Source organism: Centroberyx affinis, unplaced genomic scaffold (genome assembly GCF_046629955.1).
Source record: "Centroberyx affinis isolate AG114_WGS23_722 - 3 ecotype Tasmania unplaced genomic scaffold, CSIRO-AGI_Caff_v1 ptg001035l_1, whole genome shotgun sequence".
NCBI classification, from domain to species: Eukaryota; Metazoa; Chordata; class Actinopteri; order Beryciformes; family Berycidae; genus Centroberyx; species Centroberyx affinis.
Genome location: NW_027279593.1, coordinates 102,856 through 174,944, shown reverse-complemented (window position 1 = coordinate 174,944; position 72,089 = coordinate 102,856). Strand labels below are relative to the sequence as shown.

General features: G+C 42.1%; 2 protein-coding genes across 2 annotated transcripts; one reads left to right on the top strand and one right to left on the bottom strand.

Annotated features, from left to right (window-relative positions):
• Window positions 1-3,597: 3,597 nt before the first annotated feature.
• osbpl7 (oxysterol binding protein-like 7) lies at window positions 3,598-13,395 on the top strand. The gene is made up of 22 exons (XM_071522842.1): window positions 3,598-3,729; window positions 4,391-4,534; window positions 4,649-4,702; window positions 4,788-4,901; window positions 5,013-5,165; window positions 5,483-5,633; window positions 6,199-6,317; window positions 6,475-6,573; window positions 6,817-6,840; window positions 7,320-7,470; window positions 7,753-7,859; window positions 7,972-8,140; window positions 8,766-8,912; window positions 9,101-9,237; window positions 9,462-9,599; window positions 10,259-10,322; window positions 10,489-10,567; window positions 10,963-11,107; window positions 11,279-11,429; window positions 11,750-11,876; window positions 12,817-12,939; window positions 13,287-13,395. Exons 1-22 carry the CDS (start codon window positions 3,598-3,600, stop codon window positions 13,393-13,395), a joined length of 2,637 nt encoding a protein of 878 aa, XP_071378943.1.
• A 5,456-nt stretch (window positions 13,396-18,851) lies between these two features.
• Window positions 18,852-35,551, bottom strand: tbx21 (T-box transcription factor 21). Its single transcript, XM_071522851.1, has 6 exons — window positions 34,708-35,551; window positions 23,695-23,849; window positions 21,571-21,692; window positions 20,931-21,089; window positions 19,966-20,027; window positions 18,852-19,674 (listed from the first exon to the last, which is right to left on the bottom strand). Exons 1-6 carry the CDS (start codon window positions 35,253-35,255, stop codon window positions 18,852-18,854), a joined length of 1,869 nt encoding a protein of 622 aa, XP_071378952.1. The 5' UTR covers window positions 35,256-35,551.
• Between the last annotated feature and the right edge of the window lie 36,538 nt (window positions 35,552-72,089).

The window sequence follows — 72,089 nt, the reverse complement described above, 5'->3', positions numbered from 1 at the left end:
CTGCAGCACAGACACACAGCCTCACTTCTAATGACAATCACAGACATTTACAACTGTTAGATCCTTGGTGTGGTTTGAAAGACAATGTACAACTCCTCATGCCTTAAAATATTTACATTTGAATATGTCTGTTGGTTGATTGTGGATTATCAAAGCTGTTGTAGGTCTTTAATAGAATATGACAAGGTGCTGGACATGGTTTGGAGAAGCTTCACTCAGTTGCTTTTACATTGTAACACATTTGAAATGTTATGTACTGCAACTGCGTGTCCATTCATTGGTTGAGACTACAGCTTGATAAATGTTACATTTGGACGAATGATTCATGGATAAATCCTCTATTGATGGCAGGGTTGATGGACTTTCCATTGCCAAGAGTTTTTTATGCCAAAGAGATTATAATTTCTATAATCTCTGCAGTTTATTCCTTCCTCTGACATGATACAATTTGGTGGATGTTGCCAAATCTCACACAGCTTGGATGACAACCACACTACCACTACCACAGCCATGGCTTCACGTCAACTATCCATACAACACTCCTCTCATCTGGATCAAGCTTGTCCAAGAACCATTTGTCTGTTTTGAATTTGACAGCCGACTTTCTTGCAGTTGTACAGTTGGAGTGTGAATGCTCTACATTGCCGGAAAGAAAAACATCCTCAACTGTCTGCATGCTCATGACACTGCAAATCACAATCTTTACATAAGGAGATTTGGAAATGTCAGTTATCTGAAAACTCTGACATGGACTTAGTTATTTTTGGCTAATTATAAGGCTTCAGATCTGAAATCAGAGTTGAGGATCGTATTTTCTATTCCAAGCTCAAGTCTTGATTTACTTGGACACTGCAACAGTTCCCTCATCACCATCTCACTAATTCTAATCTGAAAAGCAGAGTTGATCCTTGATTACCTTTCTACTCTCAGCCTCTTGTTTCATGCGAGCCAGTGATCTACCATACAAACCAAAACCAAAGCATGACTTGTAGTTTTTTTCCACAGAGATTGTAAAGTATTCTTTACTTCTCTCCCTTGAGTAAGCAAGCTTGGAATCCTGCAAATCCCTTTATCCTGTTTCCGCCACATGCTGTCATGACTGAGGTCGGTTACTCTCTTCCTTCCCTGCCTTATGTAATACTAAACCAGGCTGGGTTCTGTCTTACATTAGAGGGATAGCACACCATCAGTTTCAACATGGTGCCCCATTGGTTTTGCATCCTTTCAGATGAACCTATATTCTCATTATTCTAAAGTAGTGTCCCAATTCACACCTTCATAGTGATTCTGTTCTGCAACTGGTGCCGCTCCAAATACAGAGAGAACAAGATCTGTATGACTTCCTGCCTCTAAGTGAAATTTGTGTGTAAATACACAAGGCATTGTGATGGAAATGGAACATGTTGGTTTCCCCACTTGAATGTAGAAATAACTTTAATTAGGTAAACTCTCAAAATCAATGCATACCCAAAAAGTTGCAAAACACTGGTCCAAACAGCCTCATGAACAGTATGAAAAATATTCTTATCTCTCCATACAAATACAAACTGGTTATCTTGTGGTATCTTGCTACCGCTATGTTTCAGCTGCATGTGTGCATAAGCATTAAGTTTTCATTTGAAGAAGAGAAGTGAATTTTCATTTTTTTCTCTCAAACTGTAAAAAACAACAACTTTTGACATGGATTCAGAGTCATGTAAACTGAACAGTTGGTGATTTCAAAGTGATTTCATAGTGATCCAGTGGAACAGTTTCTAGGGAGATTTGTTCAGAATTCCTTTCCTTAGAAAGCACCATCCATTTTAATACTGCTGTGCTTACATATGTCTAACTTTAGTCCAACTATGATTATTGTCGGCCTCTTGGCACTTCATGCGTTGTCAGTGTCTGTGTTCTCTGCCTTGTGATCTTGTTACTGCATGTCCAAGTGACAAGTTGCTAAAAACATCTCTAGAAAAGCCAATTAGATGGAAGTTGTTAATCCCCTCCTTGCAGGCGGTGCTGGCCTTGGTCTGACAGAGCTGCAAATCATGTGTAGGTATACTGCTACATATCCTGTGTGATCAAGTTGTTTTGATTTAGAGATTTGCCCTAATATTATTATCACGTTGTGTACTGAAGTCACAGCCCAATTTGGAATACATGCACATTTCTTCATTCACCTTCATTCTCATTACTGCACCAGTTACAGTATAGCAAAGCTTCATTTATTTACCAAATGAATAAATATTTTAGTATAAAGATGAGTGATACCTTCCAATTTCAAAAAATACTTTCACATGTAAAAATCATCTTAAAACAGTTGGATAATTTTGCTCTTTGAGTCTATGTTTGAATGCTCTAATTGCTCAGAGTGACAGATTATTCAGTGACACGATAACCACAAAAATGACAAAGGATCAATATCGATACAACTTTATAGGCTGTTCCTGCATGATCCAACTTGAGCATATTGAACAGAAACAGCTTGGCAACAGTGCCCAATTACATCATAACCACAACAAAAATATTTTTTAAATTATCATTTTCAGTGGTTACTTTTATGACAGGTAATGGTAGATGATAAGGAGACAATACCAATACACCTGCATAAATTTCTCATGTATGATAATCTGAGAACATGCAAGAAAACAGCAACAAGAAACAACAACTTGGCCCCATTCATCTAGCAATATTTTGTAAGAAGAAGAAGGAAATTTGCAAGTATCTCTAATATATGTGCTGAAAACATTTTAGCTGCAAATTGGACAATTCTTTAAAAACATTTGGCACATCATCAGGCGAGGGTTAATGAAATTTGTGTTCAGTTGGCTATGCGGTAAAAGGCTCAGAGTGAGTGAAGTTAAGATCCAGCGTGATCTAGCTGAGAATCCAGGATGTAGTGTGTCCAGGCTGCAGTTAGGACAGGACAGGTTGGACTGAGAGCTCAACACTCACCTCTGTTAGGTAACTGGATTACAATGAGTCCTTTCTAGTCTGCTGCTCTGTTTAGTCTATTTAATACTTTCACTTTGGTTTCGGAGTTCATAGATCCTTCCTAGTAGATCTCTTGTTCATGATGCAGCTGATACGGCTCTTCCAAAAGGACAATACAATACTTAACACATACAGCATTTGACAAAATTAAGACTGACTCACTCTGCAAGATTTTAACCATATAGTTTAACCATAGTAGTACAAAAGTTACACTGCAACAAGTAGTTCATGCAAGTGCAGAGAAGAACAAACGTACACATATTAGTTATGAAGTTCGGTCAGATCATGATTTTTAAGAAATGAAGGTGAGAATGTCGTGTCTTAGCTTTCCTCAGAGGCTTTTTCAGAAACTCCCAATCTTGAAAAATTATCTGCGAGAGCCTCTTTTGTTTGTGTTCTTATCTGTTGAATTACAGACTGGAGATGACACATTTTAAAATCTTCATTTCAGAGGACATTCTCTCATTGGATAACTTAATTCAGTTGTTTAATTCTGTTCCCTTCCCCTTCCACACCCATATCATCCTGACATGACAGGGGGCTTGTGGCAGGTCGCAGCAGATCTCACTGAAAAAGCAGCCGATCACAACAGTGAAGGGAGTCTGAGGTCGGCGTTTCCGAATGGATTCCTACGGGTCTGAGCTCAACCGCAGCCAATCACAGATGAGCGGGCTGGAGAAGACGTCGCCAACGTGGAACAAGCCCACCCACTCCCGGAGCAGCAGCACCGCCTCATCTCGTCACTCCAGACAGGTGCGTCAGAAGGTGATGTGGTCTGGTTGAATATGGGGATTATGGGTATGCAAGTTGTTTTTCCCCCTAAAATGTAATAATAATTTGTTCAGTTTACAAGGGGAAGTGCTCCACCTCAAATTTGCAACCAGGCAGAATATATTTAGGGCGAGTGCACTGTATCAGTTAAGCTGTCTGAACATAACATCATTATCGGCCGCCAAAACAAAGTTAGTACAAAAACAGTTAGCAGGGTCTTCCTTCCAGCCCAGATTTACAGCCGACTTAAAGTTGTAAAAAATCCATTATTTTTGGAGATTCTGTGTCTTTACTTTATATTGGTTGTTGTTCATCAAACCATTCAGATTAGTGAGGCTGATCCACAATTGCTGGCTATATTGCTTTTGCCATTTCATCTGAAAGGCAGTAGCTAGTGATGCCACTATACAGTAGATCAGCACTCCTGCTCTACTCTACTAGATTTTTGAAGCTATTTATTTAATATCACCCACTTTATGGGTGAGTGTGTTAATGTGCTTGCTGTAGTGTTTCTGGAGGGATCAATTCAATTTCAAGTAATTAAAAAATAATTGCTACAAAAAAAAAAAAAAAAAAGATTAAAACTTGTATTTTAGCCCCCCCAAAAAAATCATTAATTCTCTCATGCCTGCCCGGTCCACAGAACATCAAAGACTGGGAGGTGATTGATGATCTTCAGGTGGACATGCAGGCAGGAGGCGACAATCCTCAGGACATGACGGCCCCGGGGATCTGTGAAGGATACCTGCTCAAGAGGAGGAGGTGGCCGCTCAAAGGCTGGCACAAGGTGAGACATCCACCCATCCTGTCATCCATCGTGCCAACATGTTAAATGTTGACTTTTTAAATGAAATTAACTTTAACAGGTTTTATAAAGGGTGATGATTGATCTGTTTTTCAGAGATACTTTGTCTTGGAAGCAGGGATCTTGCGGTATTCCAAAAATCAACAAGATGTAAGTGGACAGTACATTTTAGATAACAAGATTTGATGAACTATTATAAATGAAAACACCTGAACATCCTTTTTTCCCCCCAAAGATCTCCAGGGGAAGAGTCCAGGGCTCCTTAGACGTTAGCCTTGCAGTAATGTCTATAAACAAGAAATCAAATCGGATCGACTTGGACGCCGGAGATATTCTCTATCATGTGAAGGTAAACTTAAGCCAACAGGAGGAGTGTAGTTTCAGGTTCATTTGACAGAGGTTTGACTTTTAATGAGATGGTATTGTCCTTTTCTTCCCCTCTCACCTCTCTCATCTCAAGGCAAAGAGCCATGACCTCTTCTACATCTGGGTAACCAAGCTACAAGCCCACCGCATGTACAAGAAGAACGAGGCAGCTCATGTTCACAGCGGCTTCCTTCAGGCTTTGACCCACAGCATTGCGGCTGGACAGGCTCAGAAAAATGGAGATTTGGTGATTATTAATCAATCAAAAATTTCAATTATTAGGTCAGACTAATTAAACTTGTGTAGTATATTCCTTACAAGTGGGTGATTTTCCTCCACAAGAAATAACAAAAATAGCTGCCTTGTTATATTTGAAACATTTTACTAGTCATACTGTATTCCTAATTTTTATCACAGTAACTGTTGATCATGGCACACGTTAGTGGTGAATAATTGTTTTAAAGTGAGTCTTCAATTAACTCTTCTCTTCTCTTCTCTTCTCTTCTCTTCTCTTCTCTTCTCTTCTCTTCTCTTCTCTTCTCTTCTCTTCTCTTCTCTTCTCAGTCTCGCTATCCACATTACCAGAGCTCCTCCCCCAGCTGTATGGGGGACATGGCTGCAGCGCCGGGGGTGCCTCCCTTAGCCAAGACCGGTGTGAATGGCAAGGTGTCTGCTTGGCTGCAGCAAAGTCAAAATCCAGACAGCTGTGCTCAAGGTACATCTAAAACATCAATGGTAATCATCAGGTTTTAGTGTCAGTCCCTCAGAATCAAAGAGTTTCTTTCTAGACTCACCGTTTTGCACCGATGTTAAACAATAATACAGGGAGAAATCCACCGTAGAAGAGATAGAGAGACCAGAATGCAATGCAGCCACAAGACATGTTGCATTTTGAGTAAGCGGTGCGACTTTCGCTTTTTCTCAACTGGAAAAACTTGCTCTCTTGCTCTTACTATCGCTATTGCTCTCTCCACCTATACGTACTGAATGCAACAACTTCAGGCACGTTCGCTGGAGGTTGTTGAAAGGCATTCTGGGAAATGTAGGAAATCACTAACTGAAGTAGATGTAGACAAGGCAGGGTGAGGGAGAGTGAGCCAAAAAATGTAAATGACAAATGTTCATCACAAAAGAACTCCAGAATTGCATTGAATGTCACAGATTGATGATATCTAACAGTGTAAGAGTATCCAAGGCTGCATTTTTCAAGCTATCTCAGTAGAATTTAATTTTTCATGCAAAAAGAAAAAGAGACTGTTAGGTATGACCTATTCTTCCAGAGCTGAACCGTTGCCATTTGGACCTGTCTGAGATGAACCGCTTGGTCCAGCGGCTCCAGGCCCTGGAGGCAGGACAGGCTTTCAGTAACGGAGACCTGCAGCGCATCATCAGCATACAGGTAGGCTGACGTTGAGTTTGATGTAGTTTAATTTGGTCATTTAAGCGGAATGTCACCAGCCAGACTCAGTCGATCACTCCCCTTGTCTGGGCACCAACACATGAAAATAACATTATTTATGGGGATATTCTATAATATTTTCTTTATTTCCATGCAGAATCTCTCACTTGAGAAGCCAAAGAAGTCCAGATCAGGGAAGATGTGGGGCCACTCCCGCACGCTGTCCAGAGTGGAGGCCCTGGGAATGGTAAGAATGGTCTGTAACCTACTCTACTCTCACTGCTAGGATTTAGACTGTAAAAAGTGAAATACTAACCGAAGGCCTTTTGGTTTTGACTCATGGATGTTCTTTTACGTTGGTTTGTACATTGATTTTACATTACTTCATATTAATTCAATTGTACCACCAGTCAACTTGTAATTTGTAGAACACAATGATTTTGAGTATTTGACATCCCAACTCTCCAGTAACTTTTTGGGGTCTTTCTCTAATCCAAAGCCTATTCGTGGGATTACAAAATCGGTGAGTCACCAATGGGCAGAACATGAGACAGCCATATAAGCTGTTTCATGTTCTTCACTCACATAGTGTAGTGGACTGCCATACTGAACATGACATGCAACTGCATAAACAATGAGGTGAGAGGAGCTGTTTTTCTCAGAGAGAGAGCGATAAGGTAATTCAAGTTAAAATGATAAATGCATTTTGTTTTGATTGCATGGAAGAAGGTCTGTCTGTAAGCTCCAGGCAACCATATATAGCCATAGTAGAAGTCCCACTTATGTAGCACTGTTTTATTCAATATCCAAAACATAGAACCCATAGAATAGAGTATAGCGATGGGATTTTGATTTACAGCAAAAATTTGTAGAGTGATTGAATGACGTCACACCAGTGACATTTACAACCATATATGTCAATTAACAGAAAACAAAATACTGTCAAATTAACCAATGAATCAGCCATGATCAATTGTCCAACCTCTTCCATTCACCTTACAGCTGTCCTCCAGCCACTTGAGCACCTCGTCCCACCTTGGTGCGTCAGTCCCCTCCATCCCAGACTATGTCTACTCCCAGCTGTCCCCTCCCACTGTCACATCGCCTGAGGGCAAGAAAATCCAGCAGGACATCTGCACCATATCCCTACGAGGTCAGAGAAACAGATAGACACACATAATATAAACATCCAGGCAGGCAGTGTTCCTACGAGGTCAGAGCCATGGAGGGAGAGATGGATAGATAGGCAGGCAGGCAGATGGATAAACAAAATCCCAGACAAGGGTAAGACGGAAAGGGACAAAGTCAGACAGAGAGAGGTACACAGAGATAGATAGAGAGATTAAGAGAGAGAGAAAAACACATATTCCCACGTTAAAACACACCTGCAACTCTTAATGAATATGCGTCCAAATTGTCCTATCTTCCCCCTCAGTGCTTACGTCCCTGAAGTCAGTGCATGAGACCCTGACCCAGGAGCGGCAGAGGCTGCAAGACGTCTGGGGAAGTAACAACATCCACCAGTCTAACACCCTGGCTGAGGTAAGGCTGCATCTGACATTGGCGAATGTGTACCGTCCTCTGGCACCTTTTCCCTTGTGGTTTCTGAAGCTTGTGGTTTTCTTTTTCTCTCTCTCTCTCCCTCCCTCTTCAGCCTGCAGCAGCGAGGTGTTCATCCCACGGCCCACCCTCAGTAGCCGACTCGGCTGCGGAGTATTTTGACGCCAGTGATGACATCCTTTGCGGCAGCTCCTCTGAGGTTTCTGACGAATCGGGACTTAGTGACGGCAGCACCAGCAACTCCGAGCCTGAGGAGGGTCATGGTGGGTACATGTACACCAGCACCATCCTCAATGCAATGCCAAGTAATTACAATGGACCACAATTGTGTTTTTTTGCTGAAAAATAGAGAATAGAGCAGCTACTGGACTGGCAGTTGAACTGGAAAACAGTTGGAACTGTTCAAGTGACGGAAACAGACCAAAAAATGTAGTTGAAAACACTGTGAATACTGAAACTAAAAACCCGAAGAGTGCTGGCGTATGTGCTCGTTTGCCCAGGCTTCATGAATAATTTGTGTGTTTATGTAGGCAATGACTATAGATATGCTGTAATCTGGTTGACTGCTAGTTGGGTTAAAATAACGTTTTAAGAGTCTAAAGAACCTTAGTGAGGTCTGGAAGAAGCATTTACTCAAGCAAATGGTTGTTTAGTTGGTGATGGTTCTTCCAGGAACCTTTGAGCCTTGTGAAGAACCATTAAAGAACCATTTGTGTTTGGTGTCTAGAATAATATATCAAGGTTACCCCAACAAGCATTCCAAACTTTTTTCAAACATGTTTTTTGCTGCAGTCTGGATGGATATGTCTTTTCTTGAGCTCATTGCACTTTTGTTCTTGAGAAACATTTTCACTCTTGATTATTATTATTTTCCCCCCACCACCACAGCATCAACCACCCGCAAGTACCGTGCCAGCATTTCCAGGAGTCCTAACAGCATTGTTCCCAAGAACACCGGACACCGAACTATACTGCCTGCTCACTGTCCAGACAACAGCCATGTGGGCCTCATGGCTATCCTCTACAATAATATAGGCAAGGACCTTACCTTGACTAAGACTTGGCTATGGCTTGTATTGATATAGTCATAATCCTCTACAGTTACATAGGAAAAGATGTAGACTAAGATTGACTTCAATTAATATCAAAAACAAATGACTTAGTTCAAAAAAATATATTTCACTTTTTCAAAAACAATTCATCCTTTTGTTTTTCTTCCTTAGGTAAGGACCTGTCTCGAGTGTCCATGCCCGCTGCTCTCAATGAGCCCATTAACCTGCTGCAGAGACTTTGTGAGGAGCTGGAGTATTGTGAGCTGCTGGACACGGCCAACAACACACCGGACCCCTACCAGAGGATGGTAAGGCTGCCTGCAGATAAGCCTGTGTAAGAGGGAAAGTGTGATATTCCCTGTAGGGTATTCACCACAGATAGTCTGGTCAGGCACATTTCTCATAGGATGGGGGAAGAATAAAAAACAAAAAATGGAGGTAGGACTTGTCGTAGTAGTGGTTGTATCTGTGTATGTACCTGCTTAAAACAGTGAGAATGAGTGGTGATGTTTTCGTATTTTATCTCTTGCAGGTCTACATTGCTGCCTTTGCTATCTCTGGCTATTCAACTGCTACGTTCCGAAACCGCTACAAGCCCTTTAACCCGGTGCTGGGGGAGACGTACGAATATGTTAGCGAGGACAGGGGCTTCCGCCTAATCAGTGAGCAGGTACAGTAGCATGAATTTCTCTGTGCCCACTCTACACAACTGGATGCGGATCTGGGCTGGGCACATCGTTTTACATGGGGTAACTGTCCTCCTTTAAACTTAAAAGTGAAGGAAAATGGCAATTTCACTGCCCGCGATCCCCCTTTGTAAATTAAGACAAATTGCCCACTGGTTTAATTGAGCAATAAACCACAATAGGCTGCGCTTAGGTGCAAATTGGAGTCAGCATGGAGTGGATTATTGCTTTTATAAAAAGGTGGTAACACGTCATGGTATTAAAAAGAAATAACACAAATGTTAAAATATATCTTTAATATTTAATGGGTAACAATTGAATGAAAATAATGTTATTTGTCCACCAAGCTATGTAGTTCTTGAACAGTAGCTAAACAAAGTGGTTGCTAAGCAACACATGAGCACCGGTATGAGTGGTGATTTTTGGTTAGCACATAAATACTTAAATGAACTGTTATGCGGTCACAGGTATGCATTTTTTTCCAGGTATTTTACAACAACAAACACAACTCAGCCAGTTAGAACTGAGAGCTGGAACAATGTTTTTCTAAATCTAAGTAAATGAGACAAAGATGATCTTACAGCTGAGATACTAATGTTGTTTTTTGTCTTCTCTTGGAGTAATCACTCTTGTCTTTTACCAGGTGTGCCACCATCCCCCCATCTCTGCCTGCCATGCAGACTCAGAGAACTTCTCCTTTTGGCAGGGTGAGGCTATTTTCTTGTCAAACTGTTAACTGCTTGCTATTTTGTGCTTCAGTTATTGGTGGTAATCAGAGGTGTCTCTGTCTTTTCACTTTGCTTTGGAAATGTTTTCTAAGCTGCCGCTGTACATGCATGTATGTTCTTTTCAACAACATTTCTCCCTAAACAGACCAGCGATGGAAAAATAAGTTCTGGGGGAAGTCACTGGAGATCATGCCAACAGGAATGGTGAATGTCACTCTCCCAAGGTAAAGGATTTTAGCTTTATTTTCAGACATAGCAATCTGTGTTGTTTCTGTGTTTGCAAAGTTGGGAGTGATGAGGCATGACACACAATCCATTGAAAATCACCCTTTTGAAATGACATTTCAGTCTCGGGGGGCTTTTGTCAGACAAGTGAGACGAGACAAAGCTAAATCATCTGTCCATATTTTGCCCACGGCTGCAGCCTTAAGGTCCGGGACTGGAATTGCCTGACAGTGTGACTGTGTGTACTGATGTGATGACTCTGATCTGATGCATCATGGTGTTTCAACTGTGATTGACAATGTTTTGAAGTGATGTACACATTGCATTGCAATGGCAAATTTTGTTGATATAGCAAGAATATACTGAATTTCTTGAATCTTGGTATTTTGTCTAGGTATGGAGAGCACTATGAATGGAACAAAGTAGTGACTTGCATCCATAATGTCCTGAGTCAGCAGCGCTACCTGGAGCATTATGGAGAGGTCACAATCCGCAACCTCAATAGCGATGTCTGCACCTGTAAGATCACCTTTGTCAAGGTGAGTGCAACACTTTGACACTTGTTGTATGTGAAGACTTGAGAAATTCAACATGTAAGATCAACCAATATGGCTGCCCAGTAGTTTAGGACAGCTCAATTATTTTGTAGGCTGCACTAATCTGTTCTCTTCCAGTATGGCTTGCCAATGACTTGTTTTGTTTTGTTGTAGTCTCGTTATTGGGGTTCAGATACGAACAAGAACGAGGTGCAGGGCACGGTGCTGGACCAGAGTGGGAGTGTCATTCACCGGTTTGGAGGTCTGTGGCATGAGGGCATCTTCTGTGACACCCTGCCCACTCCAAAATGCATCTGGAAGCCAAGTGAGTTTGCTCCTTCCTCTTCTTGTTTCACCTTGAGTTTTACCAACAGGGTCAACCTAAATGAGATCAGAGTGTCATGCACACTTCTATTCTCTTTTTGATTATGCACTTGATTTGATTTAGTTTGCCCCCTTTGTGGTTTTTGTTAGTGCCGTTGAACTCATTACAGAGATTAAAAATGATCTACTTTAGATTGTCTATTTTAAATGAAACTGAAATCAGAGGATCAATCCCTCCCGCTTCCAATGCTACTAATCAGCACAAAGCCAAGAGTCACGTTTGTGCATCGGCTCACCACAGAGGCTCCTGTCACCCCACAGATCCCCAGCCAAAGGATTACCTGCTGTATTATGGCTTTTCCACCTTCGCACTGGAGCTGAATGAACTCACCCAAGACCTGAAGCCTTTCCTGCCTCCTACCGACAGCCGCATGCGCCCAGACCAAAGGTAAGAGGAACTCTAATGGGATTTGGAGAGGTTGGTGCAGAGATACCACCGTATTTTTCTGCAAGACACTGACAAAACTGCATGTATACAAAGAAACCGAGTCTGTAAACAAAGCATGGGCACATTTTCAATATCATGAGTGAAATACAAAGTCCACACACGGCAATAATCCCTCATGCCCTTCATCAAACCTGGTAATAAATAGGCATAAGGGAGCATTGCAGTTTTTTCATGTATGACCTTGATTTCAATCAGGAGAGACAAGTGAATGAAGTAAAGATAATTGTTTATTATAACAGATGACGATATAGTGAAAATTAAGACTTAACAAGAAAGTCTTTGGCGCTTAGACTCTACTGGGAGATTTTGTAATCAAGGGGCACCAGCCCTGAGCAGCAGCAAGATAAATCCCCCCGTGGAGTCCAGACACTGGTGGTGGTGGTGGCTGGTGAGGCTGATGAGTGAAGAAGCTGATGAATCTGCGAAGACTGGGCGGTGACGGGGAGGTGGAGGGGTGCGCATAATAGCAGCATGAACAGACAAAAGCGGAGAGAGAGAAACATATTTAAAAAGACAGCAGCAAGATGATAGGCTAACAATGGAGGAGTGTCGCTGTGCTATTGGATAGATGTGACCAGCTGATGTGAACAGCTGATATCTCAACTGACGGGAAAAGCCAGCAAGGAAATAATGAGTGAGCGTGCGTGAGAGATGTGAATGGCAGGATGGTATGAGAAGTAAAACTACAGCCTAAGCATGCAAAAGATAGTCTTCCAGACTGAACCTTTGCTAAAGCTCCATTTGTCTGGCACCTGCGTTCAACACTGGGACATGTGTGCCTTTTTCTGCTTCAGTATCATGAGTGATACTACTGTTTTTAAAGGGTAAGGCTGTTGTCATTTTTTTCCCAAGCATTAAATCCTTCTCCCCCTTTTCATAGAATGCTGGAAGAGGGAAGGGTGGATGATTCAGACAGAAAAAAAGATGAGGTAGAGGAAATGCAGAGGGAGCGGAGGAAGGAGCTGTCCAAAAGGGGAGAGGAGCATGTTCCACGTTTTTTCAAGTGAGTTCACTCCTTAATGGTGATGGAATGATAATGACAAACTGTGATGATGTCCTATGCAGTTTGTTTTATATTTTAAGTAAATGTATGAACCCTCTTAAGATAATGATTAACAATGAGCATGATCACTTTGTGGTCTTGAATAAACTTTGATTATATTGACTGTATCCATTGAAACATCTTGTTGAGGTTATCTTATGTGACTAATTAACCAGTTAACATCTTTATTTAAGCTAATTTCTTACCTATCATTGAATATTTTACTGTTTTCTTACCATGTTCCTGTGCAAATGCATAAAATACTACCAATACTAATCCTTGTAAACTCTCCTGTTCCTCTTCTCCAGGAAAGCCAAAGACTCCAGTGGACGGGATGTGTGGCTGACCAACGGAACGTACTGGAAGCTCAGGGAGAATCCAGGTTTTGCTAAAATTGAAAACATGGCTGTGTGGTGAAGAGACAGCAGTGAAGGACTATGACAGACAAAAAAAAAACAAATGAGAGAAAGATGAACAAATACCAATAGTGGATATTTGCACAGCATAGATGAACTGCTCTGGGAGGTCTGCAGAGCGGAGATGGTGCTGATTTCTCTCAATCCCCTCTCACTGTGGGAGCGCTCCTTCTATACCTGCCATGACTGGTTCATGGTGAACCTCAGCCTCCTTCAGTCCTATTAGAAAGTTACCCAGCATGCATCACATGCTAGGTGAAGGACTACAGAGATACCTTTCTAATTAAGATCAGTTTTCTAATGCAATTTAAGACTTTTTTAGATGACTTTAATGTATTTAAGTTCATGTGTATATAGTTTTCGTTTTTGAGAATTTCACCATTTGCTGCCCAGGAGAGTGAACATGTGCAGCACACTCACTCTGGTCCAGACTTGGCAGACCAGGACTTGAAAATACCAAAGTTGAAAACTGCTTTAAAGCTCTGTCAGAATTGCTTTTGAATGCCATGTTAGTCAGAGGTCTACTATATTCTCTATATTTTGTCCTTCTCCTTGTCCATCTATCCCAGCTAGCTTCCATCTTGCTTTTTATAATGAGATGAATTTTTGTCTGTATACATGTAGTCAGTGCTTCTATCTAGAGCTGCAGCGGTGCGAACCGTATTGAGTATTGGCTCCAACTTGGTATTTGTGGCATTCACAATACTAAGAACTGAGTACTGTGCTATTTTATGATGCTGAGATGATCTGTATCAGCTACTTAAGAGAGTTATTTGGTGGGTAGGGTGATGTGGGGGGTGGAGACCCATTGATAGGATTTAAGACATTGTGGCTAAATGGTCTGGTCTATACTAAGAAGGGTCGACAAGTACTAAGAATGATTTTCCCATGGTATCATTGCTCCTACTATCAAGATTTTTATGTTTTGTCATTATTAGTGAAAGGGGTATCCAGTTGGTTGGAAGCATATAGATGGTACATTAAACTGCCGACATCAGAAGGCTGTTTTTATGATTTTTCAGTGAAATTGAATTTATTGTAACTGCACTAGACTCAGCATAAACGTGTCTAGTATATGCACAGTGAATAAGAAAATGGATGCATTGAACCACTGATTTGATTTTGAAGAGTTTTGTTCTGAAATGAGATATATTCATGATTTGAAAAAAGTGGCACCTACTTTTACAAAATGATTATTAAAACAAAATTTTGGCATTTGTCATTTAAACCCACACATTGGTTGACAAAACAATACCACTTTGACAGACTTGATCCTCCATATTTTAGAGATATTGAATGATCAAGGTAAGGTAATGATTTTTTTCTCAAATGGATATGCAAATGTTTGGAAAGGAACTCTTCATTTGCTTTCAGTTTATAGCCTTCAGGTCAATAGTTCTATCTGAATTAAACGAAATGAATATATCAAACCAAACAGTTGAGATTTATTAAGCTTTAATTCATGAATAAAAAACAACAGTACAATACACAAGTATGCCACCTTTAATAAATAACTGTTTTCCCCTTCCAAAGTCTTCTTATTTGTGTATTAATCGCAATACAAGTTAAAATACACGTTTGATGCAATATTTTGCATTACTTTACTGCATTCCTGAATCATCAGCCGAGTCCTTTTTCTCTCCTCAGAGGAGACTTATATACTTTCAATGAAAGGTTCATGGGTTCATCACCCCCTTGAGATAAACAGTGCACATAAACCACAAAAAAATGAACATGCTTGTCGCTTGACCTGCCTGGGCTCCCTTCCTAACTCTTTTTGTATTTCTATTTTAGACATTAAAATCTCTGGAAATACAGTTTCTATACACAGCTTCATTCTCTTACTTAGGGAAATGAGTGTCAAAGGGAAATGAGGGCTTATGGGAAATGGAGGTATTAGGGATACAAGCATCAGGAATTGGGCTTGTTATGCAGATTGTCATGGCTAAAAGTTGATTGTAATGGCTGAGATATCCAGCAGGGGTCATTCCTGAGGTGTCTGGACTCATTCTCTGCTGCTCTTTGATGTGATATCTTGCACTCATGTTAGTGCAGGTTCACCGTCAGTGTAACACATAACAAACCATGGAACACAACACATAAAGGAAAACATTAACATCCTCCACAGGCAAATGATCAAATAAAATATTGTTCTAATTGTTTCTGCGATACCATCATCATAAATTATATACCAATTAACTCTTAATTGCACTTAAAAATGAATTGTCCACTGTACCCCTTGATTAAGGTATATTGAGAATATACCTGGCAGATCGCAACATAAAAGGTCAAGTTAAATGCTAAAAATAAAATTTTTTGGAAGTCTTCACAAGCAACATACATATTTTTTTCAATTGACCGCACAATGTATCCATTCTGTTTTCAGCATAAAATTAACACTTCATTACGAGAACATTTAACATTGTCCTTTAACTTTTCAGGTAAAGGTCTTAACTGTCATACAGTACATGTCCTTTTTACATCAACATCAATGTTAAGACAATTTTGCTAAGTGCTGCACCAGGGAGGATTTCCATCTGCATGTTAGCAGATACGTGGCGCTCTGCAACACGGTCATGATTGTCTTTCACATCCAGGGGCTTCAGTGTAAATCAGCAGTGTCCACTTCTCATGATAACCAAGGAACTGCTCAGTAGCTTGTATAAATTCAGTTTAGCTCAGAAAAAAATGTTCAAATTTAGTTCTATTCAGAGCATGTAATCACAATAGAAAACAACCTTGAAAAGGCAAATATTATCAAGCAGTGATTTGCCGGCATTTATTCGTTTTTACAACTGTGTTTTACATTTGAACTCTTGGCTGGTAGCAAATTGATGTGTGCTTTGACTGCTTCCCAGTGTGTTTTATTGTTGTGAGTCATGGCTTCACAACAGATTGTCATTCATTAAGTGCTGATTGTAGATCCTCTGTTCTCTGATTGAGGTCACTGTAGTAGATGCAGCTTTAAAATCAGGGCATATATATATTGAAAATATTGAAAATCACCCCAGCAGCAGTTTGGAAACCACAGGTGTTCTGCTGTGCTCCAGGGTGAGGGGTTTAGGTTCAGCTCACTTTTTAATTTAATTTTTTTTACAAATTAATTCCAGTTCACCCTTGAAAAAGACTGAAGTGACCCTGCTCTGCACCGAGCCAGTGCCTGCCTGTCGCCCCCAGTGTTGTCTGAGGCCATTAGCACACCTGGTGAGGAGTGAGGAGCGGGGCTCTGATGAGCGCCGACTGGAGCCTCACTCTTCATCTCTGTCACCAGGCTGGGAGCTGGGCCTCTGTCAACCACTGTCACCACATGATAGGCCCAAAGACTAGGGGGGAAATTCAGAGTGTCTGCCTGGTCACTTTGCGCTTCCTGTTTACGGCGGTCTGGGGGTGACAGTGCCTTGTCTGTTTACCTACACATGTTGCCATCCTAGATGACCCACTTTTCACACGTTTGCTGCACTTCCGCCGCACTGTTGCTTCACTCCTACAGGAATTGTTTGGGAAATCCTGCAGCTCTCAAACAGAATAGATGCAGGATTAGGGAATCTTTCCAGTGGCTGCCACGGCAACCATATCTTGTTTTTCCCTAAGCCGAAGCCTGATGTCTAATTGCCTTCATGATTCCCAAGTCAACCGAAGTGCTAATACAATATCTTTGTTCTATTGTAAGTGAATAGGGAGATGTTTTACAGCTAAGGTCACAGTGGGAATCACTACATCACTGAATTGTTGTCAACATAGCTATTTAGTTTATACTGTACTGAGCTTTTTGAGTCAATGCACTGTGGGTGGAGTGTGTGTGTGTGTTTGTTTTAAAGCCGTAACAGTTCCCTCTGCCAATAATGTTTTCCAGGTTGTGTCGTCTGTGTGCACAATGTTTTAATACTATTATTGATCGCTGGCTTTATTTGTGTGTGGTGACGGGGGCATTTTCAGATTGATTGATTGTTGCAGAGGGCCAGGCCTTTGCTATTATGAAGCCTTTTTCACCCTGTAAAGCAAACAGTCAGTGCCAGATGGCAAGATGTGAAACCATGCAGTATCACTGCTCCATATTCATGAATAATCTTAGAATAGATACACAAGGAGAGAAAAATGTATTAGTGGGGTACACACTCATCCATCCATATGTTTAGATCATCAGAAAATCAAACATCTAAATATCTATTTTATGTTTTATTTTATGCCAACATTTCAGTGTTGTCTTTCTCTGCCTCTATTGAGTAGAATGGTAGAATGGTAACATTTTATAACTTTGCAATGCTACAGGCATAAAGAGAAACTTGTAGCATTACTAGTGAGTTACCCTGCAAGCACCCGGATGGTCTGTGTGCAACTAAAGTAAACTGTGATCCCAAATCAGTATTTCATAGAAAATGTACAGATACTGTTGCATTGAGTTATTTCCATCAATGTTACATGAACAAGTCTGTGAGATATGTTTGTTTGCTTTTAATTTGAAGGACTTGCTATTTCTGTAATGGCTGTTGATTTGTTTAACAGCAACTCTCTCTCCCCCCCTCTCTCTCTCTCTCTCACACACACACACACACACACACACACACACACACACACACACACACACACACACACACACACACGAAAGGTCGTCCTAGCAGGGTTGAGAGAGATTAGCGGCCTTACTTCAGACCATGTGCTTGCTAAGCTCCCTTAACCTCTACAGTAATTCCAGACACTGGCCTCTGCACTGTCAATGCTATCAGCTTGCAATACTCTTCTGATGTCACTAGTGGGAGCTGCACTAGACTTATTGGGTGGGATTGGAGAGAAGAACGATGGGCATTTCAGTACGTATTCACGTGAAACCTGGTTGTACCTCCTCAGAATCGGGGGAAATTCATGTGTGTGTATTGGAATTGGAATTGGTGAGTATGTGTGAATGGCTGGGGGTGAGACAAGAGAGTGTGATAGAGAGAAAGAGAGAAAGACACAGAGAGAGAGAGAGAGAGTTTGATGCAGAAAGAACAGACAATCCCTGCAGGGGTCTGTCAGCAAGCAGATATGCAGATCTTTTTTTTTTCTAATCTCCAGATGTTTCAAAGGCTTAAGTCACCGGTCTGTATGTCTGTTTGGTGTTTATGTGTCTCTAGGGCAGTGTTGCTGGCCAGTCACATCAACTTGGCCCTTTGTTCACCACTAACTTTGACAGTAACCTTCAAACTTCCTCCCATGATCAACTGACACTTCGAGAAGGGACTTTACAGATAGGCTCGCCACACTGCGTTGGCTATGGTGATGTGAAAGTAGTTGAGGTACCAAGGTCTGTCATATGGCCCTGGCTTTTTTTTTCTGCAGCCAATGGGAGGCTGCACCAGCCCTTTAACATGACCTTACTGGACAGGCAGACACACGTGGCCATGAGGGAGACACCTTGGCACAAGGTGGAAGGTGGGGAGACACTGGGAGGGGCTGTGGTGGGGGTGAGGTGTGAGGGCTTCAGTGGGTGTAAAAGCCAAAGTAGCCCGCGTCGGTGTTGTTGTCCTTCTCACACACCTCCGCGCTGCGTGTGGGCGGGGAGTTCTCAGTGCTGGAGGTGTAGGGCGACACCCTCCTCTTCTTGTTCTCGCCCACCCCCCCGCCCTCAAACAGGCCCGAGTCGGCCGAGTCCACTGATTTGACGGATGGGGGTTCGAGCCAGGGGTCCTCTCCCGCGACCCCCCCGCTGTCTTTGGGCTTGTCCTGCAGCAGGGCCGGCCGCAGTGGCTCCAGGAGCGAGGGGGGGTGGAGCCTGGGGTTGCCGGGCGACGTGGAGGAAGAGGAGGAAGAGGAAGAGGACGACACGGGCCTGAACCAGCCCAGGCTGGGGCCGGGCTTACCGGGGTGACTGAGGTACTGAGGGGAGGGCCGGCCGGTGCTCCAGCCCGCCGAGGACGTCCCCGACACGGACACGCTGCCAGAGGCAAAGGGGTGGTCCGGGTAGTAGCCGAGGGCGTGGTGGGCTGACGTCTGCAGGGGGAAGGGCTTGTAGAAGCCGTTGCTGGAGAAGTCGCCGTCGTAGGAGGAGGCGAAGTCGAGCCGGTTGGGGGCCACGCTCTGCTGGGGTGGCAGGTACCAGCGGCTGTGAGGACCGGGGCTGGAGGACGGATCTTTAGGCTGCTGGCCCATGCTGATGGGCTCGCGGCCGTAGAAGCGGCTCTGGGGCAGAGGGCTCATGTACTGCTCAGACAGGTAGCCTTGGGGGTAGCAAGTCCCTGGCAGCAGCTGCTGGCTGTCTGTAGGGGAGGGGGTGAGGCGGTCGGAGTCGGGAGGAGCGTACAGCCTAGGCAGGAGGAAGGAGGGGTGAAAGGGGGAGGATGGGGGAGGCGAGGAGTGTGTGAGAAGAAAAGGAAGAAGAAGAAGGTGTTATTTCCTGCCCAAACCTCAAACTATCTATTGAACATCTAGCAGCCCCTCACACCCTCTTACAGCAGCATTCTGCAGCAGCACAATAATTCTGTCTATTATTTTCAATATTAAAAGGGTGATATGTTACAAGGATCCAGGATAAGTGCAGCTTCTTGGGGGATTTGATTTTCTCTTTATTAATACAGTTATTTTCCGGCTTACTTACGTGTCGTAATTGTCACGGAAACCTTTAGCGAAGGGGTTATGGTCTATTTTCAGCTGAGTGATCTGTGTAAGGAATAGCAGGAGGGCAAGGACAGGACAGGCAGATCATTGGGGAGAGAGAGAGAGAGAGAGAGAGAGAGAGAGAGGGAGGGAGAGAGAATGTAGGCATAGGAAAAAGAGAGAGGGAGTGAGTAACCGAGTAAGAGAGAAAACAAGAGTGAGAGGCGAGAGAGTGAGGTCACTGACAGTAATAATTAATGAGGATAACATGCAATTTCTTTTCTTGTCGTGGGAAGGAGTTCATCTTTGGAACCTGGGTGTAGTGTCTAGTGTATCCAGTCTCGGTGTACAGTAACTCTTTGGTGTATTACACAATGTATTTTAACAGGTGTTGAAGATATACAGCACATACTGGGGAGCAGTAATACCAGTCAGCTATGGGGGTCAGGTGAGGTGAGACTGTGTTGAAATTAGCTACAGTAGGCTGTCTTAGTAGGCTCTAGATATATAAATTATGTATTTATGATGCATTCATGCATAAATCAAAGCTTCTATCTAAACCATGGCTCTGACATAAATCATTAAATTCTAGACCTTATCAAGATGGTGTTGTAGAAATGATAAGAGGTGTTATTGTAGGTGTTTTGACCACATGGCACAGACTTGCCAAACTCAGTTCTCACTCCAAGATAACACAGAAACTGAAAAACTGTGACTTCAAACCATAGTCTATAACTTTTCAGGCCTTTTCCTTCTCAGATTTAATTAAATATTGGTGCAAGCCTTGAGACTGAACATTATTTTACAAGAAAAACATGTTTTTACATTTAATGATATATTTGTAGATTCAAATTCTATTCTTTCACCTCAATGAAATCATACAAAACAGATCTCACCACCCCCCACCCCCCCTGTTGAGAACGCCTGGCCTGACTCTCATGTGATTCATGGCCCTGGCTGACTTACATCTGCGTTCTGATAGGCGGTGACAGCGATGAACTGAGTCTCAGGGAAGATGAAGGTCTGGGCCTTGGCAGAGAGAAAGGGATCCTCCGAGCCGTCCTCCTTCACCTCCACTATGTGAAGACGAGGCTGGTACTTATGGAGGGACTGCAGCACGATCATCTGGAGGGGAGACACGGGCCAAAACATGCATTCATATCATTCTGACCAAGCATGTGTCTGCAGCATGACTGTAACAGAGGACTGAAATAGAACACTATATATTATATCATGCCTATCTATTTATGTAAATGTGGGGTTAGTCGAAACCAGTGGTTCAGTGTCTGGGCTTCTTACAATAATTAATTAATAGTAAAATAATGTGAAAAAGGAAACATTTTGGGTCAAAATTCACCATTCTGCATGTTTGCGACTTTGTACAAGAGAAAAAAAAAACAGTAAATGCAAAAATCGATACACTTAAAATGCATATAATTACAATTAACTCCACCTGCCTATGTCACATAACAGCTTTCAACATTTTTCCAGTTCTGCAGCTCAGAAGGAGAAGAGCAGAACAAATGTAGAGTGGACATACAGAGGTAGAGGTATTAAGAGAAAGCAGACAAGCAGGAGAAGACAGAGAGCAGGAAAAGGCCAGTACCTGCGCCACATTGTTGGTGCTGCCCTTGTTGTTGGTGAGCTTGAGCTTGCCGAATGACACTTCTTGTCTCATCCAGTGAGCTCCTGTGTTGGGAGAGTCGGGGTGCATGTACATCCTGTTCCCTGTTGGGTGTGAGAGCAAAGCATGAGCTTGGAATTATGACTCCATCTGCTTGGAGAGAAGCTGACGTATTGAGCGTTAAAGTATTCCACATCCCATATAAGAAAACTACTAAAATCTTTATCATTCACAGGTTTATTCACTCAAATAAACATTCTCATCAATCTAACTTCAGCCACATAAAAAGACCTGTTTGCTGAACTAACTCAAATGTCAGTTGAAGCTGTGACTCCCACAAATGATGCCAAAAACTTGCAACCAGGGAGCAATTGTGAGAGGGAATGAAGTTGAATGGGATTCCCTATATTAACACACATTATCAGCGGAGTCTCTCTGGTCACCTATAATGTTTTTGGTGAAAAAAAAGAGGAAAAATAACTATTTTCCTGCCAACCACCCCCCTTTTTTGATACATTTTTGATAGATCAGAATCACTTTATCACCAAGTACAATAAATATAGATATGTGGTACATTCAGCTTTCAATACTCTATAGGTATATGTGTTTGGGCAGCAGCAAAACGTAAAGAAATCACCGCCTGCCTTCCATGTGAGTCCAAGGGAGAAATTTGGGCTTGCACAGTCTCTGATAAGGATAAATCACTTCTGGCACGTGGGCAATTTAACTTTTACTTATTTTTAACTTAATAAGGGGGATGGTGAGAAGGTAAATTCTACTTTTCCATCACATTTTATCTAAAATATATAAGTAATATGAAGGACGTATTTAACAATTTCTGCGAACAAGGAGGACGTAATTTCCTTTCATGTGCTCGAAAATTCTAGGATACTCACTCAGCACTGCGATTCTTCACAGCACTACCACAATGACCTCCTAACCTTATATGAGCATACCACATAAATACAACATTAAATGAAATTCACTAAAGTTGTTTTACCACAGTTTCCACTACACTAGCACATCAGCAGTCACTTTGCCACAAAACCTGACACTCACAAATGTCACAACACTGAACAGTTTCACCCATTTTTATAACTGTGGTTAGTAAATCATCATTCACACACAAAGAAGCCTTCTTGGCTGACTTTCTAGATTTTTACTTTCTATGGTGTGAACAGAAAAAATAATGGGTGGGGAGAGACAGCTCAGGGGAGTGAGAGACATGAATGGAAACGAGTAAAAACTGAATCCATGTCCCCTGAATTTAGAAGTATGTTATAAATACTGTGTTCAGTAGGGTGTTTGAGTAAAGCTCCAGCTCCTGATCTCACTCAGTGGGAGATGTACCTGGGGATTGGCTGAATGCAATAGACTAACTTGGGGGATAAAAGGGACATTAAAGAACAGGTATCTATACTGTGATTGCAGCTATCAATGCCAAATGAAAGAAATGTGTTGGTTTAAATAAGAATAAGTTCAATTCAGATATTATATTTGTGCTGATTTATATTTCAGCATTGTAACCCAACTCATCTTAAAGATCCAGAAACAATATTAAAGCTACGCTAGGCAACTTTGCATGTTGGTGGCTTCAAATGGCAGCGAGTTGAAAAATCTGAAGTTCAATACCCAGAAATCATGTTAACGTGATGTCAGTAAACTGAACACAGGATGATCATGTTTACCAACCCAGCCGGTCTGTGATGTTTTATACTAAAGGATAATAAAGGGATGAGAAAAATATTAATGTTGGTGAATCCAGTTTTCTCTGGATGGAGCGCGTTTGGATGTTGCCCTCTAGTCTCTGCAGTCCTACTTTGTGATTTGGGCTGATAAGACAGGTGTATTTTTACATAAAAATCTTGCCCAGTGCAGCTTTAACAAAAGAAGGCCCATATCTTATTGGGTTATTAATAGAAGGATAGAATTCACTTCAGTATTTTTTAAATTCATAGTTATTTTCTGGTATATCTGAGTGTGTATTGTGTTCTCAGGTCATGGAAATGAAATAAAGGTTCATTAACATAGAAGCACTATATATATATACATAGAACTTGATTAGTCATTGTTGGTTTTATTATATGTTGTGTTTTCGGAGTGTACCTGGCATGTTGCCCTCTGCTTTGCCACACTGGACCCACTTGCCGCCCTGGTACCTCCAGTGGTGCTGGTCTGCCAGAACCACATCCACATAGACGTTATAGTGGGCAGACGGATCCAGAAAGCTGATGTTGAAGCTCAGGAAGGGGAACATCCTCCTGGACAGACACAGAGGGAAAACCAATGAATCATCAAATCTTCAATTTGATTAAAATGTCTGTTGGGAATATCTGTATATCCTGTTGTTCACATACATCTGTCTGTATCTCTTGTAGGAAATGAGAGGAGAAACATCATCGAACAGCTGAAATTTTAATGAATGCCTTCATGTTTTTATGTTTTCCTTCACCGTACACTTTTGACATAGTAGGAAAAACTTTCTGCATTGATACGTCTGTTAACTGGAAAAAATGTCATGGCAGAATCGCTAAAACTGGGCGGGTAGATGAAGAACAAATAGAAACTTTTTCCCTCCACAATTTGACAATTGCATAAGGAAAAATAACAGACTAACATTCAAATAGGCTGACTACTACCATATCATGAAACGCTAGGAAGGATGAGTGGGCATACGTGTAGATTAATGTGGATTGCACTATTAGAAGTATTAGAATAAAGTAACATCACATTCAAAACTCTGCCTAAGAAAACCAGTTGCTAACAAGTGCAATTTATACATTGACTGCTCTTTCAGGAGAACATTTCCCAATCTGACATGTTTATCATAACATTCTCATTTAAATCACTTGGCTCAGTTTGTTCAATTTGTCTCCATTTGTACTACAAATGATACTCTTCAGTAGTCATCACTGTCAAAAACACTCAGGAGGGAGTCCTCCCTACCCCCATCCAACTGTGTATTTCTAGTGGAACGCGCACAGATATTTTGGGGGGAAAGGTCTCAAAGAAAAGAAAATACATATAGCAGAATGGAGAGGTGTCCTTTTTCAATAGGTTACCTATTTATTCATTGCTTTATTCATTGACATGAATTAAGATTTTCTGAAAGTGCTCCGTATGGACAATAAGGCAAGTGGGGCAGAGGGTCAATCCCCCTCGGACACCAAGTGCACGACTGTATTTCTGTTTGTCTTCAGTTCACCAGCTGAGGGAGCAGAGTGGTAGTAATGGGGGTGGGGTGGAGGGGAGGGGGGTGACAGGGGGGAGTGTAGGTTGAATATTTAATGGCACTGTTAATAAAAGATGTCCCAGAAGCCGCGCCTGAACGCCGGAGCTTTACATGCTGAACTGATTTTGATCACACAGGCCGTCACTGAGATGAGGTAACCAGGAGGTCAGGTTGTCCCCAGGCAGCACAGCCAGGGGAACGCAAGGGGAAGCTGGGCCAAGCATAGAGAAAAGGACACACACACACACACACACACACACACAAATAAGACATGGACACAAAATACAGAGATGTACACACTAAACTACATGCAGTATATACACACACAAAGACACACATGCACACTCATATGCATACTTGCACTCTACCCACATTCAAAGTGCATAAGGGTATAGTGTGGGCAGAAAAGCACTCAAGATACCAACCCAAACCCTGCTGAGTGGTTTCCCCTCCTCTTTTATAGACCCTCTACATCACACAAGGCAACGCGTCGTCCCCCACGAATGATACACTTGCCCTCTGGGCCAATCAGTAACAAATATGTCACCTTGTTTTGACCTTTAATTGCAGTGCCCCCGTTGGTCTAATCAGTGTCAATTTGAAAATGCCGGAACACAGCGGCGAGGTGCATCATCTTCCCAAGTTTCATCAAAATACGATCAGCTGTGTCAGATGGACAGACAAACGAACAAATGAATGAATGAATGGAGAGTGATCCATTTCAGCGTGGGGACCATGACCTCCTGACCTTTCTTAACCAGACATATACCTATCCATTCATACTGTGACACGCACTTGAAGATGCTTCTGCGCTGCACACAGGGTCTGTGTGAGGTCACCAGAGTGTATTTGGTGTTAATAAATCAGGACAGCATGCTTGGCATTTGGCCCAGCTGTTTTACACTGCCTGGTACTACCTGAGGCTATATGGCATTGCTAATGTCATGTATGCATCCTCCGAGACGAGATGAGTGATGGGCAACTGGTGGCCCGCGGACCGCCCACTTGACCTCACACTGACGTCTGGAAGAGTGAGAGAGTTTTAATTATGCTGCACAACATTTAAAATAAAAAGTGAAGGACGTCCCTCACGCTACTTTTGCAACACAACACCATTTATTCATTCAAATTGTTTGATAAATACATAATGTTATATTGCAAGAGCAGCATGGGGCATTTGTTTCATGTTTAATTATATATGCTTTGCTCCAACGCACCTGCATTAAGAGGGTTTGGAAGTATGGAAGCTTTTTTCCTGTCTCTTAAAGCTACATTATAGATACATATGTGTCGAGATAGATTTTAATTACTTAACATATTAGTGGATAGGCTACACACAATTAATCACATGGAATTTCAAGAAACATGAAAAAACATGTCCTTCTCAAAAATTCCTTCTTTCCTTTCTAAAATTGTTTCTGGTGGAGAATACTGTGCTTTGCTATCAATGCTGTACTATTTAATGCGTACAATAATATCTAATTAAGCAATATTACACGAGAGGGTGTGCTTTACCGTCATTATTGGCACGACAGTGATGCGGTCCGTAAGCATCACTGAAGTCGTAATATTGCGATTCTACAGTTACCAACAAAATAAAAGATATAATCAAAATGTATTCATACTGTGGGGCAATTCGCTCTCAAAATAAAAAACGTTTTGCTAGTGTTATCTCCGTTTCCCTGGAAATACATGGGGTCTGACTAATAACTGGAAAACAATCAGTCACGTCAGTAGACTCCTACGTAATGGAAATACTCCACTACTACTCCAGCAAGTAGGCCGACCCTTAGTAACGACCTAGCAACAGAGACGATTTCTAGTCCCTGTTGAGTCAGCCAGCCAACTGGAGCTAATGCTTTCTAGAGATCGTGGGATTTCCAAAACTGAATAAATACCACACATATAAACACAAAACTGCCTTGCTAGCTCAATCTTGTTGTAACTAAGATATCTGCTGAAAAAAATATTTTTTCCGTGGACAGATTTAACTACTACGTCCGCGAACTTCACATGTATTTTTACGCTAGTAGCGCCGTGTCACCGACTCACTGGCACAGCTGGAGGAGGCCAGAGCGTCTAGTAACATCAAGGCTGAACAGAGTTAGCTAACTGTTATATTTAAATATATTGTACGATAATATGGCGGAGTAATATTTAGTGATGAGCACGGCAAGGTGTGCTGCCATGCTGATTTGATCACGTTTTAAATGTCTAGTTGTATAACTACCTGTTGTATAATGTGCATTTGATATGTCCATCATGAGTTACCTTCCCTGTCTTTGCAACTATTTCCTTTGACTGTTGCTGTAAATAACAATGTGTTTTAAAACATTATTATTATTATTATTTTTTAAATATGATGATAATTCAGCGTCACACACAGGAGTCCTGCCCAGAAAAGACGTTTCCAGATATTGATATTGTCTAAGTAAGATACAACAACCATTACCTTTTCCACATGGAAATTCAGCTCATTTAAATTCAGTGTGTTCCCCCCCAAGCTGTGTGGTCATTTACTGGTGTAAAAACAATTGAGGTGTGTAAAGAGAGACATTACTTAGAGGCTACTGTTAGCGTGCTAGGGCGAGGGCAAGCCCTCCAGATGCCAGTTGAGTGTGTGTGTATGTGTGTGTGTGTGTGTGTGTGTGTGTGTGTGCTGCATGAGTGTACATACATGTGTCAATGCAGCAAAGAGAACTTTTCAACATGTTTAATTCTACAACACAATGAATACGCTACACACACAAAGTCAGTCCAGATCGATATCATATTCTGACACAAGTATCATAGTCTGTCATTATGGATCAATGTATTCTTTGTTTCTACAAAATCCCACAATGACATTACATATAGTATATGTATACTGCTCTACTGTTAAAAGGCCCAATACAAAATTATAGTATGGCGCCCCATCTTGAAACACTGTCACCTCACTACTGTCTTTGTTTACATTGCGATTTATTGCACTGAAGACATTTCTTTCACTCTTGAATTTATTATCTGGTCTTTCGGTGAGACTGACAGTATGTGACAGCAAAACATACATTTTAGATGTATTTTTAAAAATGCTGCTAGCATAGTGTGTGTAATCAGCAGGGTAAAACCGACGTGTATTTTGAGTAAGTCAAACTCTTAAAGAACTCAAACCCAGAATTCACACGGTCAAATAAATTCTGGATTGCATCTATGAATGAGGTCTCTTGCTGTGCTTTGGGACTTAGCACACATGATCTTCTTACTCCTGAATGGTAACAAAACCTGCCATGGATGGTCCCAATTGGGGCTTTTTGGCTACAGGACGAGTCCAGTGTAACAATCAATCATGGTTCTCAGTGAAACACAATCATTGCAGCAGCTCTTTAGTGGCTTGCACAGAACAGGTGAAAGGTCTCTTCTTCCGTGTCAGTATTTAATACAAGTGAAAACAGAAACCAGGCAGCATATGAATGGATCTCTGACTGCCCTCCTACACTATATGACAGAAATCTAGAAAGTAGCTAGTTGTCATTCTTCCTCCACTGATATTGTCAGATTTACTTATACTAGAGTCTTTATAGGAAATCAGAACTTGGCAGGGGGGAAACCAAAGAAAACACAACACAGAGGCGTATTTGCATGTGGGGGCGGCTCGTAGGCTTTTTGTTCAGACTGGAGGCAGTGGAGCTAAAAAACACAAAACATATGATACTGTCCGGGGATTGGAAGTGCGGTGGTGGTGGTAACAAAAAAAGAGCTGTATTACTTTCTGTCTACGACCGAATGTGGGATTTTATTTTTACATCGACTTACAACCACAAGGTCGTCTTCCACGACTCTGCCTGTTGTGTTGTTTCACAGCATTTTAAGCTAATGTTTTCTAGCTACCTGTCCTTGGAGCAGGTTGTCCTTGCTCAGGGGCACTTTGTCAGATGTTGGGCACAGTCTGGACTGGGAATCAAACCCACAGATCTTCAATTACTGGACAGACTCCCTAGCCAACCTGCCAATGTGCCACTCTGATTCACTGGAAACTTGACGGTGATGACAAAGGGCTGGTGCTCCCTCCGTCTGATCCAGACGCGTGCATACATGAATACTCATAACTGTAGTTTGGTACTCTGTCAGACAAAACACCATGGAAACAGATGAGTGTAGTGAGCCAGCCAGTAATACAGAGACAGTACAAATGGTGGTGACATTTAAAAATCAAAATAAACTGTGGGGATGTTGGGTAGGGGGTGGGTTTGCGTTGGGTAGACAGAGGGCAGAGGAGGGGAAACCGCGGGGGGGAACCAGAGGTTAGAGAAAGGGAAGGGAAAGAGCAGAAGGTGGAGAGAGGAGAGGGTGGGGGGGGGGGAGGGGGCTGGGTTTGTCCTGGGGATGCGAGGCAGAGGCTGGAGAGGAGAGGGACTGGATATTCACCGGGGAGAGGACTTTTCTACTTGAGCGCACCCGCTGATTCATCCGGACAGGAGTTCAGGTCCAGTTTTTGTCACCGTGCGTACGCTTGATCATCTGTGATGAAAACATGCCAGTCTACAGCTGCTGCCGGACACAAGCACACTTTCGCACTGTTTTACACAGGCATTCTCGCTTTTGTATTGACTTATTGTTGAGGACTTCGGGCGTTGGAGTACGTATCTGTTGAGATTGCAGTTTTGGAGTACAGCATGTCACCTGATACTCAGATAACAGATCATATCGTAACTCATGCAGAGTCTGATAAAACTGTGAGTGGAAAGCTGGGCTTGATTTTGAATCACAATGAATGAATCACAAATAACTATACTGAGTAACTGCAAAACCTAGGATACAAAAAAATAATAAAATTAAATGGTGTTGCCAGTCCACTCAGCTTCAGTACTTTTTATAAAGCAGACAGAGAGATAGAGGGGAAAAAGCACCGGTGTGTTTTCAGAAGCAGCGGACTTTACCAGTCAACTATCATTGGGTACTGAAATTAGAGTGAATTAATGATACTGTAAGAGGAAGCACTTTAGCTATCTCAAAATATTGGCACTAGACGTTTCTGCGAAAAGCTGCATATGCACACACACGTAAACAGCTGAACAGGAAGTGACAAGTCATGCTGCCAAAACCTTGAAATAGTCCCACTTCTGCTTTCAGAGAGAGAGAGAGCGAGAGAGAGAGAGAGAGAGAGAGAGAGAGAGAGCGCAACACATCCCAGGCATCTTGCATCTTGCAACGTTACCACAGATGCCCCCAAGCAGGTTGCATTGTATCAGAAATGCCATCAATTAATATCACTTTGTCACAATGTCTTGGGCCAGACACAGTAGATAAAACAGCCAATTTGATTTTGCTTTGAAGTGTTCATTTCCAAAATATGTTATATAAATATATAAAATATAGAGTATCCAGTTTGTAAAAGTGTTACTTTTGTTGCCCAAGAACTTAAGGTAGTACGTACTCTCCTTTAAAAAAAAAAGTACCATAACTTTGTATAATTAAGTGCTAATGATCATTTTATAAGAATAGGTGTCACTTTTTGCAAATGTTGGAATTTGGAACAAAATGCCTCATATATTTTGGAGAATTTTAGTTTGTTGTTCTGACATGACCTTTGTTTTTCCATAATATAGAACCTTACTCTTTGACTATAATACCCATAGTATTACTTTATTATTTATTTACTATTCTGGGGAGACAAATCAGATGATGATTTCCTCTCTCAAAATCTGCCAGACATCACACTGACACATTTTACAGGATGGACTCACTGGACCAGAGAGAGCAGGTGAGCATGATTCCTCTGAGTCTGAAGTGACGCTCAGCATTATTTTTCTGAGAGGAGCTTCGACGGTAAAAACTTAGTCAGTCTTATCTCCTTCCTAGAACACATATGGTCAGTAACCGAGGAAGTAGAATCACGCTGGTCTCATCTGTGAGTTATGAGTTATGAGTTGTGACTCTGTGAGTCCTAAGGGTGGACACATTTTTTTACTTGAATTGAAGTTGAAAATGTTTATTCAGTGTTCAACGTGCAATCTATTTCCGCGGGGAAAAAAACCCTGAAAACTATCGTACGTTTTGCATGTCGGAAAACACAGAAAAGTTTACGCTCTTGACTCAAAACTTACCAATAAGCGAGCCAGGTGGGCAGGAGCAGTAAATAGTTAAACAAATGAATGCAGAAAAAGGGCTTCACTTTCACACCTTTCACTTTTAGTCACTTTTATGGGTTTTTTTTCTGCCATATAAATAAATCACATTGTTTTTGCATCTGAAAAGCCTCTCTTGCGTCTTTGCCAGTGTGTGTCAGCCTAGTTCTTCACTCATTCATTTGACTTCTTGGAAAACAGAAATTGTATCTGCATGTTTACTAACCATCCCCCGGGCAGCAATATACACATCCAATATATATATATTTCCACCTCACATCATAAAACAAATCTACTGTATACAGTTTCGGTGTACCTTCCCTGGCATGAGTCAGACTCAAACAGGGCAGCGCCTGAAATGGCATCAACTGTGGCTACATGGTGATATGAATTCAGCTTATCTGAGAGGGAAGACTTGAAAAGCGCATAAGAATTCGGCCCCTTGCCACAGGCCTTGAAATGGCTGTAGATTTCAAAGCCCGAGCGCGGTACATGAGCAAACTTCTGAGGGATCTGCCTGGCTGTATACCCTTCACCTACCAGAAGAGAGCAGAGGCTGAAGGAAAGTGAAAAAAATAAAATAAAATAAAAAAAACCTAGCCTTTTACTTCCTGACTTCAAAGGTGCCTCACCTCCTCAGCATGGCCATCTAAAGGCTCAGTGGTTTTTGACCCTTCTCTCTACCCAGCTCCCTTCTCTCTATAGTTTCTTTCACCCGTCTTCTCAGCTACCAGGGTTTTGATTAACATTGCAGACCCCAGACTTTTCTCATGAAATCAATGCAAAATGATTGTGGGAGTCAAAACCCGAGTTGAAAATTTAAGGAGGATATTGCCTCTGATATTGAAAATCATCTTTTCCTTTTTTTGTTGGACTTCTACACAGCTGAGTGAACTTGTGCAAAACAAAGTTTGAGTTATGTTTCAAATAGAGGCATCAGGCATCCAGTCCATCGTTTGTTTAAGATAAGAGGGAGAGAATATTCATATTGGCAGGATTTGAATATTTGAGGATATGAGGTTTGTGGTTTTGCACGACATGAAAATTTCCTTTTGTCATAGGTGGATCGTTAACACCTCCTCAACCATTGTTGTTATGCATGCAGTGGTAACGGTTCTGCACAAAAATGTCAAGCACTTTGATCTAGTGTCTCTCTCTGTGTGTGTGTGTGTGTGTGTGTGTGTGTGTGTGCGTTTGCTAGTGGAGGAATGGAAGGCAGCTGATATGTTTATGTGTATTTTAGGTGAATATAATATTAATTACTTTATTTACATGACCTGATAGGACCATAATAATGACCGGACTGTTATTTTCTACAAGATTGTAAGCCACCGTACACACACATTGCAAAGGAGTGAGAAGATAGGAAGAAATACAATAAAATGCAAACTTGCAGTAGACATGAAACTTTCTCTACTAACTCTACTTTCTCACAAAAACTTGACTCCTCTCTCCTGTCCCATTACACCCAAAACATAGTTTAAAATTTCTAATTCACCATGAGCAACACAAATGGTGTATGCAGTGATAATTGCTAAAAAAAAAATAATCCATATAAAATTTCAAGCATATTGTTGTGTGAGAGCAGCAACAAGAGCAAACAGGGAAACAGAGCATGCGATCTAAAATAAAGGAAGAATAATTTTCTTCATTCAAGTTTAAGAAAAAAAAAGAATCTCAAGAGACTGACACAAAGACCTTTGTAACTTCCAATAATGTTGACTAATTCAACTTCACTATGGGAGCCAAAAAAAAACACAGGTTTACCAGTCATAACTAGAGAGCAGAGAAGTGCGGAGGTCAACGGGAAATATTTTCAAAAGAGTGTAGGCTACATTGGAGCTGGCAGTTTAAGTGTTAATCATATTTCCTTAAGCATGTTTTCAACTCCTTAAACATGTTTTCAACAAAAAAGGTGATTTTAAAAGGTTATTAGAAATAATGCTGTGATTTTAGTAGCATTAATACATAGGGTATGGGCCAAAATATAACATTTACTCAGGCCAGACAATTTGGGCTTAAACTGACATGCCGAGAACAATCATTGGAAATATCGATGCCCTATAATGTGACAGCGCAGTTGTTTTTTTCAGAGATCGGAGCCATGAGAAACCTATGGCCTGAAACCTTATGTCAAACAGACGTGTCGCACATTAGTAAATGAATCCTCATCGACATGACTGCATCTTAATGCTCGGTGACCCGTCAGAGGGGCCCGGCAGCGGCAGCGGCAGCGCCGTCTTCCCTGTGAGCGGTGCTGGGCTGCTACACCTCCCTCTGTAACGCGTTACAGTTAGAGGTTTACTTTCCCAGTAACGAATAAAGGAACTACTATTTCAAATCCCGTAGGCTTAGTCTACCGTTACCAAAAAACAAAAAAGGTGTTTGGTATCTTCTAAAATCTATCTATCTATCTAAAAACTTGATATTCCACCTCAATCCCGCTTCTTTTTTTTACTCATAATAATTAGCTGTCGCCCTCCCACTCTGAGCTGGTTTAGATGAGACATGGAATAAAAGTTGACTTTCTCTGGGTGGAAGTATTCTCACTACTTTGATTGTATCGAACACTGGACGTCCTGATCAATCCCTAGAGAGGAAAATTGGTTTTTGAAGGTGAGAGATGCAAACGCCAGTTCTGGGGCGCAACAGACAAGTTATGTAGGCTAGTGTAACGAATTAGAGCTCACAGGGAGTGATGTGATGTTGCTTTTGAAGTGCATAACAAGGGGTAGGCCTAATTGATACTTTTTTTTGAGTAACGAGCCCAACGCTGGTGTTGAGGAAGGAAGGGGCCCATGGCCTCGTCATACTGACTTCAGGGAGAGGTGTCAAAATGTTTTCCAGCAACTCAGTCTTCATCTTAGCTGGCTCTGCAACATCATTTCTCTGGCTTCTGAACAGCATTTGACCCCAAGCAAAATTTGATTTGCTCTGATCTTTACATAGAGAATAATAAAGGAGAGTATAAAAAACATTAGGCCTATACTGTGTGAAAAATAATCTGGTTTAAATAAGTATTTATAAAATAGGCTTCCTATTCAAAAATCAAGCACCATTGAGTGTATCAGAATTTTTTATAGTTGTTTTTTTTTATTCAAAAGCATTGTGTTTAACCTGCATTTCAAACACATTAAGCAGATTGTGAAATTATTGTTCAATAGACCCACATGGAGTTTTTTACGCAACAATCGGGAAAAATTTGGCTTTATTTTAGCAAATTGTTCAGATAGTGTCCGGTAAACTTCCTGTCAAGCACATTCATTATCATTCCCCTAACTAAAACCCCACACCTGCCAACACCCCCGTCACCTGACCAGTGATGTAGTAGTAAAGTCAAAGAGTGGTAAATGTAGTGGCAAGTGTTATAAAGGTGGCTAAACTGTGATCTCAGTGAGCATCATAGGCACCACCACTATATAAAAAAATTATATTGTCAGAAAAGTATTAATTTAAGCCTATATAGGCTACCTGGAAATATAACTACTATAGGCTTTACTCTTAATTTCATATAAATTGTGATTATCATCAGCCTAAAAAAGGAGGATAAACTCAAATCCCGCAAATAAAAGGGGGGTAAACTGAATTTGTGCAGGTTTACCCTCCACTACATCTCTGCACCTGACAAGCCGTGGATAGCCGTGCGTAATTTGGAATTTCATTCACTGCTAATTTTTTCAGTCACTAATTGTCCTTAAAAGCGGACAATAGGCCTAATGCACTGTGGGGTTTTTTTTTTGGCTTGGGAGGATGAAGATGACTTTTGGGGCTAAGCCTACTTACCTCCCCTGCTTGGTTATTATCATCTCGGTTTGGAACTTGTGGAACTTGGCCCATAGCGGATAATTATTGAGGAGAGCCTGGGTCTTCCCGCACACCTGTAGCCCAGGTAAAGGGTAGAGAGGCGTGCGCTGGTAACCGTGCTGGAAGCTTGCCGGGTAGTTCTCCGGAGAGGCAGGGAACATGTCTTTACCGCTCGTCGAAAAGCCATCTCCTGCCGCCGGGATGTAGCCCTGCCCGGCTCCACTTCTCGTCGGCGACCGTACGCCGCCGTACGGACAGCTGCTGAGGGTCTGTGCGTAAAACCTGCCGGGTTGCGCGCCGTACCCGCCGACCGTCTGGTCCGAGTGGTACGGCAGAGCCAACGCGTCCTGCCCGCTTTGAACAGTGTCCGGGTAGTAAAACCTCGCGTCCTGAATCCCCATTTTAAACTCGGCTAATTCCTTGCCGCCGCGGTGGAGGTGACTGCTGATGTCGGCGTCCTTTCCGAAAGTTTGCGTTTCAGTCCCATTCAACATGCTGAGGTAGAGGTTGCCACCTATGCCGCCCATTTGCAGCCCCGCTCCCGGTCTGTGCGTAATGTCATAAGTCTCCGCTCCTGCGTCCTGCTGAATAAGAGCCGGTGCAATGAAAAATCACAAAGCAGTAAAGCCTGCGATATTATCTCTCCAACTATGAGTTAAATCAGTTTCTATCAACTCAACTCACTGACATGCCATAAAGTTTCCCGACAATTTCGGTGGCTCGCGCGCCGTCGGTCAAGACTATAATTTAAAATACAATAAACATCCCTCAGACGGACTCATTAGGCTGTTTATCTGTGTATACTATTTATTTCTCGAGTAGGTGATTGTCTTGTCTTTTTTGACGGGGGGAGTCGCTTCTAGCCTATGATATATACATTTTGTAACTGGTAATATTTTGGAGGTGTGTCAGATGCAGAGGCTGGACGTGATAGGCTCCAGATATGAAAGAGCCATCCCCTATTTCATCAGGGCATTAGTAAACAGAAATCAGCCACAGTCCCCCTGGGAAAAAGAACTATAGTAATCCTATATTCAGTTTTAAGATAAGATACTATGCAAATATCACAGCAGAAGTACAAGTCCCTATGGGCTATTACAGGAATATTATAGTGATACCGCAGGAGATAGAAATACTGAGGTACGATAAAGTCACTAAACTCACAACTACAGAGACACTACAAGCCCCTATTTCACAATCATTATAGTGAATTTTCGTTAGGGTGAACTAGTCTGTGCACTATGTATATTTAAAGTTATTATGAGATATTGGTATTTTAGGTAGCCAAATATTTTGATGCAAAGTTGGTGAAGTGACCAGAAGCAGCTGAATTAAAATGTCAGTGGCCTATCATTAATTAATTAGCCCTAACAATATGCCTATAGCCTAATTATTCTATTAAAGTACCCATAATTTATAGGCTGCGTGTGTTAGTCAATAATAAACAAGAGACGAATTGAACAGCAAATTTTGAATAAAGAAGATTGGGTTAATAAATTGCCCGACTTGATATGAATGTATAGCCTACTATAAATCTAATGTTGAAGACGATAGATTAATTAGAGATGTTTGGTTTCTCGAAATTACGCCTCTTTCCCATTTATCCTAAAAAAATGTTGTTGCCCAAGTCGTTGTTTCCGCGCAATTGTTAACAAAATCAGCAGTTCATTGTCATTTATCGCTCAAAGCTAAAATAAAACATCTTTACCTCTTTGTATTTCGCAGGGTATTTGTTGGCCTTTCCAAAGATAAGTAACGAGGATCATGCCCATGAAAATTAGGCTGTTTCTACAGTTTTTCAATTTGCTTATACAAGTTTACTAACTGATTGGCTGCCAACCTGATTTATTTTAATTTTTGCATCGAAACTATATGGTTAAACCTTTAAAAACGTGGCAAGTTATTAGGCCTTCGACTAAACTGAAAATTGAGAAACAAAACCACTGGCTGTGACGTCAGTGTGAATGGCCTTATTGAGTTGGAAAAATTCCCTTTCACAAACTGTGAATGAATAATGCTCTCAAATTGTTTATGGGAAATCATTTATAAAAAAAACAACAACTTTATTTACACGCCTTTCAATTAGTTCGACAAAGTGTGAAATTATAATGTGTACCTATGATTTTATTAAAATGAAAGTGTAACTGTACCTCAAAGTGGTGCAAGGCTGAGTCCTCCTTAATGAAAAAATGTCAACAGCCATATCAATTAATAGATTTCTGGTTCGATAGCCCACTTTAAAAAGAAATTTACACTCATATAAGGCTAGATGTCAGTTTTTGAACAGAAACTTAACAATGAAGAAATATATAAATCTTGTTCTATACTATGTGCTCGTAAGTGAAGAGGTTTGTTTCTGACCATACAGGTCAGGACCAGAAAGGGGCAAAGGCCTGTTTCTGGTGGGTCAAGAGTATTAGTAAGTTGAAGTTCAAGTTGAAGTTGAAGTTCAAGATCAAGTTCAAGTTCAAGTTCATCTATCTATATATCCCCCTTTATCACATGCATGTCTCAAAGGACTTTACAGAGAATGAGCCTAACTAGATCTACCTGATCAACAATCAATCATAGAACAGAATGATGTGAGACAAACACAAGGAAGCAGAAGTATGTTCTAATGGGCCTGAGCGTCGGCCTCAGACTAAATTTAGTTGAAAAACCCTTTGCCGTACAGTTTGAGAGAGACAGAGGATGACTCAGACCTGGACCCAACAGGAGATTATTTCACCTGCTTGGTGTACCAGCTGGTTGGGGTTTACTGCGTCAGTAGGCTACACATCAGAAAAAGAGTCAGGTAGGTTTCAATCGCAGTCAAATATGCAAAATTAACTTTCAAATAGGCCTACTTTTTCATGAGGTTTGTAGAGCTTTCTGGCATTCTGTCGTGTTGTCATATGTGGCAAACCACGCGTCATGCCGCCCAAGTCTGGAAGAAACAGAAACTGGTAGGGTGAGTGAGTGCGTCACACGGCTGCAGTCTCAGCTCTTCAAGACCTTTCTGTGTGTGTGTGTGTGTGTCTGTGTGTGTGTGTGTGTGTGGCCGCTGCTCCACTGCCCAGCCTGGAGAGAGGGGATCTGGCTGATAAACACAGATGAAACAGATAACCCCGGGGTATTAGCAGCTGCATGCGTGTGAACATACACACGCACACACACACACACACACACACACACACAAACTCTCTAATAGATGAAATCCCCTCAGTACAGGTATGACACAGTTATCCCCCTCTACACTGTCATTGCTCTAATCCCACATCCTGCGTCTCTCCTAGCAAGGTGAGCTCACAAGGGCACCCGCTGAAGTCATCTGTGTTGACACGGATGGCGAGAGGGCCACAGTGTGAGCGACACCGCGGCCGGGGCCAGCCATTCGTGTCCGTCCGTCCGTAACCCCCCCCCCCCATCCCCCCTCCCTCCGGCTGAAGTCGCCACTTCCTCTGCTCAGCTCTCCCTGCTTCCGGTTAGTGCCCCGAGCCATCACCTTGTGCAGCACAATCAGCTTTCATTTTCTCCCTGCAACTGTTACTAACAGGTCAGGTGGTTCTCATCCACTCAGCCCCCAAAGCAAAAGCAGTAACACAGTGATAATCATGGACACGGGAGGCAGAGCTGTGCAGTAACGGGACACTGATGTAAAACCCTGATGGTTGGAAAGGAATGTTGTAAAAGCAAGGGTGGACGGCCTGTATACAACTTCCGTAGCCTGACACATTTAGAAGTGATAGACGGCCACATCAGCGGATGTCTTAACATGTCTTCATTAACAGTGTCACCCAACCGCTCAATGAAATAGAGATTCTTTTATGTGAAGAGTGTTACATATCTCACATTTCGGACTGCGGCCACCTCTGAAAAGAGAGGATTATCAGATAGTGGGAATTGAAATGATGAGCTGGATAAAAAGAAATTGATGATGAAAAATATTGAAAATGAGCCAAGTTTTATTTGGTCTGTAATGAAGACGCTGTTTATCACCGGCTAACATTAGGCAGGTTATAAAGCCTTCAGGTTGACAGCACTTAGCTTACAGCTTGTTCCCGCTGAATCTGCACAGAATGGAAAAGAGCAAGTGCCACTTAACATGCACTTCCTATATGTATTTCATAAGTAGTTTAATTGGATAGCATTTGCTATAACATAATCATTAGTGTTATTCTATAATTATTCTGTAATGGCTCTCACTTAGGTTTTATGTCAACTGTGCCTCTTAGGTGCATAACCCCTGGCCATAAATATCAGCGTCTTGACATTGCACCGATGTGGGTGGGCATAGCATGCTTGACAGACATGGTTCACAAATCAAACCCACTGTACACGCTGAACTGTGGCATTCAGTTCACTTGAACCCAGTTTAGGTGGCTGTAGCAAACAGGCCAACGCAAAAATATGAAGTCTTCATAACAAAGAATGAGGAGAAAACGACTCATTTTAAAAATTCCAGTATGTTATATGGCCAGTGCAAACAATATTTGTGAAACTCTCTCCTAAAGCCAGAAACTAGAGAACTGAGACTCAATTCTGATGTCATCGGGTATAAAATCTGCATCACGGAGGATGAATTTGGAAAGATGTTAAAGGAGAGAACACCCAGGGAGAATTTTATGGGGGTGGGTGCACATTTTCAGTTTCAAAACCAAAAAGAATAGACTAAAGCTCAGTTGGGTGTAAAAACTCAAAAAATCAGTTTCACATTCATTGTCTATAGAGCAGCTTCAGACTTTATACAGTACATGATGACATCAACAACATGCTTGGGACTTATGTTTCTAGTTTCTGGCTTTGGAAGAGAGTTGTTAATCTTCATAAATATTGAGCAGACTGGCCATAGAAATAACACATAGGGATTCTGAAGTTGAGTGGTTTTCCCCTTTATGTGCCTTTTAAACTGGGAAATTCTGCTATTATATCATTATGGCCAATCATAAAAGAAATAATGACATCAAGCAGTAGTAGAATCCCAACAATAAAAACAGTTGTTTTTTTTTACAGATTATCTGATAGAGAATGTCTTCATGACCTCTAAGTACACACATGACATATGCATTGCATTCTGAGCCACAGCGTCCCAACAACATATTATAGAAGCAACATAAGGATAGGCCAGTTCATTCCACCACCCGGTGCTGACGCATTGGCACGTTTGATGAAGGCAGCAGTGAAAATGTGATGAAGTTTTGTTTGGGTGTGTTTCTGCTTGTGAGGCAGTGCCGGGAGCAGGTGTTCGGGTGCTGTGAAAAGCAGGAGAGGGGGCGTTCCTCATAATCACCATGTAAACGGTTCTGATTAGAGAGACTTAGCGGCGGCACATACTCTCCAAGTGGCTCCTGGAGAACGCTTTCCTGTCTGAGGCGCTCCATGGCACTGACTCCTAATTAACGCAACATATGTTTATTCAAATCTCCACACGGGGTGTGAAAGAGGGCTTCAGGAGGCACCACCTACAGAGGCTGTGAAAACAGAGGGTGGCGGAATTAAGTGAGGAATGAGAGTAGGGTCTAGGGAGAGATCTTGCAAGATCCAGATAGAGTGAGATAGAGAAGGTAGCACTTAGTGCTCAGCGGAATTCGCACTCGATATCACATGAACTCTTGGAGAAGTGCAAATGTATTCCTCAGCAACCCCAGAAACAAACAAGCTGCCACTTCCTTAGTCTATAATTAGCTGGTAATCAATGCTGGGTGGGTTTCTGTCCTGTCAGACATCCCCAGCCATAGAGGGGCAACACTAGACCTGCAGCTGTACACTCTGGCCGCAGGTCTCAGATAACTGTCCAATACCAAGTCATGTTTTCAGAATGGTCTCCTTGCTTATCATTGCTGCCTGAAAAAGACATTGAAACAAGTTGTGCATGTGTGAGTCATGTCCTGTCAAAGTTTGTAAAGTCTTAAGTAAAGCTGATCTGCCTTACAATGGCTGATTATATGCTTTACTATGATCTTATTATTATATGGGTTATGTCAAATTTTAAGAAGATACCATAGAAAAACCTTAAAAAAGCCGTAGGTCTAACACAGTCTTGTTGACCCCTAGAGGAGTTTTACTTTAAACGATAGCGCCATTGGCACATGGTGTGGTGAAACCCCCAGACATTTGGCACTTTCGCCAAGAGCCTTTTTAAGAGGGGGAGTGTTGTGAGGGTAAGTACTGTAGTGGGACAGTGCACATTTTCTGGTTAGCCTATGAACCCTCACTAACCCCCATAAAGACAGAGAGCCTGTGTGTAAGCTTCAGGCAACGGGCAACACCTTCTCAGGCACACAGTGCGGCCTCACACTCCAGATGTGACCTTTCAGCCTGCAAATATTAAACACTTAAAACCTGGCTGAACTTAATTTCTTTTCTTTTTTTTCTTAATTTTCTAGGTGAACACATATTCTTCTTCTTCTTTGAGCTATTATATCTCTATTATGAGCAATATATTAAAAACCTGAGATGGCATGCCATGGTTATGTTTCTGTCATTGTATTATATTAAAATTTGTATCCGCATGGCATATTTGATATCATCCAAAACCTTGGAAACCCTCCCTTTTTTCAAAACTCATCATATTAACTCATCATAGTAGATGTGAGAAAAACCTGCCTTTGCTAATTGTGCTACAATGTTTGACACAGTACACGGAGCGCAGGTTTTAACAGAGTAACAGTGGAGAGAGAAAACTGTTCTCAGACCAGCCCCAAATATCATTCTCTTATGTGGACACTCATAGGTCAGGCGGTAGAGATAAGTCTCACTGAATTGCATTGCATGCCTCAGATTGAGGCATAGATATTGCCACTGATATAGAATTTGTTGATTTAGCTGATTTATAACCCTGACTTATTATATACATACTGCACAATACACATAGATTGGATCTTGAGAATATACACATCTGTTTGTGGGTTTGTGTAGGGTTTACCGTATATCTGCATATACTCTACTATGGGCAGGAAGCTAACATTAAAATCAAGAATTTCACCTGTCATTTCAGTCCTTCAGCAGTAGAAGACTTCAGAAGAGAAAAACCTGATTGAGCACTGGTTGTTTCCCTGCCAAAGAAGCAGGTAGATACTAAAATACTACCAATTGCTTGGTAGCTAGTGTTACTTTCAAGCCCTGCCTAAGCTATACTAGCTGGTGCCCATGTAGGTTCGCTCATGCTGGGCTGTGCATCTCAGGCCCGCAGATCCATGGGAGGTCCTGCACATGAACATACAACACTGGCAGCTTTATGTTCCTCAGACAGACAGCACAGTGCACAGCTATGACAGAGCAGGGCAGCTGTGCACTCCACCGCATTCCTCTGGCCTGCTCCATGAACACAGATTGCCCAACCCCCCTCCCAACCCCCCCCCCCCAAAAAAAAACACTGCCAGGCTTCCCTTACAGGCACCATATACCCCCCCCCCCCCCCCCCCCGCCCCGCCCCCAACACACTCCCTCCCCTGAACCCACCACCACCATCTCATACAGAGACAGACTCCCCACCTCAGCCGCCATGCTCACTGACTGCATATTAAGAAATCATCACCCTTGTCAGGTCCAAGCTGACCCTGCTATACTAAGTGCTACTGCAGGGTCAGCTGGTCCAGGGTAAGCAGCACGGCCGCCGCTCCTGTTTGAAATGTAATTACAGGCAAATGAGAAGTTTGGAGAGGCTTGGAGAGGCTTGGGAGAAGAGAGAATCTGAAATGATCGTGAACCCATGCAGGGTTAGTGGTTAGTCAAGGCTCGAGTTTCCCCACCTAAAGATTTTGTATGTGTGTGAGTGAAATTATGAATGAGTGGTTGCGTTCCCATTGGCCAGTGACCCAGAACATGTACTTCATATTCTGCCAAGCTTTGGTAGTATGTTTTGACATGAATAAATTAAACTGAGACTGAATTTACCCATGGTTTTGTGCAGAAGCCAAACAAAGCTATTAGATGAAGATATGCCCATCTAAATTTGGGAGATCTTGAAAGGTAGAAGAAGATGGTAGAAGAGGGCAGTAATTGTTCAGAGAAAACATATAATGTTATAGGGGGTTATTAATGTGCTAATGATAGCACTTTTTACAGGTTGTATTTAAATGCAGAGATCTACTGAAATGAACTCTGTCTGTGCTTTTATAAAAGTTCAAATGCCACATTTCTCTCTGAGTCCTCCAGCATCCTGCGTTCTCTCAGCTCCCCTTGCTTCACCCAGGGCACAAGAGTCTGCTAAGAAAAGCCAGGCATGTGTTAGTCACTTAGCTTGATTCTGCGTATTTCTGTCAGTTCACAGCAAGTTCAGGACAGCTTTGATTAGAGAGCAGAGAGGAAAAAGCAGAGTTTTACGGCTCTTGAATCCAAAAACACAGCGATGAAGTGAGCCGCTTCTTTCCCCTTTTCTTTATCATTACTGAGCTCATTTGGTGATGCCGGACACCTTTAATACTATTATTTACATTCCCATGGAGTAATACAGTATGTTTTTCCTTCAGTGACAAGCTCGGCTGTCTTTCCACAGTGTTGCTACCGGATGTACAGCTGCCACTCTGGATGGCTCTAGTTCTAATGCCTAATTATCGGGCCATAAATCCCACTGGACAAGGTGTCAGGTGCTGTCAGTTCAGCCGAAGAATTCTGAGGCTTCCATGGGTCCATGTCTCCTTTCCAGACAAAGGCACTGCCTGTTCACTTAATAATTCATCGGCCCTCATCCAGCACTACGGGCTCAATGCTTTTAGACACTTCACATGGTTTCTGCTCTATCCCGCTGTTTGCCCTCTTCCTGTCCTCTGTTTTCCCATATTGACACTCAAGAAATGACTTTATGATCTTCAGTTATAGATTGGGTTACCGTAACCTTACTGAAGGAATATAGAGGATAGCTAAAAGCAAGAGCAGTATAAATGTGATGCATTTATCTCTGGCGAGGAAATCAATCAATGGCAGGAAAATATTTGGTGAAGCCTTAAGGTGTCAAAAGAGTGGCACAAAAGGACATTTAATGAAACCAAAAATGCTTGCTACTTACAAATACTGGGCTTAACCAAAACCTCTTTACCAGCAAATTGTAGTCAACATGAGTCTATTTAAACAGGAATATTAATTTGGTACACATTGGTTTCAGATTGTCAAAACGACCACTCTGCCCCCCTACTATACTTCCATGTTGACCCACTTGGCTACCTATCTTTGCCCTAGCCCTTTCTCTCCCCGTCTACCTCCGAGTCAGACACCTCTGCCAGGAGTGTGGTATATTTTTGTCCCGGCCAGGAAAGAGCACTGTTGGAAAAGTTCCTTAGAGAGAGAGAGAGAGAGGAGAGAGAGAGGAGAGAGAGAGAGAGGGAGAGAGATGGGAAAAGCAGAGACAAGATCCTGTAATGATACGTCCAGTGTTTTCTATCCCCTCCTGCCCTTTTACCTCTCCTCCGGTGGACAGTTGAGGCTGGCTCAGAGGGGCCGGGGTCACTGTGGTCCGACCCTGCTGGCAGAGCTGACAGTGGTCTGGCAGACTGGGGGGGGTTGAGGGGGTGGGGGGTGGTCCTGGTGACTGGCAAGGGGTGATTGAGGGCATGGGCCACTCTGCGTCAAGACTTAAGAGCAGGGGACAAGGTGTAGCTCACCCAGGCTTGAGGATGAAGATGTAGGTGCGGGAACAGGAAAAATAATTGACAAGCATGTTGTTGTGGTTGTTGTTGTGAATACAGGTACCCAGCGGCCAGCGGTGTCCAAGCTTTCATACTGTTGGGTAACAGGTAAAGTCGCATTCAAACCTTTTTTCTGGCAATTTTTTCACAACCCCCAATTCCTGCAGGATAATCTGAGCGCTCATTTTAATCTTGTGGCCCAGTCTTTGAACAACACAGCCCCTAGAAGGTGCAGTAGAAAATTACTTTTGAAGGAAATCAGATCTGAATGTAGTATTAAAATAATTCTGCCCCCTTGCTCTATAATAGACTGCAAGCTGATGCTGGGGGGCCTGATATTACAATCACTGTAATAAAGCCAGGATTGATTGAATGATTGGCAGCTGGAGACATGTGCAATGAATGACCTGAGCCGCGGATTTAATGCATAAACACAATGATGGACACAGTGTTCCGGGTGTGTGAAGCCATGGAAAGTGCAGCAGGGTTAAAGCACAAGAGGCTAAGACTGAGGTGTGTGTGTGTGTGTGTGTGTGCGCGCATGTGTGTGTGTATTCATTAGGGTTTGTGTATGTAAATGTTGGAGTGCAGTGGCCCTTGTTTGTTCCACTTGCTCCTGGGTAAGCGCTGGCATTTGTGTGCAATGTGTGTAATGTGAGTGTGTGTATCTGTGTATGTGGGGCTTGAGTGGCAGGAGACAGAGGGGGCGCTGCTAGGGGCCGGTCAAACACAACAAGTGAAGGGGGGTGGGGGGGTATGTGGGGGCATGACACTGGTGTTGAGGTGGAGAGAGGGTGTGTGTGTGTGTGGGGGGGGGGGTTCAGATCAGACACGTTGAACTGGACATGGTGGCTTTAAGCGGCGTTTCAACTGACAACAGCTTGCCAACCAGGGGTCTTGCCCGCCACCGCCGCCGCCCTAGCCCTCTGATTCATCTGGCCCTATCAGTCCACTGCTATCTGTATCAATCATTAGAAATCATTTATTTTTAGTGGGATGTGGCCTCTCGCCCCTCCTCGCTGCCCTCCTGCCCCCTGTGGGCCCCTCTGCCTCGGAGCCCCTTACTAATGAGTGTCAATCTGGAGGGCTGTGGCACTTTTACTGCAGACACCTCCCCTGACAAACGCAGGGCTCCAGTCAACACGCATCACGCAAAAGCACGCCAGCCAAAGTGACAACCGTGCCGTGCCCGCCTGACCCCTCCCTCCTTTCCTCCCATTAGCCTTCAAAAGTTTGCTCATAGAAGCCAACACATGTTTTGTTTTTTTTCTTTCTTTCAATGCATATTTTTTGCGGTCATAGCATTTAGGGTACGCTAACAGGATCATCGAGATTTTGGTGTACACTTCCTATAGAAATGTTTGGACAGACCATCTGCATCAAGCGTAAAAAAAAAATCGATGCATCATTTGATCTTTGCATTGATCTTTTGTGCTGCTATTGTTTTGTATTGATAAGCTCAATCAGTATATGGGGTCACGGTCCGGTCACTATTTAGACCACAACCCCCCCCCCTCTCCCCAGCACTCTGTTTACACGCCGATATTGGAAGGCCCCCCCCCCCCCCCCTCCATGTTATATGGTCTGTACGGTTTGAACCTTGACAAAATCAGCCGTTGTGTGTGTGTGTGTGTGTGTGTGTCTTTTTGTGAACCCTATTTGTCTGTGTGGGTACAAGTGAGTCGACTTTGCTCCTGTGTCAAGTCTGCAGGGTTTGTGTATGTGCATGAGTGTGTGTGTGTGTGTGTGTGTGTGTGTGTGTATCCTCTGTGTTCCTTTGATTCTTGGGACGATGGTGTTTTCTAGTAACCAGAAGGCGGACGTCACAGATCTATTCTGGCCGCCCGGTGCGACAGCCGGCCAGCAACAGCGGCGGGGGGAAGGAATGCCGTCTGTCCGGTGATCGCTGATCCTGTTGGAGGAAGTGGAGATGGAGGCTCTCCTGTTTCATGGGTTGTGGAAGAGAGGGGGAGAGAGAGAGAGAGAGAGAGAGAGAGAGAGGGAGAGAGAGAGACAGAAAGAGAGAGGAAGAGGGGTTGGGTGAAGGTATTTGGGTTTGGTGCCAGTCGAGCCAGCTCTCTGGCATGCCGCATTCCAGGAGATCAACACCACGGTGTTTCCTTTCACCCCCCACCCACATCCACCGCCATCCAGTCCACTCCAAACCCCCCAGCACCATTTTTTTTTAAATAAATCTTTATTGAACAGGGAAAGTGAAGGAGCAATGATGATTTGACTAACAAGTAGATACCACAACAATGCAGCATCTAACGTACAGCATCATGGTCACATCCAGCTGGTTCTCATGCATCACCCAATGGCATTAACATTCACCCAATTGAGCTTCATGAAATTAAACAGAGAGAGAGGTTTGAGAGCATACACTCTCTGAAAAACATTCACAACATTGGCCTTTTGTCATTGGGGCTGTTGTTTTTTGACAAGCTAGATTTGTCTCTACGTGATTTTAGCACATGGATCATTTCCCAGGTAAGGACATCGTTCCAGTGAAGGGCAGGGCAGCCCAGTCAGTGAATAATCTGTTAAATTTTAACAAGGGGGATGGTAGGTTAAACTTTACTTCACTTTTCCCCTAAAATCTATGTCCAACAAGGCCTGTATGTATTTAATAATTTGCAGAAAAAGGAGGGATGTCACCTCCATTTAACCCCTAGCTCTCAAATCACCAAGCAGAGAGATCTGTTAGCAATGTGTGCTGGCTCTCAGCGCTGGCTTACAGCGGGGCGTTGATAGAGAGAGATAAGTGCCTTGACAGAGGAGTAGTATAAGTGATAGTTTAATATCAATACATTAACAGATGATTGTGCTTTCAACTGGAACCATCAACACACTGCCCACCACCACTCACTCTTCTAAATAAGTGTCATGGGAAATCATATCATTTTGTTTTTTTTGTAAATGTCATTGATAGTTTTAGGTGGAAATTTCAAGACTTGAGATTTCTTCCTGAGCGGTGCGTTTGGGTTTCTGGTGGGTCCCTACATGACTAGAGTAACTGTATGTTTTCATTAGATGGTGTCCCATGGTGAATGCTGATAACTTCTTTATAATTTTTGTTGGTTTAAGTTAAAAACAATCAAAACAATCACAAAATGACAGGAGCTGCTGCAACAGGCTGCTGCTGTGGTGCTATGTTGCACTGGAAATGCCACCGAAGATGTCACTGTTAAAACTTCAGTTTAGGACTTGTATTTTTTCATGTGGAACATGGATCGACGGTTTTTAATGGCTCAGCCTGTAGGATCTGAAGTGACATTTTGACTTGACATTTTAAACTTCAGAGAACATCATGCTCCATGTGGCTGGTGTTACATAGGGTGCACACCATCGCTGATGCAAGTTCCTTTGAGCAAGACACTGAATCTCAAACTGCTATGGGCTGCTGTATATTTCTGGGTATGACCTGTGCTATGACTTCTCTACTGAAATAAATATGTGGGAGGGTATGTGTGTGTGTGTGTGTGTGTGTGTGTGTGTGTGTGTGTGTGTGTGTGTGTGTGTGCATTGAGTAGGAATATATGGAAAGAGAGATTCCAATTACCTTGTGTAAATTGGTAAATATCTTCTCATATCATCTCATAACATCTTCATCTTCAAAAAAATAAGGAGAATAGAATCAAACCAAATTAAACCAAATGCTCATCAGTCTCTTGAATACAATACAGTATTCACACACATAGTATGAGAAGTATTTTTTATTGACAAATTGTCTGCTGACATGTAATCTTTAAGAGTTATTGACCTTTAAGAAATCAGTGTAAGTTTTCTGCTGTTTTACACAGACACACATACAATGCACTCACATCAGAGAGACACATGACACTAAATAGTTTCCACTCTATGTTGCTCTTCCGGTTTCAGACCACAGTATAATGCTCACATGAGCATGCAGAGTGAGAAAGTCATCACATCATCCTCACAGACCTTTACCCCTTTTTGTTTGTGTGTAGTACAATCTACTGCCATTTTCAATGGCAATAAAACAGGTGAAGGTGCAAATATATTGTCAACTTCCACTGAGATGTTTGTGTTCAATCCACTGAGTTTTACTGTGTGTTTGTGTGCATTAGAGTGGTATCAGTGTATTAATGTGTAGTTGTGTATTAATATTTCTTAATGATTGTACTGTATGCCTATATGCGTGTGCATGTGTGAGTGTGTGTGTGCATGTGTGTGTGTGCTTGTGTGTGTTTGTGTGTGTGGGGGGGTATGTGTCTGGGGCTATGTGTGGGTATGTGTATTTTTATGAATTTGCGTGTGTGCATGTGTGTATTTTTATGAATCAGTGTGTGTGTGAGTGTGTGCATGCGTGTGTGTGTGGCGTGGTGGAGCGTCTGTCAGCTCAGGTTAACCTGACGCTGAGTGGCCACGCCTCGGGGGTGTGCAGGCCTGCGAGGCGGGCTCTCTCTCATCAGCAGCATTAGGCCGCTGTGCGTGATGGCTGCTGACCCCCGGCAGAGTGGCGGCCGCGACGGCCGGCCGGTGTGGGCACCCATGATGCCAGGTTCTGGGCTCACTTCCTGCCAGGAGCAGCCCTCACTCTCCTGCTGTCAACCAGTTACTGGCGAGCGCAAAGATGACACTTTGGGTAATTTGTGCTGGGCCTCATCAAGGACACCCTGTTAAAATGCCCTGTGTCTCTGAGTCACAGTCCATGGAGGAGATGGATGAGAGGGAGGGTGGGTCGGGAAACTATTTTGAACAAAACTTTCTCCACTTTCAAGAGACAATTAAAAGTAGCTAAGTAGCCTGCTGGTCATAACTCTCTTATTGATTCGGCTCTAAAAGATCTGTTTTTGTGCTAAGTTTACCATTTCTGCTTAAGGGACTTCCTGCACTAATATCATCAGGTATTTAAAATACACTTTGCTGCAAAATAACAAATTCTCTGGACAACACTGTAGATATGGTGGATCAAGTGCAGCTCAGCAATTTGTGTATGGAGACATTCGGTTCCCCATTGTGTGCACTTGTGTCACGGTCAACAACAGCAGCAGGTGCACCTAGGGAAGAACAACAGGGAGGCAGGGCCGCCACCAGGAACTGACCCCTGCCATAGAAACAACAATGAAAAAGCCAGGGTTTTGGAGCCTTGAAAATATGAAGTGACAAAGGGTGCCCTTTGTGTGGGAATTGACGTGGTACAAGGCTGACACCGTGCACCCTGTAGGGGTTAACCTTCCAGTCAGGATCAAATGCCAAAACTAGGTCAAGGGGAAGAGAGAGAGAGACACAGAGAGGGAGACAGGGGGGGATTCTTAATATTAAGAATGAATAGTTACAATTTCTGGTACTGTTCAACACCTTAAACAGAAATAGAGTATACATACAGACTGACAAATGGACCATTAAAACAATGCTTTACTCCTTCCCTTCTACCATTTCCCTACCAATTAGTTAAGCAAAGACAGAGTTGATATTCATATCAGATAAAAGACATCAGTAGCCTAGCAGACAATGACAGACTCATGCTGATACTCCTTTGGTAGGCAGTGTTGGTCTGATCTGCACTGCAAGAAGGCACCCGTGGTTTCCACTGCAGGTCCTCCACACACAGCTAACAAAGGGCAACTGGGACTGACAACTGCAACACATGGGCTCTTGGGGGCATTTTACAATTTAGACATTTTGCAGGTAGTTATCCACAGCAATTTAGTGCAAATGGTAGAATAAGTGAAAATGTGTGTATTGCCACTATAAAACTATTAAAAAGAAAGGGGACAACATCTGACAACAAGACAGTACAGAGATAGAGGGAAATATTTGTTATGTTGTTGTGGAAGTAGGACAGATGTCTCTTACTTCTCTTACTGATCCATAATAAACTATAAAGTTTACCCACCATGCAGCTGTCCACATCGGTCAGTTTAATGAAAATGAACAAGGGAGATTGCAGGGAGGTAAAGCATCATTTTCTCTACCATTTCACCCCAAAATAAGGGTTATGTGTGTTATAATTTGTGCTAACAAGGTGGTATGCCAACTTCTTTCATTCCCCCTCAAATCACCTTCTGCCTACTAGCCATGACTTGCCTGTAAAGTTTTCATCTGGGAATGCGGGGTCTTGCGTTGTGAGGTGAACAACAACAGTAATAACAACAACGGGGCCGGTCTTCCCCTCCAGAGGAGCAGCGGTCTGGCTGGTCCAAGCACACCGGCGACCGACCCTCCCTCTGGCCCTTATTTGTCGCGAGCTGACCCTTCCATTTAATTAATTAAAATTAGCATCTGTCCCCTTGGCATTGACTTGTTACGTCAGATAGAATCAGCTTTTGTATCAGCAGGCCCCCGGGGCTGCCGGCCCTAACGAGGCCCAAGATCCTAATTAGACGATGTGGGGAGGGGTGGGAGGGGTGGTGGTGGTTGGGAGGGAGCTGGACGAGGAGGAGGAGGAAGCGGGGGGGGGGTCTGGGGTCTGGGCAGGCGGGCAGAGAGAGTCCTGCTGGGCTGAGTTGGCCCTGGGGGAGACTGGGGTATTTATACACCCAGCACCTACACATGATGGAGGGGGGGAGAAGGGAGAGGAGCAGCCTCAAGTCTTTCTCCCTCTCTCTCTCTCTGTCTCTCTCTCTCTCTCTCTCTCTCTCTCCCCTCCCTCTCTCTGTCTCTCTCTCTCTTTCTTGCTTTCTCTAAAATCCATTGTCACACTACACCAGGACAAGCAGGATCAGACAAGGATGTACAATCAGGGATGTAGTGGAGGGCAAACCCACCAAAACTGGAGCTTGCCCACATTTTTAGGCTGACATACTGTCTTCATGACCTAAATTCATAATATAGGCCTACATCATAGTAAGAGGTATCAAGCTGATCTAAGATATATGAAGAAAGGGTCTTTTAATGGAAAAGGGGATAAATTAATGGGAGACTTATTTTGTGGCAACATATAATAACATCATATTATATCAGCCAAAAACATGCTCAAATTTTCCTAGGCTGTAGTAAAAGGTTTTGATTGTATCTCTTATTCTAAAAGTTTACATTTCTTTCCTATATGATGTAAGTGCTAATACAACAAAGGTGGACTTTGCCTCAGAATTCTTGAGCAGAGAGGAAAATCTCAGTGGTTGTCAATCAATTCCACACATTCTAGGTCCCATAAACAGTCGATCCTTCCCTATTACATTAAAGGCCCTCCTTCACTCTCCTAGAATACTTGAATCATGGCTGATAAACAACAAGACCTTCGTTTAGCAAAGACACATCTGTATTATTGCATACAAGCCTGACCACAACAATTTTTGGCTGAACGAGTTTCAGGTTACTTAATCGTTATCAAAATGAAAGACTTTAGTCCAAATGATTATTACCTGGAAGATCCATCAACACTTATTTTATATCTATTTCACTTCACGTGCAAAAATTAAGAGACATTTGAAGAGATTATTAGATTATTAGTTTCTGTTATTACATTATTCAGCCAAAAAATAGTTAACACATCAACAATGTAACAACTGGCTATTAATGGAATATGTTATTACATTATTGGCAAAACTGAACAACAACAACAACAACAAAAAACACACTATTGTTTCAAGATTGTATTACATGATCTGCTTTTTATTACATTATCAGCTTTATTACATTTAGTTATATTTCATTATCAGCTGTTATTACATTAACAGTAGTTATTACATTATAATTATTCCACACATTGTCTCTCCTTGTTGCTTGTTGCCTGGAGCGCTGCCCATCTATGTTGCCCAAAACCTGGTGAAGTGTATCACCCTCAGACTTGAGTCTCTGAGGCGTTTGTCAGTACAGGTGGCTCCGCCTGGGCTCCAGCATGGCTGATACAACCAGGCTGGTGTCATATCCCGAGCCGCTTGTCCCCCTCAAATAGGCCGTGTGACAAGCGCTGAGAACTGTAATGTGTTTGTGTCATCTCATCTTTGTTTTACTGACAAAAATTCTTTTAGTGACAAATCCCCTCACTTTGCTGCAGTGGGCAGAGGCAGACGCTAGTGCCTGGGTGGCTGCTGGTGACGAGAGACCATGGCAACGCAAGCAGACAGGATGTGGGCAGCGGGGCGACGACTCGTCCCACATAGACATGTGTCAGTAAGACAATGGGTGACATGGGAAGACACCCATGTGTTGGGAGATGGTAAGGCTTTCTGAAAGTCTAACAAGAAGGGGATGGTGTATGTGTGTGTGTGTGTGTGAGAGAGAGAGAGAGAGAGAGAGAGAGAGAGAGAGAGACAGAGAGAGAGATTGTATGGGTCTCTCCTTCATTTTGACCCCAGTAGACATGGCAAGGCTCTCTCTCTTGCCGGTTGCTGGGTGAGTCAGTCAGGCATGAGGCGGCAATGATAGCTGTGGAGCTATGCATGCACGCACGCACACACACACACACACACACATGCACGCACGCACGCACGCACACACACACACACACGCACGCACACACGCACGCACGCACGCACGCACACACACATACACAGACACACACACACCACACACACATACACACACGCCAAAATCATTAGATCACCACAATGGTTTTTTTTGTCTCTCATTTTATCTTTCTCCCTTTTCCTCCACTGTACGCTATGGCTTCTTTATTTTGCCAGACCTGGATCACACAGTAGCAAATTATTATTTTATAGAATCCCGAAATGCATTCCATAATTGAAAAGCATACATACTACTTCCATACTGAAATTTAAATAATCCCCTGTGATTGTCTAACCCTTCTGGTACTGTTGTTGATTATCAAAACCCCACATCAGGTACCAGTAAAACATTGAATACAACATTGAATTATTGAATTGTTATCACAGAAAACCTACCAAAGGCTAGTTGGTACAGTGATATGTTACAGTAAATATATTTGTTTTATCTCATGTCACATGATCACATACTGTTTATATCTTGTGTCCTATGTTTTTATCCTGTGAGTGTGTGTCTTTGTATGTGCATATTATGTGCATGTGTTTGTGTCTGTGCATATGTGTGTGCATACATAGGTGCATGTGAGCGTCTGTGTCCGACTTTGTGTGTGTTTATGTGTCTGTGTAAGCAGTCAAGAATTGGGGAATATGGGTAGGGAGCAAAGGGTGAGAGGGCGCCGGCCTGGGCATGGTGCCAAAGTGGTGTCAAAGTCAGTGTGTGTGTGTGTGTGTGTATGTGTTGGGGTGTTGATGGGGGGTCAGTCAGTCATCACCCACAGTGTGAGTGAGAGGACTGGGACCACATGCCCCTGTTAGTAACAGTGTCAGATTGAGGTGGCCTCATCATGTCCCTGTCACACACCAGCAGCACTGCACTCTCTACACTGTATATACTGTATGTATGCAATAATTTATTTCTAAATCGGGGAGGAAATTTGATACTTAAATCGATCCCCTGACTTTTCCCTGACTAATTTTTCTGCACCAGTTCTCATATTGTAGGGGAAAATAAATTACATTTGTCCATGGTTTCTGTAAAATAGCTTGTATAGCTTGTTAGCATTCCCAACCAACCTGAAACTGAGGCCAACAACAAACTTTTTAAACAAAATTTTGGTAATGCTTTATTTTACAGCCCGCTAATTACGGTGTAACTAATTTGCAATTATGGGGTACTATAACAATGCTGTAGTTACAGGGTAACAGAAAAAGAAGTCCGGGAATTAAGGGGTAACAATTTTGTAATTATAAAACATTTATAAGGTAGTTATGGTGTAACTTTTTTTGTAATTACTGCATACCTAAAAAATAATTACAGGGTACAATAACGTAATTAGGGGGGACAAAACGAATGTTATCAGTGCTTAAAGGTTCATGCACTGGAAAAAGGCCATTATAAAGTGCTACCCATGTTTTTATTAACTACATGGGTTGATGCACAGGTTGCACAGGAAAAAAGAAATTCTACACCTGAAAAGCTGATGAATAACTTTTCTTTTTATTTTCTTAAAGTATCCCCTCAGATATGATAGTAGGTAGTAGTAATAGGTAGTAATATTTAGCAGTAATAGTAGTAGGTAGTTGTTAGATTAGAGCGAGCTAACTTGTGGCTTAAAACAGTGAAAGCGCAATATAGGAGTTAGCAATTAAATAGACGTATTCCTCATAAACAATACAATATCTTAATACAAATTCCAAATATTCAGTCATGTGTGTAATCATGTGTAGTTTATAAACCATATATGAATTGAGACATCTCTGTCATCAAAGTTTACTGGGGCCTGAGCTTCATCTGATGAGTCATAATGCAGCTGGACAGAATGCAGCAGAGTTCATAGAATTTAGAATGTCAGTGTCATAAAGGAGCGATTGACCTGAACACAAACACAGCCTCACAGTTTCATCTCTGATCGGTGTTCACCTGCACATTGAGACAGAAAACTCACGTTGCATTCATTTGGAGAAACATCAACAATATCTACCTTTTAGAAAGGGAAACATGGAGAGTGATTCCCATCTTGGTAAGCCACATGTATTTATAACTGTGTTATTTAACAGGAAAAGATTAGTACAGAGGATTTTGCTGAACAGACAAACAAGAGACGGACAGTTAGGAAACACTAGTTGTTTGTGTTGAAGGATTTGCATTTGTGTCCAGTTCTTGCTTAGTTTGATTTACATTGTAAAATCACAGTTAGATTTGTTGTTGAAACAAGATGATGAAGCATGTTGACCTTGAATGAAGCTACATCAGGTGGCCTCATGGTTATTTGATTATTAAGATGTTGCCATTGCATTTCTCTCAGCATCCATGCAAATGGTCGCTCGACTTAATGCCCTTAATGACGATCGCCATGAAAACATCAACTACATGTTTGCGAAAGTCCTGAATAAGGAGCAATACCTTTATGCTGAAGCCTCTAGTTTATCTGGAGTGACTGCTGAGCTCGACTGTGATCTTTCACCTGAGTCTGCTGTTGGTCTTGGCTCCAAACCTGCTTGTAGATTTGAGAGCCTCAATATATGGGAACCAATCGCCAGCACAGCTTCATCAGCATGCAAACTTCTCTTGGATATGGACAAAGGAGACCTTCCTCCCACAGAGAAAGAGTCTCCTCTTATGACCAAAGTCACAGCGTTAGGTAATGCTGGAGCATCCATCCACCCAGCTCAGCATGTTGAGGCTCAGTCCAACCTGCTCCGTCTTGTTGAGGCTCCATCCCATGAGGCTCAAATGACTGATGACTTCAAAATCATTGAGAGATTGAGGCTGCTTCAGCAATCCCCCTTTGGTTTGGACGATGACTACTACCTGGAGGCAGTTGGAAAGAGATACCTCTATGCTCCCCCAGGTGACACATCTGGATTTGTGGCTGACTGCTGCTCACCCTGTGGATCCACTCTGGGCTGCCTGGATGAGTGGGAGCCACTGGTCAAATCCCACTTTGACTTGGAGAAGGAAGGATTTGGTGAGGAGCTCCTCTACGCTTCATCACATCTCTCTAGACTTGCAGTTGACTGCTCCCCACAGCATGGGCCGACTCTGGACCAGCTTGACAAATGGGAACCTCTAGTCAGCACTGATTCTCACCTGATGCAGTTCCTCTCAGTCCTCCTGGAGGAGGAGGAACCTGGTGAATTTATGGCTGCCTGCGCTGCACACCATGCCCCTACTCAAGATAATCTTGATGAATGGGAGCCAATGGTCAGAGCTGATTCTAAACTGATGCTGTTCCTTCAGGACTTGGAGAAGGAGGATGAACAATGTCCTTTTATCATCAAGATGGTCAACTCCTGTGCACAGATTGAGGCTGCTGCTGAAAGCTCTGTCACCATCCTGCATCAACCTGAATGCTGTGAGGGAACAAAAGTCAGTGTCCTCTCTGCTGGACCTGACAATAACTCCACCTCAGAGGAGGCCCCCCCCGTCTCTCTTGCTGAATCAACCAACCTGCTTCAGGAGTCCCAGGCTCCAGCCATCCAGGTTGAGGTCAAAGCTCCACCAAGCCTTGTGGTTGAGACTGTAAAGGACACCAAGGATCTGTCCTGTCTGATCCTGGAAAAGACACTTTCACCTATCCAACTGGTCAAACCTACAGGTTCCAGTGCCAAAGTGTCGACAAAACCAAAGAAGAAGAAGCGTGGCTTCTTTTCTTGGCTATCCCGCATATTCCGGAGGAAGAACAAGAAATCTGCAGACAACATGGCTGCAACAGCAGAGACGCCACTCCAACAGAAGGAGATGAGCCAAAGCCCTGCTTGACTTCCCTCTCACCTGCAGTCCACTTCTGAACTCCTGTCATCTTCCTATCCACGGAATTGAACAACTGAATCATTTTATTTGAATACATCTATTTGCACACTACTGTTATAGTGTCTGCACATTTCTTCAAAACACACTTTTATTCCTGCAGTTATGGGTAACCTGTAGCCTAAAGCAGTGAAAGTGTAATGGAATTAGCAAATATATGTGGGCCATTAACATTTTCTATACCTCTATTACTAACAATTTAATCAATATTTATTCTATGTGGCAGTTTTTTCACTGAGAGTCCATTTTGCTTTTAATGTACCACTTGTTTTCTGTAAAAAAACAAACAAACATTGTTGTTACCAATTGTTACCACTTAATTAACCCGGACTTCTTGTTTTGTTACCCTGTAACTACAGCATTGTAATTTTATTAATACCCCATTATTACAAACTAGTTACACAGTAAATAGCGGGCTACAAGCGTTACCAAAATTTTATATTAGCGTTGTATTAATGAAGTATAATATTCAAAGCTGAGAAAAAGCTACAAAGGCAGAGGATAAAGAGACAGACAAAGGGATAATGATACTAGTTTATATCCAATTTAAAGTCAATATAATCAAATACAAATTATATGCATCCTCATTCCAGCTCACAAATGTCACCGTACACATGAATTACAATATTCTGAATATTACCATGGAAAAGCAATTTCCATAGGCTGCAAAAACCAGCAGTAAAGAGAAAGGTGTTTACATGTCTCAGTGTCTTGGCTAATATTGGCATTTCCAAGCTACACTTCAGGTTTCTAAAAATCAGGAAATGAGCTTATCCAGGCTATTGTGAAAGGCATATGGTGTTTACATGCGGCAACTTTTAAGCTTACATACACCAAGTATTATCAGAATATTAATGTGAATTTAAAAGTGTACTCAATGAATGACAGGATGATATTCTAATGTAAATAGGGAGAAAAATAGTCAGCAGAAAACTGGACTGGGGAAGAGAAAAGTAGAAGAGCATGTGCCAGAGTGCATCGGTGTGTGTGAGTGTATATGTATGTGTATGTGTCTGCCTTTGAGTGTGTGTGTGTGTGTGTGTGTTCTGGCGAGCATGTGTGTATGTCCACCATAGCTGTGAGGAACTCCTTCAGCCAGCCCCTGTGTTTGTCAGCTGGCTAGCGTTCTCAATATAAGCGCTCTAATTGCTCAGAAAATTACAGCTAACGATGATTGCACTTGACACGGGCTGACATTACGGTGACACCACAACGCCTCGTGAGCCCCGGCCCTACCCATCCCCCCAACCCACACCATCCTCAACCATCCTCACCTCCCCTCCTTATGCCCCCCCCCTCCCCGCTCCTCTCCCTCCTCAGGATGTTGTGCCAGCCCCCGTTGACCGGAGCCTTGCCCCCGGTGACCGCCGCATGCCCTCTGCTTGTTGAAGCTGTCGAAAGCAGAGATGTCCTAAAGTTCAATCTGCTTTGGCATCGCTTTCTGCCACCCCCCATCCATCAGCCAAGCTGTTTGTGAACCATGGTGTGTGCTTCTGCGTGGATGTGTGTGTGTGTGTGTGCACATGCTGTATCTTAATGAATATCTTTCTGCCAACACCCCACTTACACTCTGCAACACATACACACACACACACACAGGCACGAAGTTTTCTCTCCGCTCTGTCAAACATTTAGCTTTTTGTTTCTTTTTTACATTTTGCCTCTGATGTCTGTTTGTGCTTGTAGATGTGAATGCATGCTTTGCTCTTAGTTATTGCATACAGGTGTGTTTGCTGAGTCTGAATGGGTGTGTACATTCTGAGTGTACAAAAAATACACTCAGAAATAGATCGACTATGTGAATCCAGGTAAAAGCTATGATTCCTTATGGCAGTGGTTCTCAATCCTGGTCCTTTGGTCCAGAGTTCTGCTTGTTTTCTACCCCACCATGTAGTTAATTGCATTCACCTGCCATCCCAGGTGTCAATCAGTCCCTGATTAGATGGCAGGAATGAAAACCAGCAGGGCTTTGGCTGCTGAGGACCAGGATTGAAAACCACTGCGTTAATCTTTTAAATCTACTTCTATTATGAAGGGGAGATAAAGATGAAATGGAGAGGGCGAGTTGAAGAGGGACGTTTAAGACTTGAGACAACTGATAAAACTGCAACTCAATATTGTAAAGGTGTCCTTAGTGTTTTGTACACCAAATGTATATTGCTTTCAAGTCCTTGCAGTGCACATTGACATATACATGCATGTGTGCACATGTGAATGTGAGTAAACGTGTGTGCGTGCACATGCACATATAAATCTACATGGGCCCCTGCAGGCGGGGATGTGTCACCTCTTTGTCTTGTCAGTGTTAATAGGAGCATGGGCAGCCAGGCGTAGCGCTGTGACAGATCATCAGACAAGCCCCGGCCTCCCCACCCACTTCCACCTCCTCTAACCCCCCACCCACCCCCCTCCCCTCCCCAGCACAGGGCTTGAATATCCCTTCCTGTCCGGGCATCACCCCTGGCATATGGAATTTTTATTTAATTTCAGGTCAGAACCTGTCCCTCGCTGGTGCCGGGGCTACGATGCAGCACCATGCCACGAGACGCCCGGTGGGCAGTGGCAGGGTGGCAGAGAGGATCAGTGGTGATCGCTGGGATAACAAGGCACCTTACAGGGGGATTACTCATTGCTGGGAGCCATGGTGTCACAGCAGCCCTCTGCAGCTTTTGTTTTAACACGTGGCATAAACTCTTAGAACATATATGTGATGGGGGGGGAGGGGAGGGGGCACTTAACATGTGTGTGGGTGCAGTGTCGGTACTTATGGTTGTGACAGGCAGGTAAGGTGGGCTGTGCTGATGCTGTCACAACGTGTAGCAAACCACTCCATTAGCCTGACCTTTACATTATACGGCTGTGTGCAAAACCCCACGTACACAGACAACAGTGTCGCTTTGTGGGTGAGACTGTGTGGTGCTGTCTGTGAGGCAGCTGACTCCTCAATGTGAAAAGGTTTGGTCGTCAGTGCAGTGAGGTCCCCCTCACTCAACATCTATACTGCATTAGTGCAGAGGAAATCAGGAGATCAAAGAATCTTCTTTTAAATCACATCTTAAAACTCATTTCTGGGGCGTTTCAGTAGCGTTTCAGACGTTTTTGTCATTACATTACGTTATGTGCTTTAATGTGAAGCTCTTGTCAACTTCTGTTTTAGAAAATTGCCAGTAGTAGTAATTCTGAATTTTCCAAAGAGCAACAATGCCACAGCAGTGCAGCAAGCATAAAAAGCGGGACTTCTGCAATGGTTACATCTCTATGAATCCCACACAGTGGACTAGGGTTTCATTCTTGATTGCTCCCCATCTAAATAAACACAATGGGGAAGAATGCCTACATGATTATAAATCAAACTGAATGTTCCTTTGCATTTTGGTAGATAAACCTTATCAGTGTTTTTGTGATGTTTCAGTGATGTATACATGCATTCTCAGACATAGAACACAACTTAATGTACAGCAACTGGGATTTGAATTGCTTGACATCAAGTTGGGTTAGTCAGCAACCCTAACTCTTCAACAGATAAAACTCAAGAATGACAAATTGCTTATCTTCTACGCGAAGTATCGGTCCATTTCCTCTTACTGTAAATTATCTTCCCACACCGCAGATAAGGTGGGTGGACCCCCCCACATGTACTACCAGTTTGTTAACTGATCGTCTGTGATACTCAAGTGACTGAGTCAATGGAATCCTAATGAGTCAGATGGTCGACATTATCTTTCCTCATTGACAGGCAGAGACCACTCACTCACTGTCATTAGATCCAGACGATGACAGTGGCAAAAACACTGTCATAGATAATATGTGGGTTGTTGTAAATTCTAAATGGAAACTTTTACATGCACATATCTTTGGTGTCCTGCAGTAATCTAATGTTTCCAGTTTGGCCATTTTTTGCTACGACTGACAGGTGACATCATCACCAAGTGTACAATGTGTTGTCACCCCATCAACAAACCACTCAACTGAAAATGCATTGTGAAATATCAAACATGTACAGGTTATAATGGGCAAATTCTTTTTTTTATCAGTTTTACTGATTTCCAGATTTTTTTAGGAAGCTAAAATCATTTGTGTGTGATTCGTGTTTCTTGCATCAAATGTCTTCAATGCTTCTTTACAGTAGCATTGGCTTTATAATATATTTAACATCAGAGAAATCATCGTTTTGCAAAGCAAAATAGGTGTCTAAACTTATTCTGTGTCCCTACAGAATCAATGTCCACCTCTTTGGGTTCAATACCAAACAGGTAAATATACATTTTGATAAATAATTGCTACTTAAAAATCTGTAATCAATACTTTCTGGATATGAATTTGATCCTCAAAAGTGTTATGATTTTGTAAGAAAAGTTTTCTTGTTTTTTAAAAGGTGGCCATTTGTTATGGAATGAATAATTTAGACAGATATGGAAAATACGATCAAAAAGTAGACTTCTAGTTATAGGAGAGTGGCAGAAGCAAAAATCACACCCACATGGGGTGATTCAACAGCATTACTGCCACAATAATGCTTAACACATTATAGATAGCTGGTAACTGAGATGGTTAGACAAGCCGTATTTGCAACAGTTTTTAATTGACATTTCACAGACTTGAACCTAACCTTCCACTTTGCTCTCCTCCTTCTTGACACTGCCTGAGAAAGACTGGAAGAGTGAAATGTTTGGCAAGCCTTTTACCTGTGCATTATTTTTTTCCCCCCTTTGAACATGCACCATATGTAAATGTTACTGTGTGACTTGTGCATCTCTCTCAGAATTACAACAGTATAACACAACATAACACGCTTTTATCCCAAGCACTTTTCAACACTTTTCAGTATTAAGTGTGTATTCATTTTTAGTAGGCTTTGTGTTCTCAGCTGCAATCCTTAATCTAGACAGTGTCTGTGCCATTCTCCACCCATTGAGCCAAAAATGCCTACTACCATCTCAGTAAAGAAACAAATGAAATCCACTTGAACTGCCCCCTCTCTCTAGAAGTTGCATCAATGCTCTCCTTTTTGTTTTTCTTTTCCTAACAGCAGACCCCTGGTTCAGGCTGTTTGGGGGTCCTGTCACTCAGCCAGCCTCAGTGATGGAGGCGTGGTGGAAGAGGAGGTGGTGGCGGTGGTTGTTGGGGATGTGTGATGTGTTGTGACAGCGGGAGCCAGGGCTGGCGGGCGGTCACCGTGCGGCACCATATTGCCGGGCTCCCCGGGGATGAGGGATCAGCATGCCAGCCTTGCCAAGAAGTGCTAATAGGCGCAACACGTCTTGCTTTCGCACATTAAGGCAAGCGAAGGGTGACAGATCGGAGCTGTGATACTGCCGCCTGTAAAAAAAAAAAAAAAAAAAAAAAGGGCTACACCACCCGTTTGCCATGCAGTGCAGGCTAATGATGAGAACTGCCTAAGTCGAGCGACGTGTCCACCAATCACTGAGTTGATATGTTTGCAGACAGACATATCTCCATCGCTCCCTTGTTACCGAGCAGAGGCTGACGCAGCCTCGCTCTTCACCAGAGTGACACGCACCTCCATACTGCAGCTGACAATAAAGTAAAAAGTGTTAAAATGGGAGCAACACTTGGCAAAGGAAGACATTTACATTCTCACCAGAGCAAGCGAGGTCAAGCGGGGCGCTGCAGGGTGCAACACCTTTGTCACGCCTGTTATCAGAACCCAAAGCTCGGTTGTATTCTGTTAAACCGTATGCTTCACTATGGAGCGGAAATGAGAGCTTCTGCACACTCGTTACTTCCACCTTAGGGGCCATATGCTTGATTTGGCAGGTTCTCCAGCACCTGCCTCCATTTATTTGCCTCAAAGAGTGTTTGGGCCTGTATGTATCAAGTATATTAGAAGAGCAGAAGGAGTGATGTGACCAGTTTACTTCTCCAGTCATAGTGAAGTTTATATTGTTGTATGACCCTTCTGTAACTGATGCACCAAGTGGAAAAGGAGCCAGTTAAAATTGTATAGTATAAAACTTGCCAATGATGCTAGATCAGTATTCCTATTTTTGGAAGCTTGATACATTTGGTTGACACTGCATGCAAAAAATGGTGAAGAATACTGAAGAATACAACAACAAAATGTAATACATATTGTAGAGCTTGACCTTGTATGATAGAACCTTACAAGATTGGAGCAATTATTATTAAAACTCAAACACATAGGGTCCTACCTGGAAACCATTCCTCAAACACAAGGGCCCTCATTTACGAAACGAACGTACGACAGAAAACTGGGCGTACGGTCATTTCCATGCAAAGCTTGGCATTTATCAATTTGGACGTGAGCGGAGGAGGCTACAATCAAATCTCACGTCAAGTCTCAACTCGTGTACACAAGTTTTCCAGTCAGCGTGGACTTGCGGTGCAGCATAGTAAATCTGGCTGAGTCAGAGAACTGTTATTAGACCATATTCTGACTGGCATCTAAGCATATGCAGCCACATATTCATCACTTCAAAATATGTAGCCTATGGCAAAATATTCTATTTTGTAAAGGCCTACATCGACTATGTGTCATATAGCCTATCCCTAACATAAATAGGTATTTTCAAATTGTTTGCAATTAACGGGGTAAGATTAATTTCTCTTTCATTTTGAGATAGCCTACTTGTTTGAGGTCTGACCATTTTTTCTTCACCTAAATGTAAAGAATTGCGATACAAGCTTTATATTAGGCTACTATTATATATATAGGCTATACATATCACGGATGTATAAATGAAATATTCAAACCTCAGCTGGAGTTCGATTGTCGACGGCAACGCTGTTGACCGCAGCAGTGATTTCTTTCCATACTGCATTTTTCCGACTTCCTTTTATGCCACTTTTCAGGCTGCCAAATAGAACTAATTGGTTCAATTGGACTTGAAGAAGACTTGAGAAGTTTCTCTTCTTGGACGTATTACGCATTTCCATGTCGTAAACTCTGGGGGTGAGGCCTCTAAACTGAGAACATTTAGGGGCGTGATATTTAAATGACGATTGTTTTCAGTCGCCACATTTATCAACGCCCGATCATTCTTACGCTGTAATTGGCGAGATATGAACGTTTCATGAATCACACGTGAACCTTGTCGTAAGATGATTTCTGTGCTCGGATCTGCACTGGTTTCTACGTTAGATTGATAAATGAGGGCCAAGGTTCTGAAATGAATTGAAAAAGATTTTTCAAGAGTGATCTTACCGGTTACAGTACCAACCTGGTTTCCCTTGAAAAAGCAATTCTTCCATGTTAATGTCAGTGGGACAAATATGAACTCAATGGTACTGTATGACGCTTCTGAGAGAGCTTTACTCAAAGTATAGAAGAGAACATGGTCTTCAATTTACTTAAGTATAAAAGTAAAAGTAGTCATCTAAAAATGGCGGTCCTCTGTAGAGCGTTACTCTGAATCACAGATGAGAACGAGTCTGCACCTCAAATCACTAACGGTAATTCAAGCAGCTGAATTCAGTCGCTTTGGTGAACAAGCTGCCAAACACATTTGGCACTTGATCAGCTGCTTCCGGGGTGGACGCTCTCTGATGTGGAGAATTAAAAAAAACAACAAAAAAACAAATCAGTGGATGGTTTCCCGAGAGTAACGAGTCTGTTTTGAAAATTTAAAAATATTGATTTTTCTTTTGAAACGTAGTGAGTAAAAGTAAAAGGTCTTAGGTGAAAGAAAAACTTGCGTAAAGTAGAGATACTTGAAAATAGAAATGACAGCGAGGTAGTCGTTCAGTTGCAGTTGAATGTAGTGCTGACAGTAAAAAGTGTGACTTCTTAGGCTCTATTCTTATGCTGACAGTGGTTTGACCCTGAGTGGCTGCCTTGCACCATTTGTAGTGGATAATGTGTTATGGATAAGCACATGACAACATATGCCATAAGTGGATGTAGCGGGACATTGCAGGAAGCTGATCCTTTCTCTCTCTCACTAAATGTTTCATACAGGATTCCTGAGGATGAGAACCATTGCATTGGCGCCCTAATGTAAAATTAGAGAATACACATGAAAATGAAATTAATGATTTATGGAGAGAGTGGCTCACCTCTCTGTCAACCGTAATGTTTGTGGAGCGACCAATCCCTGCGTCTCTACGGCCCTGAGGAGGTCACATAGACTGACACACACACCCACACTTGTTCAGTACAGTATGTTTATATACTTGTAATATATGAACACATACGCACAGAAACTCACACTTCATTAGAGTATGTACTTTTACTTGCAAACATGCATACACAACTGGTGTATATTTCATACACAGACACACATCAACACAACGTTGTTTTTTATTTCAGCCTATAATGTAGGTCAACTTAGGTCAATTGCTCTATAACACACACATGTGCCAAAATAGGAAAAAATCACTAATTAACCCCAAAGGACACAAAATTGAATTCATGCCATTGATTTGTGGCACTGCAGCTTATTGATTTGTTGTGCCTGATATATCAGAGCTTAACCCTAAATAAAGATGAGCAGGCTCTCTTCTTCTTCTATGTGCAGCGCTAAGGAGGATGAGGAGTAAAACATAAGGGTGCAATCCATGGTGTTATCCACTTAGCACCATTCACTATTAAGCCTACCCACTGGGCACAATGTATGTTCTCTCATCTTGTCTATATTTCTCTTTGTTTTTTCCCCATAACAACCTGACAAATAAACCTGACTGTCTTCACTGGCAAGCTGGCAATTCTGCTATGGCTATATTTTTGACTCGTCTATCACTAACCACCCCCCCCCCCCCCCCCCCAACTGCCTTTGACGCCTAGTGTCCCCGGGGCCAACGCTCTCCTTGCGCTGTGCTGTGAGTGAGCGAGTGCCATCAATATGGGTGAGTTGCAGAGGTCGCCGGTTCAAACGCAGTTCACCGCGTCACGCCGACACTAACCGTGCCTCTATCTGGCACGAGTGTTTGAGTGTCACAGTGTGTAAGTGTGTGTGTGTGTGTGTGTGTGTGTCGGGATGTATGCATGTGTGTGCAGAAGTGTGTGTGTGTGTCTGGGTGTGTGAATGTGAGTGTGCTGGTTTGTGTGTTTTCATGGCACTGACTATGTGTTTGCGAGTACATGTATAGTATGTGATGGCGTTTGTGTGTGTTCAGCTGTGTGTGTGTGTGTCTTAGTGAGTGTGTGTGTGTCTTAATGCGTGTCATCATGTATGTGTTTTGGCTTGTGTGTTGCTCAGCCACAGCAGCCGGGGTTTCGATCTCTGTCCTGGGCCTGCTGCCAGTTGACATAATGAACATGTTCTCACTGGGGCATGTGGGACATTAACACTGATTCCTACTAACAGCAGGTGGTGGATGTGTGTCTGATCAGTGGTATCACTGTATATCACTCAATCACTGGTAGGAACATTTTGTCATGCATAAATCATTATTATGATAGTAATCATATGGTTTGATTGTTCATTTAACCTATTTTTCTATTTTTATTGCACTAGGAGGAGGTGAAGGTGAAGGTGAACTAGACTGACCTGTAAAACTGAACCAGGATTGGTTGTGAAACATTGAGCTTCTTCAATTGCTGCAAGAGGATGGGCTATCTTAGAGTAATAGTGCTGTTCATCATTGTTATTTATTCATCAAAAGGAATCACAAAAAGTGTGAGTTTCAATCAGTAGTGGGAATATTTGTGTGTGAATAATATGTTTGCCTTCTTTACTGAACTGAAGAGATGTGGCTTTGTATTGAATATAGCGTATGTCATTACACTGTGTAATAGCTTTTATTTTCCACTCCATATTGATAATACTGTATGAGAGAAGTATAGAATTGGCAGCAATGGATCAGTCATAACCTGCTTCTGAGTTCAGGTCAGAAGTGTGTGGCGTTAAAATAGTATTTGTAAATGATTTTTTTAGTTGTATTTGTTTTAGCCTACTTAGAGTACAAAATGGTTGGGGTTTACCTCTAGATATGATACAGATAATGTCAAGAAAGTTATCAGAAAAGCTTACTGAATTGACTTTCAAATGCTTCCCTGTGACTGTCTAAACTATAAAATTCAAGTAGGTTAAATGAATGCTAAGAAATATCATTTGGTGAGAGATGAATTACAGTACAGGTTGGGCCAACTGTGTTCTGTGGTTTCTGTGGTTTATGTGGCCACCTAGTGGGCTGCTGAAATACTTCCTACATGGAAACAGAGCGTGGGATGGACGCCCAGGATCTGAATTGTGAAGTGAAGAAGTACTACTTCCTACATGGTTTCTGTACTGATGCTACACTGTTGCTTCATTGTTTGCTTCAACAAGAATTATTTTCAAAAACCCCTGCATAACCCCATGCAGGTTGGCTTTCAATTTCTGGCCAAGCCTGAAAGTCAAGAATCACAATATATTTAAAAATCAATGATTGTATATATATATATATATAATTCCTCTTATGTCATAAAAATAGATATAGACATAGGCATTTATACATGTAGATATATACATAATGTAAATGTATATAAGGTTAGTGTTAATAATAAGGAATAAGTTGTAGTTAGTGTTCAGGTGAGATTAGGCTTATAATCAACATTTTAGTTACATTTCAGATGAGTTCTGGCTTTGCAGTTTGGCCGGAAATTAGCAGACAAGTAAGAGAGATGCACAGGGAACTTCCATAATGACTTCCACCATATTAAACTCTTAGATGAGTCAGTGATGATCAGTTTCATTTTGTACTAATAACTAAAATGCAAATGTGAAACACACAAATCAGTCCCTCCCCAAAATATCATTCAGAATACTTTATACTTCTGGTTCCAGTGGCTTTATGCGGGCTCTTAAAATATTGTTGCTTTGAGTCTTTGACCCTTTCATCAATTTATTTTTACAGTATAATATGTGTCTTGCCGATGTTAAAATATTTTAAAAAAGTGCTACCACAATATTGCACTTATGCTTGCAACTACATGTGTACTGTCAGGACTTTGTACTGTATGATGTAGTTTGTGGTTAAAGAGAGACTGTTAAAGCTTTTTTGTAAGTCTTGGGGGAAGAGAACATTTGCATACAAGTACAACCAAAGCCTTTCACTACTGACAACTGAGCAGTGACAGACAGTCTTGAGATTAGAACCTACAACCAGCAACTTTGTGGTCAAATTCCTGTTATACCATACTGGATCCCACCACTAATACTGCCCAATGGTGCTCAGTGGCAGCGCATGGGCGGGGCAGACAGGGCAATTGCCCAGGGCGCCACGCCACTAGGGGTGCCAAATTTGCCCACACTTGTCTTAATTTGATTGTAACTAGGGTGACACTGGATGACACAGCATAAATACATTTGTCACAATCTACAAATAAAGAAAGTAACCTACTATGCTTTTGGAACATTGTGCTCCTTGTTTTACTGAGACTGAGTTACAGCAACAGGTTGAGTTCTACTCCCAGTCTATCTCCCAACCTGCTCCCGACGAGTAGGTTTGAGTAGCTTTAAGTCTCTTTCAGTAAAGTAATACTAAAAATTACACTACGTGAGTTGATTTAAGTGACATGAGACACAACTGGGGAGGATTTACTAAATTGTTTTGAATGTAGCGTAATGTATTAACCAATCAAGGGCGATGTGTGTGTGTCGGATAGGCCTTGCAGGTTATTTTCATGGCTTTTTGCTGGGCTGTGCTTTTTACATATTTACTGTGTTGTTTTCCTTTGTTTTAGGTTGTGTATTTAGCAATTGGCAATGTGTGATGATGGTTAACGGGACATGCACGTTGCGCATTTGGCATTACATAATGGTGACAGCATATGACAATTTGGCAACAAAATACATATCAGGAATGAAGTAAATATTCACATTCACAAAAAATGTCATAGTAGATGATCCTGTTTTTCTAGTTTTGCATGGCAACGTTGTGTGTGTGTGCGTGTGTGTGTGTTTGAGAGAGCGAGAGAGAGAGAGAACTGATTGATGCTATGGGTCATTGTGTGGCAATAACAATCATATACTTATATAAATTGTATAATACCCCCCCCGCCCCCCCAGCACTGATGGTGCTGCTTCTTAATAGTTCATGTTCTAGTTAGAAGAAGCACTATAGACTTTCCTGATGAGTTGACGCAAACAAGAGCAGTTAACAAGGTATTTGTGGTTGATGTGGTACACCATACAGTAGTCTAAAATAGGTATAACAAGTAAAGGGACCTGTAGTAGCTTGTCAATAGGATGTCAATGTTGTGTTAATATTGATAGACCACAACATAGAAAGAATATTCACTGGTGTTAACCGCACTAAGTCTTTTTTGTCCACAGAATGCTTTTTTTTTTTTTTTTTTTCCATCTGAGCTTCATGAGATGGGGTATTGAATGAATTTAAAGTGAAAACTAACTATATTGATGCTATTTATCATTTGGTGTAATATTCTTTTAAATTAAATTTTCATCAAAAGAATTAAACAATTTATTACAAAATAATATGTTATGTTTTATGCTTTTAATTTTACAGGCATGTTGATATATTGATGAGTAACTGCATGAAGTGGATAATATGTTTAAACATTTATTATGGGTTTTTAAAGTTTGAGTTCCCCTTGAAATAAATATTTCATGTTGGAGAACATAATTAAAATTTACTCTATGAATACTATAAACATTTTAAATGTTCATAACATCCAAATATTTCAAATATTCTGAATATTTTGAAAATATAAACACTTAAAATACCAACATCTACCACATAACTTTAAAACCAGAAAAATCCCAATTTATTACAGCTTAATTAAACACTGTAATTGTATCACCAACACCAGTCAAACTAAATCAACTGAATAAGAAACATTTTTGTGCACCTGTTTAAACACAACATGCAAGAAATGCTGCCTTTACTTGCTACATATTATTGAAAACATCAGAGTAATTAGAAAAAAAACCCCCACTGAGTTCTAAGAATTGTGTGTTTTTTTGTGTGTTTGTGTGTGTGTGTGTGTATGCATGTATTTATGTGTGATACACATATGTGTGTGCGTATCTGTGTGTGTGTGTGTGTGTGTGCGTGCATATATGTGCATTTGTCTATGCATGTAAGCATGCATGATGCTTGTGTGTGGGTTTGTATGAGTGTGTGTGTGTATGTATGTATGTGCGTGTGTGTGTTTGGGTGTTTATGTAAGTATAGAGGAGTTGTTTTTAATCAGTGAGCAAAAGGTTCTGCTTTTCAGCTCTTTTTGACCGGGTACATGTGGTTTTTCTCTGGTACCTCTCCTTCACTGCATGCATGTGCTGCCTAGCCGCTCATACTAAGTTTAACAGGGTTTGTGGTTTTGTGGCCCGGATGGGTGGGTGCATTTTTCATGTTCCTGAAGCAGGCTATGCCTCGAGGTTAGCGGCACAGAGCTAAAGCTGTAGGAAACAGGCTTGGTATGGGGGCTGAGAGGGGGAGGCCGAGAATGAGGTAAACAAAACTAACTTGGGTCCATTTCTCAGAAAAAAGGGGCCAAGTGATTATTTCTCTGCACAGAGTAGGAATTTAAGGCTTTGAAGTTTTGTATATATTTAGGACAGAAACACATTCAGATAAGTTATGCAGAGATGCATAGGCTGATTGATCTACTCTGAAATGTACTAGACGTGGTCTGACAATGTTTTGTGAGTGAAGAGAAGAAGTATAAACTCTCTGCAAAACTGGTGCTGAACCAAAGTAAAATTAGAATAAAGAAGGATGTTTTCCGCACACAGTATACAGCTGTCCTGTGCTTTTATTTTACCCACACTGACTACAGCAACGTTTCACCCAAGAAGGGCTTCATCAGGTTACAGGAAATGACACATGCAACACTTACATAGACCCATCCATCAGTGCGTCAGTGGCCATCCAGGTGAAAACAGAGGGCTCCCATATCTACGGAGAGAGAATTTTAGGTTAAAACGTCATAATCCTGAGCAATATGCAATATTAAAAACTGCCGGGTTATATCACATTACAAAATAACTAACACAAAAATGCTAAATATAACATGCATACAAGAATACAGACAACAATAGACTTATATAAAAGATATACGTATATGATTCCTGTGGAGATGTGCGGACAACATCCTTCTTTATTTAGATTCAAGAATCACCAATCCATCAAGATCGAGATATAATTTGCTGGATGGATAAACATCAAAAGTGAAAATGTCATCGTCGCTGTCGGGTAAAAACCTTACATCTCCAAAATGTCAACTTTTCAGGAACTAGGCCTTGATTTAAGCTTGAACACCGTGCATTTTTCAGTGTATCCAATGAGGTTTGAGGAGTTTTTTTATCAGACCAAGGGGTGTAGAAATCCTTCAAGTTAAAATATGAAAATCATCAAGATTGGAGTTATGAGGTTTTCACATGACAACAGCGATTTGCTCTAAAAATGTATTGTAATGTCATGTAAAAATGTACTAAAATCTGCTGTTGAATACAAAGCACATACGCTGAGCTGATAGAAGAGGCAGAGCATGTTGACATCTCCTCCAATCTGTTCCGTTGCTGTGCAGACTATAGAAGCGATGACATGAGTGCAGTGTGCAATATTGGCAGCAGCTGAAGTGAGCGGGGGGGTGCTGAACACGTTTTCACAGCCAGCTCAGGGCTCTCAGTGAGGAGTCAGCAGCAGCAGGCCGGGCTCGCTGAGACTAATGAACACCATGATTACCGCTTCTCAGGAGTCTGCTGGCTGCTGCAGCAGCATCAGCACACACACACACCCACTTCCCTCACAGCTTCTGTTTGTGTGTGTGTGTGTGTGTGTGTATTGAATCTTGTTGTGAAATCTAATTTGGGTGTCTACCAGTCCACCAGTAAATAGCGATGCTTGAATTTCACCTGTCAAGTGGTGATGTATTTCTGATACGATGACGACATCACCATGAAATTTGAAAATTGAGTAAAAACATCTTAAGACTCGACTGCAATTTCACAACAGGTGATTTTAAATGCATAATTCTAATGAATAATTCATTAAAAAGTGTAAATCATTGCTAGAATCAACAGGATTGCACAACAAGAAATTAGAGGTGGAGTTATGAAAATGTGGAGTTATGAAATTAATTCATTTAAATTTTTTGGTTTGGGATGTGTGCATTTGTGAATGTGTGTGTGTGTGTGTGTGAGAGAGAGAGACCGAGACAGACAGAGAGAGAGAGAGAGAGAGAGAGAGAGAGAGAGAGAGAGAGAGAGAGAGAGAGAGAGAGAGTGTGTGTGTGTGTGTGTGTGTGTGTGTGTGAGAGAGAGAGAGCTTCCATCCCTACTCCCTTCTCCCTCTCTTGTCCAGATTTAGCTCTGCAGTAAGACAGCAGACAGACTGCCCCTCATTTGGCCTGATAACTGAATATATTTTCTCATTCAAATATATGCAGCAGTTGGTTTACGGTAGCAAAAGTAATTTTAAAGCAATATTTCCACTTCTAAAGGTGTTCAAATAGCATTGAAATTGCATGAGCACTCCTCAAGTAGTTGAACTATACTTTTTACCCAGATCTATGCTTTTGAAATGAAATGTACACAAACTGTATAGCTGTACAAATAACTATATGTTGTATGTGCTTCAAAAGCTCTAATCTAACACAGTGTATGT

What these genes read in the sequence shown, in the direction of transcription:
- osbpl7 (XM_071522842.1), top strand. Translation starts at nt 3,598, where the DNA reads ATGGATTCCTACGGGTCTGAGCTCAACCGCAGCCAATCACAGATGAGC. An exon ending in CTGCACCATATCCCTACGAG is followed by an intron (nt 7,471 to 7,752) that starts GTCAGAGAAACA and finishes CTTCCCCCTCAG; the next exon opens with TGCTTACGTCCCTGAAGTCA. An exon ending in GAACTTCTCCTTTTGGCAGG is followed by an intron (nt 10,323 to 10,488) that starts GTGAGGCTATTT and finishes CTCCCTAAACAG; the next exon opens with ACCAGCGATGGAAAAATAAG.
- tbx21 (XM_071522851.1), bottom strand. Translation starts at nt 35,255, where the DNA reads ATGGGCGGCATAGGTGGCAACCTCTACCTCAGCATGTTGAATGGGACT. An exon ending in ATAATAACCAAGCAGGGGAG is followed by an intron (nt 23,850 to 34,707) that starts GTAAGTAGGCTT and finishes GTGTCTGTCCAG; the next exon opens with GAGGATGTTCCCCTTCCTGA. An exon ending in GCACCAACAATGTGGCGCAG is followed by an intron (nt 21,090 to 21,570) that starts GTACTGGCCTTT and finishes TCTCCCCTCCAG; the next exon opens with ATGATCGTGCTGCAGTCCCT.